The sequence below is a fragment of the Diceros bicornis genome, chromosome 4 (genome assembly GCF_020826845.1).
Source record: "Diceros bicornis minor isolate mBicDic1 chromosome 4, mDicBic1.mat.cur, whole genome shotgun sequence".
NCBI classification, from domain to species: domain Eukaryota; kingdom Metazoa; phylum Chordata; class Mammalia; order Perissodactyla; family Rhinocerotidae; genus Diceros; species Diceros bicornis.
In genome coordinates this window covers 39,782,550-39,854,638 of record NC_080743.1, presented here as the reverse complement: position 1 = coordinate 39,854,638, position 72,089 = coordinate 39,782,550, and the positions used below count along the sequence as shown (strand labels likewise).

Sequence of the window (72,089 nt, the reverse complement as noted above, 5' to 3'; positions counted from 1 at the left end):
GCTTAACAAAAACAAATGAAGAAAAATTCTCCAAGCCATCCTTTCACATAGGTTGGGCAGTGAGAAACTGAAATTTCTGAATTGAAAGAACTGAAAAGCTCTCTATTTATTTAATTTATTTATTTTGTGAGGAAGATCAGCCCTGAGCTAACATCCAATGCCAATCCTCCTCTTTCTGCTGAGGAAGGCTGGCCCTGGGCTAACATCTGTGCCCATCTTCCTCCACTTTACGTGGGACGCCGCCACAGCGTGGCTTGACGAGCAGTGCATATGCGCGCACCCGGGATCCGAACCTGCCAACCCTGGGCCACCAAAGCGGAGTGCGCGCACTTAACCACTACGCCACCCGGCAGGTCCCTGGAAAAGCTCTTTAAAAGGAATTTTCTCGTCTGGGAATGGCACCCTCAGTGCTTCCTACCAGTATACCTAATGGTAAGAGTTCCAGGAACCATCTGGTGTTCTTGCAGTTGGAATCTATGGTAATAAGAGAGACAGAAGAATTTCAATTCCTTCAAGTGTTTGCAGAACCACCACACCAGCCCTGGACTGGCAATTCTGTAACTCTGCTACAGGAGATAATAAACTAATTTATTTAAGGAACTGAGGGCTTTACCAATTTACTGCTTTATTACTTGTTGAATGCAATTCCCAGGTTATAAATTTGTTCTCTTTGTGTATCTGAGATTCTGTTTTGTGTTTACTTGTTTTTTCCTTTTTTCAATATTCAAATCATCTCTCCACACTAACATCAATAAAATTAATTACTATGCTTCAGTTCTATTCAGATCTGCACATTTTTCTTAGAATACACTTAATGTAAATGTATTGGAGAATGTAAATTGCATTTCCAAATAAATTCAACAACACTAGTTAATTGATGTTTCCTGTAATGTAGTTTTAGGAACACAGAGATGCTTCACAAATACTTGTAGGTTGAATATAGCATTTTTTAAAAAAATCCATGTATTAAGGATTCATATATAAAATCTAAGTTACAGTTGCTATTTATGAAGAAAAGTATGATAGATTTGAATCTAGATATACGGGCGAAACAATAATGATCATCCACTGACAGAGTTATGCTCCCTGAGGCATAGAGAGTCTCAGTGGTGCTTTACCCATAGCTCTTCAAAAGATTTTTGATCCTTAGATAAAGAATTGAATACTTTAAAGTTTTAACTTAAGATCTATAAAGATTTTTCTTTTTCTGAGTCTGATATGTGATAGTTTTACTTAAGTAAGAAAATTCCTACAATATCTAGACCAACAACTCACCCTAGGCATTTTTGGGACACTAACATTACAGTGTAACAATATAAGAGATGTCCGAGAAAATCTAGTTAAGGATATAGTGTAATGAAAGAAAAGAAAGGACCTAAAGTTGGGTATTTTATGAATTCACATTGAGGGAGATTTAATCCTTTTCCCGTCCTTAAAACTTCTACTTTGCCCCCTCATAATCTTGCTAACTCAAGATGTAAATTGAATATTATTGTTTGTAATAAAACATGTTCTTGATATCTCTTAATTGCAATGAATTTGAAGTTTTTATTTTCTATATTATTGTATGTTGGTTTTGCCTTTTCTCTGGAACCCATCTCATTTTAACCTACATCATTGTTATCAGTGGTTTTTCTTTTCTTCTCTATTGGATTTTAAGTTTTTAGAATCTGTCTATATTTTATTCTCCCTATAAATCCCACCATTCAGTTTCTTTCAGTCGTGGCTGCTCAGTTAATATGTTTGAGCACATTCGTAATGACTAAAAGAAATCTGTACTACAATTGCATCCAGAGAGGAAACCGCATGTGGGGCTGAGGGAGGTGATGAAGTTCACACCCCAAGCACTCAGATAGTGTTTGCCGCTCTAGCGCTTTCTCGAAACATCCGGTAGCTGCGATTGCTCTTTGCAGTGGCACCTACGTTGCATGAGGGATGTGAGCGATGGTCAATCACTCTTTTTTGTTTGATCATTCTTCTTCAGGCCTGTGAAGATATTTCTTTAAAATGAATATTCCTGGGAATACCCGTCCCCAATTCAATAATTTTGAATTATTATGGAGTGAAGCTCTGGGATCTGAGTTTTTAAAAACAATTTAGGAAATATTGCTATAGATAGCCCACACTTTCTTTTGGGAAACTGTTCTCATTCTTAGCTCCCTCATACGGCTCAGTGTTAGCTCTGAACATATCCCAAATCGCCTTGATGCCATTCACAGAAAAAAGGAAAAGGAAGAATAACGGAGCAAGGATGTATCACGGTAAAACTCCAATTGTAATGGTAGCAGAATTATTTGAAAAGAACTCAAACAGAAATTATAGTTTCTTACTATCAACCAAGCCACCAATGAATTCTACCTGTGAGGAAGGTAGCACACCTTATTACTAACATTTTCATAACTCACAACTTTTTTGATCCGGAAAGCATGATAGACTTCATTCTGTATACATGGCTGAAACAGTAATGACCATCTAGTGGCACTCATATGATTTCAACTCAAAATGCCCAATAAATTCAACACTAGCATAATTTTCTTTACTGAGAATAAAAAAATATTGTTTTAGAATGAAGTTTATTCATTTTATGAAATCCAAATCCTCTAGAGGAATATTGCAAAGAACAGAATTCCAATTTTTCGCTTCATATTTAAAAATAGTTAATAATTTTGTATACTATAATTTTCTTCCTTTTTTTTTTCTTTTTGGTAAGGAAGATTGTCCCTGAGCTAACATCTGTGCCAATCTTCCTCCACTTTGTGTGTAGAATGCTGCCACAGCATGGCTTGACGTGCGGTGTGTGTGTCGGCCCCTGGGATCCAAACCTGCAAACCCCTGGCTGCCAAAGTGGAATGCACGAACTTAACCACTAAGCCACTGGGCCAGCTCCCTGTATGTTATAATTTTAACATTTAAAAATAGAAAATCTTAAAGAAAACATTAAGTATCTGCTCAGGGGAAATCTCTATTCCATTTTTAAAGTTCTGATTGCATAGGGTTGCATTTTGCTTTAAAATATTATTTCTCTTTTCTGACATTTAATTATCTTCATTTTTTTTTTACTTGATAAGAAATTTTTTTATTTTATTGAGGTTACATTGGTTTATAACATTATGTATATTTTAGATGTACAACATTATACTTTGGCTTCTGTATACCCTGCATCGTGTTCACCACCAAAAGTCTAGTTCCAACCATCACCATACATGTATGCCCCCCATTCCTTTTCACCGTCCCCCCACTGCCTGCCCCTCTGATAACTACCAATCTGTTCTGTGCATCTATGTGTTTGTTTGTTTTTTTATCTTCCACATATGAGTAAAATCATACGGTATTTTTCTTTCTCTGTTGGACTTATTTCGCTTAGCATGATACCATCAAGGTCCATTCATGTTGTCACAAATGACAAGATTTCATCTTTTTTTTATGACTAAGTACTGTTCCATTGTATATATATACCACATCTTCTTTATCCATTCATCTATTGATGGGCACTTAGGTTGCTTCCAAGTCTTGGCTATTGTGAAGAATGCTACAATGAACAAAGGGGTGCATATATCTTTTTGAATTAGTGTTTTTGTGTTCTTAGGATAAATACTCAGAAGTGGAATAGCTGGATCATATGGTATTCTATTTTTAATTTTTTGATAATTCTCTATATTCTTTTCCATAGTGGCTGCACCAGTTTGCATTCTCACCAGCAGTGTATGAGGGTTCCCTTTTCTCCACATCTTCTCCAACACTTGTTATTTCTTGTCTTTTTAATCATCACCATTCTGACTGGTGGGAGGTGATATCTCATTGTAGTTTTGATTTGCATTTCTCTAATAATTAGTCATATTGAACATCTTTTCATGTGCCTGTTGGCCATCTGTATATCTTCTTTGGAAAAATGTCTGTTCATATCCTCTGCCCATTTTTTGATAGGGTTGTTAGTCTTTTTGTTGTTGAGTTGTATGAATTCTTTACATATTTTGGATATTAACCCTTTGTTGGATACATGATTTGCAAATATTTTCTCCCAGTTAGTGGGTTGTCTTTTCATTTTGTTGATAGTTTCCTTTGCTGTGCAGAAGAAGCTTTTTAGTTGGATAGTTCCATTTGTTTATTTTTTCTTTGTTTCCTATAAACTTAGACTTCAATTAGTATCTTTTGTTGGTTGTATTAAAATAGTAAATTTATTTTTTCCATCTGTATCTTATACAATGTGATTTATCAGAAATTTAGACCATTTTCCTTGTGAAAATATAGTGTATTTTTAAAATTTATTCCTATTTAACAGTCATTACTCATTTGTGGTATAATTTTAGAAATACATTTCATGATAATTTTTACATCACACATATTCATTTCAAAAATTATTTTGGTAAGGTTTTATCATGGGATAAATTGATTACTAAGCTGTTAATCCACTGACTAGGTCATTTAAGTAGCTATTATTCTTTCAGGTAATATATTTTTGTTCAATAAATGAGGATCTTTTTAAATCCCTAAATTATTTTCTATATGGGTTTTCCCACTGGTACTTCAGTGTTCTCATAATATTCCTGAAGGGGGGAAATGGTAAAAAGTATGTGTGGCAAAATTAATTTTATTTCCCATGAAAATTTGAATTTATGCTTAATCATTATCACAGCTAAAATTTATTGGCTGCATAATATACCAGGTTCTAGGCTAAGTGCTTTACATATATTATTTTCTTTAACACTTTCAAAAACCTCATAAATAAAGTACTATTATTAACCTCATGTCACTAATGAAGATAATGGGGTTGACTCAAGTAATTTGCTGCAGGACACAAAGCTAGGAATTAGCAGAATTAGGATTTAATCCTAGCCAGTCTCAGACTCCGTGGACTTCACTATATCTGTAGTGATAATAGGTATTTGTGTCAAGTCCATTCTTTTTAATCGAAGGAGGAGATTTCTTGTTTCTAGTTTTATATTTTGGAGGTATGCTGTCATATTTTGGATGTTATGTCACCTTTTCTAGTGTAAAAAAAGACTCAGACATACAAGCATTTTGAAGAGTAGTTTATGTAAAAAAAATTGCTAGAGTTTCAGGCTTTTGAAGTACTGACTCAGATTAAAAAAATGGAAAAGATATTTGTAGACAAAAACAAAAACTCTAAAGGATTATGAAATGTTGTTGGGTTAACAGTTAGCTGTTCTGAAAAGAAAAACAGCACATTTCTCATAGAATTATTATATCTGCAAATCTTGCGTATCTTCAGATCTTGCCATTCCAAAAGTCAAAGATGAAATGATCTTTGGTAAGAAACCTGTAATTTACAGGAAAAAAATAAAAGTTTTATTTAATTTGAGGATGAGAATCAGACAAGGTCATGCAGGGATCTTTTTTTTTGACTGTTTCTTTTTAACTCACAGTGCAAATGCTTCTTTTTTCCCCCTTATTTGTGGGATGTTATCTGCATGTCAATTTATAATGGAGACAGGACAAGAAGTGTCAGTTTTGCTGCCTTGCTAGTGATCTTGAATATATAACATCATCAAGCATAATGTTAAAAGAGAACCAAATAGAATGCCATTTATTTTACTGTATAATATGATCACGGGCAAACTCAATTGAAAAATACTCTTACTAACTGGCTTCTGGGGTCAATGTCCAAGAGATAATTTATAAAGCTCATGAATCCAAGATAATTCATGAAGTGCATGTATCCAAGGCAATGTCAAGGAATGGAAAAATGGCCCCACAAAAAATAGGCAAGTACATTTATTAGTCTATAGGGATATGGACAGGAGATTTCAGTATGGCAAAGCGAGGATTTAGAAGTTCTGATTGCTATGAGGATGGCATAATTCTTTGGATTAGTCACTTGGAAATTGTGATCCCTGATCCTTTGGGCTGTAGTAGTAAGACAGAGAGCCTCTCACTTAAGAAGGATGGCAATGGACAGATGAGACCAACTCTGATTTGTGTCTTGAGGGGAAACCCCTATTTATTGTACTTTTTCTTGAGGTTGGCTTCCCTCAATGTCTGACACCAGGCTGACATTACCTCAAGACTGTGAACCCATCAAACTTTACAGTCTCTTAAGTCAGGTTCAGAGCTCCATGCTGCAGACAGCAGACTAAAGCTTTCTGCCCAACGCTACCTAAAATCATGGGAGTTGAGAGAAGAGCAGTTCTTATTAGTGTATATGCCTTTCCAAATTCCCAATCATGAGAAAAATCAATCACGAAATTGGGAAAATGCAAAAAACAGTTTTCAGGCTGAAAACGAGAGCAGGAAATGCTGGTACGTTGAGTTAAAGGTTAAGGTTGTCGTTTTGGGAACAGGGACAGGAGCATGTCCAAGAGAAGCTATCAGGATCTAATCAGTAACTATGTCTTGTAGCTGTTGCTGTGCAATATATGTGTGTTCGTGATTGTGTTTGCTGGTAATGATGAGTCATTCTTGTAAATATTAAATTAATAGTAATAGGTATGGGCCGGCCCCGTGGCTTAGCGGTTAAGTGCTCGGGCTCTGCTGCTGGTGGCCTGGGTTCGGATCCTGAGTGAGCACTGACGCACCGCTTCTCCAGCCATGCTGAGGCCGCATCCCACATACAGCAACTAGAAGGATCTGCAGCTATGACATACAACTATCTACTGGGGCTTTGGGGGAAAAAATAAATAAATAAATTAAATTAAAAAAAATAATAATATTAATAGGTAAGATTTATAGGCATGTATTCTTTATATAAACCCTATGAATGTTCTTCCAAGAAATAGAAAAGTTTTGAAAGCAAAATAACTTATTAAATTCACAATTTTGACGTGTATTTCTGTGTAGAACTATAAACTGTGCTAGGAGATCTTAATTGCTATTTGAGTACCCAATAAAGTTCACTGGTATTTTCCACTGTTTGAGTTATTCACTGTAGGCTACAGTTCTTTGTAAAAACTGTTAAAATTAATAATTCTTCTTTGTAAAACAATTTTCAGATCTATATTAGTAAAAAGTATGAAGAATGTTGGAAATATTTTTAAGAAAGTCAAAGGAAATCCATTAGCTTATTGCCAGATATATTGTAAATCACTGCATTGTAAAGCGTCATTGACTAGTGCACTTCACAGGTGTCTTGAACATAATGATAACATACAAAGGACAAAACTCTGAAAATAATCCTTTGAGCCAATGCCTACCGCGTCTTAGAAAACATGCACAATTTTGAAGTATTTCAAGGGACAGTATTTAGAAACAAATGGTAAGATAACTTCTGTAGTAGACAAATTATCTATCAACATCACCTCAAAGATGAGTGAGTTCTTGGGAATTCTCAGGAATTCTGATTTCATGTTTCTAAATTCCAAAAATTAATATCTTTTGGAACTTTGGAAATACTAGCTAAGATCAAGTAGGTACTGCCCAGGTTATGTGCATGAAAATCTCTGACTTCTGAATGAAGAGAATGCTCATTCAACAGATTTAGGTCCCTGATGTTATTTTCCCAATTTATTGAAATGGATTTTTATTAGTTATTTAAAAAATTTCTTCTTCTGTCTTAATATTTGCATTTAAGGCTATATATTTTCCTATAAATTTTGTATTTTATGAATCAAACACATTTTAATATATATTATTTCCGTTGTTATTCAGTTTGAAATATTTCCTAACATTCATTGTGATTTCTTCTTTAATCTATGTATTTCTCAATTACAAATAAAGTAGGGGATTTTACAGTTATCTCTTTGTTACTGTTTCTAACTTATTTCCACTGTGATTAGAAAGCATACTTTGTCTAATTTTAATCCTCTGAAATTTTCTGAGTCTTGATTAATGGCCCAAGACACGTTTATTTTTTGAAAATGTTCCAAGTATACTTGTAAAGAACGTGCATTGTGACTTCTGGGAAGCAGCGTTCTATATTTCTCAATTAGATCTTTTTTGTTAATGATGCTTCTCTAAACTTCTATATCCTTAGTGATTTTTGTTTAATTATTTTGTGTAATTATTCATGAGATGTGTTAAATCTCCCACTATGAACTTGTCTTGTTTGCCCATTTATTTGGGTCTATTTTTGTTTAATCTACTTTGAGAATATGTTATTTGTTGCATATAAGTTTATAAATGTTAAATCTTCCTGATAATTTGATCCTTGTATTACTATGAAACATTCTGCTTTACTTCTCCAAATACTTTTTGCTTTAAAATCTACTTTTCTAATATAACTACAATAGCTTTATTTTGATCAGTTATTTAGTGGTAACATCTTTTTTTTCCATTTTTTTACTTTTGATCTTTCTGTATTCTTCTTTTTTAAGTGTTTCCAAGTGTAAAATAGTTGATCTTTTAAAAGTCAAGGCAGACATATTTGCATCTCATCTATTTATATTTAATTTAATTACAGATATTTTGGTTTCAATCTACCCTCTGAGCATTTGCTTTCTGTGTCTTCCTTCTATTCTATTCTTTTTTTTCTCTCATTTCCTTCATTATTCTGAATTGATTGAGCATATTTAATTACTTCTTCTCACCTTTCTATTTAGATTGTTAATAATATACTCTTTTAATATCCTTTTTGCACTTCTTCTAAAAATAACAACCTACGTCCTTGACTTATCAAATGTAATGGAAACTAATACTTTTCTCTCTTCCTTGATAACACAAGGAACAGTTTAACAGTTTAGAACAGTTTCACTCCATTTATGTACCTTCCAATTTATCTGTTTTAGGGCTTGTATTTGAATTCTCTATATGCGTTTAATCTTCACAAGACATGTTTACTACTGCTTATAAGTAATTTAGATTGAGTTCCATATTTAGTCTTTTTTCATTGTTGCCCTTTGTTCTTTTCTGCACATCCTTCCTTTTATCATTGTTATCATTGTTCAAGTTATTTATCAAGTTATCATTGTTCCTGAAGGACATACAGTTTTTATCTTAAAATAATCTTATTTTACCTCAAATTTTCAGAATCTTTTGACTGAATTCTAGGTTGCAGGTTCTCAAAATTCTTTTTCAGCATTTTAAGGTATATTCCATTGTTTTTTGCCTTCCTTTGTTTTTAATTAGAAGCTTGATATCGATGTAAATCTGCTCTTTTTGAGTACTCTATCATTTTTCTCTGGCAAGTTTTACAATTTTCACCTTGACTTTGACTTTTGCGGTTTTACAACAATATGCTTGCTTGGTTTCTTTTGTATTTGTCCTGCTCTAGGTTTATAGGCTTAATATCTTCCTAGGGTTTTGAAAAGTTATCAGCCATTATTGACTCATATAGTGCTTCTGGCCCCCTCTTTTTCCCTTCCTTCTAGGATTCTAATTATACGTATGTTAGGCTTTCTCAGGTTATTCCTCTATGCCTCTTTACCTCTCTTCTGTATTTTCCTTTGTTTTGACTCTCTGGGCTTCATTCTCAGGGTTTTCTTTTGGTTTTCTAATATGTATTCCAATGCAATAATTATCTCTTCTGTTGTGTCTAATCATCTGTTAAAACTATCCATTGACTTCCATGACACCACAGTATCCTGATTATTTTCTTACTTTACTAGATGGTTCTTTCCACTCTCCTTTGATGATTTATCCTCCTTTATCAAACCTGTAAGTGTTGGAGTGCCTTGATTCTTGATCTTAACCTCTCTACTCTCTTACTCTTTTTAAATTAATTATGAGAGTCATAAATTCAGTATTATCTACTTTTTAACTCCCTTACTTATATCTTCCTCTCCATTTTCTTTTCTGAGCTGAATGTCTGTATATCAAAGTATCTAAATTCTTCAGGAATCTTGTCCCATAAATTTTCTTTTTTCACTTCTGTTTATTCATGATTTCCATTTTTGCTGGCTCTTTCCCTTCTTGAGTTAAAATGCTTATATCTCAAGAAAGCTCTTTCTCAACCTCATGTCCCATTTTAACTAGCAATCTTTCTCTCTTTCTTCTCTTTCACGTTGAGCTTATTGACGAAGTTGTCCTTACTCATTGTCTCATTTTTATATTTCTTCTTTTCTCCTCAATCTACTGCTGTCTGGCTTCTGTCCCAATCACTTTACACAAACTGTCTAGTAACATAGACAATCCTCATTGTTATTAAATCTAATGGGAAAGTTTCAATTCTTATATTACTTGATCTAGCTTCATCAGTTTACACTTTGTCAATTCTTTTAATTTAAACAGTTTGTGCATTTAGCTTTCTTGACAACACCATCCAGTTTTTCCCCTTCCTCCTGGGCCACTATTTCTTAGCCTCCCTCATGAATTTCTCTTTCCCTGTCTCTCTCCTTTAATTAAGTGTTCCCAAGGTGTTCAATTTATTCTATTCAGTATAAATTAATTATTTTGTGTTTGTGTGATTCATTAATGCACTTTGTATACTCTTAAAATGGCTGTATCAAACTGTATTGAATCTACTTATTTGTCTGTTTCCTCTACTAGAGGATAAAATTAATCAGGAAAGATATTACGACCTACTGAATGTTGAATATATCCCATATTGGAAACACGGTAGAGTTTAATGTATACTTGTTTAATGAATAAATGGAAGCACTAGTCCAATTAAAAGTTTGACACACTGACATTGTCTATGCCAGGCATAGGTAAAACTTCTGCATCTAAACTTAAATTTCACCTTCTTCTTCCTTTTTCCATGCTTTTAATATCCTTTAGGGAACCATGGCTCTCACCACTATCTGATAATCATATCCACTGTGCAAATCAGTTCAACAAGTATTGCTTGATTGAGCACAGTATGCATGATCTCCAGAGAAATGAATCCCTGACCTTCATGCACTTACAATCTATTTGGAGATAAAAGATGCAGAAATGCCAAAAATTTGGCTGCAGCGTGTAAAATTTACACAACTGATTCAAAGTAAGACTGGAAGAGAGACAGTGGTACTATCAGTGCTGCCCAGTAGTATTGTAATGTAAATCATATACTTAAATTTTTCTAACAACCACATTTAAAAGTAAAAAGAAATAAATAAAATTAATTTTATTAACATATTTTATTAGACACAATATATCTAAAGTGTTATCACTTCAACAACATAAAAATTATTGAGACATTTTACACACATTTTTCTAACTCTAAAATTCAGTGTTCATTTTATAATTATAACATATCTCAACTAAGACTGCATTTTTATTGGAAATACATAATATACACATAGGTTTCATAAAATTTACAGTTAAAAAAGTAGATTCACATACCCAAGTTTTTCCAAATGTGTAAAGTACCAAAAAAATAGCGTGTTCTTTTAATATCTGCATCCTTTATACAAAACTGGTTCATTTTTTCAGAAGAATTTATTTGGCTTTGAAGTAAAAGCATATGCATTTAAAAACTACAAATGTCCAAGTCGCACAACTTCTCTAATTCGTTAGCTTCATGTTATTTTCCTCAAATTCAAAAGAGTGTTGCCTAAGCTAAAGGGCAATTCTAACTTTATCAATATTGAAAAAAGTCTTTTAGAAATTTTCTTCTTGCTACTACAGGCAAAGTGTATGACTCTGTGGATTACAAGAAAAATGTTTTTCATATTGATTCATGCTAGAAAAAATGCATAAAATTATTATTATTGATTACTTTATGTATGTTTTCAATTTCAATGGTGTCTCTTATATTACATAACTCAGCCTGTCTAGCTAGATCACAATAAGCTTTCTTTTTCATTGGCGCTTCAAATTTTCTTCTTTATATGCAGTATGATATAAGTGAGAAAACATAAATCACTGTCATTTTTTGTCTTGATTATTAAATAATTGGCAAGCATTTGTCTTGTTTCATGAAAAATCTTGAATTTGAATTAACAGCATGCTAAATCTTTGTACAATTCTTCACAACTCAACCAATGAATATTGACAACAGACACAATATCAGTGAATACATTGTCTGTTGTGTTTCAGTGGTTCCAAAAACTGGTGATCTTCCATAACATTTGCATATATACACTGAAAAATGTTAACAACTATAGCCCTGACACTTTTTATACCTTTTACTTCAGAAAATTAAGCACAAATATTTTGAATATGTATCATAGACTACAATAAAGCAACAAGGTAATCATTAGTCTCTTCTTTCAAAATTCCAATAAATCTGAAACACAATCTTTAATCTAGCAGTAATTTTTCTTTGACAGATGAAAATGTAAATTTGAGTAAAAACATGCTCCAATTATTAACTGGTCAGTGTCTCTTATATTGCACAATTCATCCGAACCAAAAATATGCAAATTTTAAAATTTTGAATCCATTATCATTGATATTATTAGAAAGATCGTGTGTTATGTAATTGGTGACAACTGAAAATCTTTCCCTTTTTGTAAAATATATTTTTTCTTTCACTCATAATTTTTTAACAAAATTTCCATAACTGAAATAATAATTTATTTTTGCCATTTCTCTATATAATAATAATACCTTATTATTTTGAATGAGCTTTGAAAGTCAAACATTTAAATAAAAATTAAATAACTGGGCCCGTACATAGTAAAGTTGTTACTGGAGATATCTGGCATACTACTACAAAAAGGTCTTATAATTTGGATTATTTATCTTAGCCTATGATTTACCTTATCTTAGGTATCTTATTACCATAAGATTACTTAACTTAGCCCTTGGTCTGCCCTTTAGTTTAGGAAACTCAATAATCATTATCTTTCTGAAACAGATTCATATTAAGTGTTGCCAAGAGACTGATGTATTAAGCCAGAAATTTTATGTGTTTATGGTTAGTCTCAAATAAATTTGTTATATTGGTGAAAAATACTGATTTCAGCCAGTGTGGAAGTCTAACTGATAATCAGAAAATTTTTTTGGTGAGGATATTATCAGAGCAAGATAAATTAAATAAGGCAACCTTATAAAGGATTTCACTTTGGACTGATGTAATAGATCAAATTGGAAACACTCAAAATGCCTGCATCTCCATATTTGTCTCTGTGACACAAAGAGCCGTACCGTTAGCTCTGAAACCTCTAGTCTTTGTCCTCTCCATCAGGGTTAGCTCTCTTCCCCATCAGGGCTTGGCTGAGAACTTTTGACTTTTACTTCACTTACTTTCCATCTTCTATGGAGTCCAAGGTTGATCAACTCATCCCCACCCCCCAGTTTTTCCCCTTCTCCTCACTATTTTTTCATTAGTTGTATAAATTTAACAAGAATAGTCAATTCTCATAAACCTGAAAGTTAGCTGCCTTGAGATAAATTTGCTTGGATATTAATGTATTATTTTTACAATTTAACTTTTCGAGGATGTTCTTATATTCACCTTTCAAATTTTTTGAAAGAAGTTTCCTTGTAATTCTCCAAGTACTGACAGAAAGTCTAAAAAAAGAGGCTATCCACAGGAAATTTAACCTTTCTCTGCAAGTGCTGAGTCTACAGAATAAATGTGTGAGATCTGAGAAATATTTGAAGTTGAAGTTGACCCTGCTCATTGTCTTTGCTTTCACACATATCTCCTTTGACTAGGAAATGTTTTCACACCGAGAGGCCTTTTGAATAGTCATTCCCATGATTTTGGTTTCAGATACATGAATGTGGACAAATGGTCAGAAACTGTCACCCGAGACTTCCATAAAGATTTGAAACAAAAAAAAAAAATAGAATTTGTTCTAAAGTGTCTTGGCTTTCTCTTTTCTTTTTCTCTTTGAATACCTAATGAGCATTATTTATGATAGAAGCGTAAGTCTGATGAAAATCAGTGTTCAGGAGGAATTCAAGAGTGCCAGATTTTCACCCCTTGAACTTATAACCTTTTAATAAGAACAAGTTCTTAAAGCTAGGGTTGTTTTTATGCTACTTTTCTGTTTCATTATATTTAGTACATTTAATAAGTGATTATCATACTTCGCAAGTAGTATCATTTTTTAAAATCCAAAAAATATACATTGTGATCTTTTATTAAAAAAAATTATTAGATTCATCACCTATTGGGCTACAAAGAAATATTAGCAATATTTCCGTATTCTTTTATTTTTTATGAAAGAATATTATGCTTGCAAAGTTGAACACCTTGGCTTCTTGGCCTATCAATTTTGAGACTGTTTCCTACACCATCAGTGTTTTGTTTCCAAGTTATTTTACTGCAGCAGGCAGGACATCTAACTGAATACACTGCTTCACGGAAACAGCCTGGACTTTAATTCTGTAACAGTCCTGTTACATTACCGTCTTTCCGGAGGCCTGTCACTAAGTCGTGGCAGTAGGAAAGAGGAGCAGGAGAGGAACATTGATGAAGGCAGTTGCATTCTGGTGATTTCCCAGGAGAAGACAAACACCAATCTACTGAAGGACTTTGGCTGCCAGCAGGTAAAATCAGGACATTGCCTTTATTTCCAGCATATTAGGAATGTTTCAATTCTGCCTTCCTCAGCTTGATGGAGAACACGCTGACAGACCCTGACCTTTCATCAGTGGAATCAGGGTATCTGAAAGTTATTTTAGGATTACCTAGCAACAAATTCATAAGCCTTACAATTTCTAAGAATTAAGTATGTGGCCTCCTCATTAAGAGAATGTGGTAATCTATTTGTTTCTGTTGTAATTTCAGAGAAAAATAATATATAGGTTATAATATTTGTTAGTTGGGTGTTTTTTCCTCTTTGTCTATTAAACGGAGATAATTACTCTTACTTTAGAAGAAATGTTTTCGTATCTTTCTGATGTTCATTGGCCCATTTTACAGTAGGGAAGACGTGTATAAATGTCATCTATAATCTCAAGATGCAAACTGGCTTTCTCTGATCTGTGCATATTAGCCACTGAGGCTTATCTCCCTCCAGCCGGCTTCTAGTCCTACAGTTCACCCATGAGTGTCCTTCCCTCCATTCACACTGAATTTGTTCCCTGCTTCCATCGTGTGCGTCTCACACCATCATGACTTCCCCCATTCTGCTCCTCTGCCTGGAACATTCTCATCCATCTTTGCCTGCTCTGCTGGACCACACTTCAATTCCTCCAGGAACCCTTCTTTAAATGCTATATTCTGATAAGGTTTAGCTGTCTCTCCTTTGCTTTCACAGCACCTATTATATTAGGTTATCCTAGCACCTTTTACTTTAAGTGGAAGATGAGTTGTTTTATTCCACACGCAATAAGATGACTTAATTGTCTTTTTGTCTCCAATGCATACTTGCTGAAATGAAGTAGGCTTTTGTTAATTATTTGAATAAATGTATTAATGGTGATTTGCTAATGTTTCTTAAAGAAGAGAATAATTTTCGTAACTTTTTTCCCTTAAAATGGGCCTCATTTCAGGATTTTAACCGTGAGTTTTTTCTACACAATAAGTTCATTAGAGAAAAGACCTACATATTTTTATTCCCATATAAATAACATGCCCTCTAAGTTTTAGAGAAATCTACCTCCACCATTATTTAAATCTTCTATTATATAAAAATATTTAACCAGGGGTAAAGTTATATAGTATTTATTTATTCGTGGGTTCTACCACTTTTTCACTGTCTCTCACTGCTCTTATGTCCTTTGTTTCATCTTTTCCAGAATATACCCTGAAATCTCTTGCATCTTTTATCCAATTACCTCCATTGGCAAAAGCCCGACCTTTGTTAAATCCAGCTCTGCTAACTCAATCCCGTCCAATTGATCAATAGATCCATCACTCATCTTATAATTTTATTCTCTCTCTCTCTCTATCTCCTGTTGTCTTTACTCCTCTCTTTTACTCCTCCTTGCTGAATGATTTCCTCTGAACAAGAAAACACACTCTCTCTTCTATCTCTAAAAGTATTTTTCCACTCTAGATCCTCTTCTGCTGTTAATTTCTTTTCTTCCTTTAGAGCAAGAGCTCCTCATAAGTTGTGTATTCTCATGAATTTACTTCTTTTTCTTCGTACTCTCTTAAACCTTCTTTGGGCAATCTTTTCCCCACACAAGTCAACCTAAGTTGCCCTAGTCAAGGTGACCAGTGACCTCCATATAGGCAATTACAGAGGTTAATTCTCAGTGCTCATCTCAGTGTTCGTTGTAATTAACCATCAGCAGAATTCAACATAGTTGATTGCTACCTCCTCTTTAAAATAATCTTTTCATTTGACTTTCATAAACCACATCTCTGATTTCCAAGAGGGAGTTGTTTGCCCAGGTGCAGTCAGAAAAGTTATGCATTGTCCATAGAGAAGTTAAAAATAATAATACAACTTACTAAAATGCTCTATTTTTATTGTCACAATTCATCAACAATATGCTTTTCTGAAAAAAAGGTATTTTGTTATGCCGATGTTTAAGAATTGCTGTAGTTACTGTAGAATTTTAATAATTTATATTTAATCTTCAAGTTAGCACCTTTTCAGCCTTCGACACACAGACTCAGCTATAAGCCTTCCTTCTCAGAGTAAACTTGTGACAATCAGAATTGTTTGAGCTCTTTTCATGCAAAAATGTGAATCTAGACACAGATCTAACACCCTTCACAAAAATTAACTCAAAATGGATCATAGACTTAAATGTAAAATACAAAACTATGAAATTTCTAGAAGACAACATGTAAGAAAATCTACATGACCATGGGTATAGTAATACCTTTTTAGATATAACATCAAAGTCACAAACCATGTAAGAAATAATAGATAAGCCAGGCTTCATTAAAAACTTCTACTATGCAAAAGACAATATCAAGAGAAGTAGAAGACAAGCCAGAAACTGGGAGAAAATATTTGCAAAAGATGCTTCTGATAAAAGACTGTTATCCAAAATATACGAAGAACTCAAAACTTAACAATAAGAAAACAAACAACCCAACCCAATTAAAAAATGAGGCAAAGACCTTAACAGACACCTCATCAAAGAAGATGTACAGACGGCAAATAAGCATATGAAAAGATGGTCCACATCATATGTCATCGCGGAAATGCAAATTAAAACAACAATGAAATACCACTACACACTTATTGGAATGGCCCAAACCCAGAACGCTGACAACATCCAATGCTAGTATGGATGTAGAACAAAGGGAACTCTCATTCATTGCTGGCGGGAATGCAAAACTGTACAGCCACTTTGGAAGACAGTGTGGCGGTTTCTTGCAAAACTAAGCATACTCTTACCATACAATTCAGCAATCACACTCCTTGGTATCCACCCAAAGGATTTGCAAACTTGTGTCCACGCAGAAACCTGCACATGGATGTTTATAGCAGCTTTATTCATAATTACCAAATTTTGGAAGGAACCAACATGCTCCTCAGTAGATGAATGGATAAATAAACTGTGGTACAGCCAGACAATGGGATATTATTCAGTGCTAGAAAGAAATGAGCTATCAAGCCACAAAAAGACATGGAGGAAACTTAAATGAATATTATTAAGTGAAAGAACCCATTCTGAGAAGGCTACATATGTATGATTCAAACTATATAACATTCTACAAAAGGTAAAACTATGGAGAGAGTGAAAGGTCAGCGGTTTCCAGGAGTGGGGGCGTGGGGAGAGATGAATAGGCAGAGTATAGTGGATTTTTAGGTGAGTGAAAATACTCTGTATGGTATTATATTGATGGATATATGTCATTATATATTTGTCCAAACCCATAGAATGTACAAAATCAAGAGTGCCCTCTTAGGTAAACTATGAACTATGGGCAATGTGTCAATGTTAGGTTCATCAGTTGTAACAAATGTACCATTCTGGTGAGTGATATTGATAATAGAGGAGGCTATGCATGTGTGGGGCAGGGAATATATGGGAAATCTCTGTACTTTTCTATCAATTTTGTTGTAAACCTAAAACTTTTCTAAAAATAAAGTCTTAAAATTATCCACTCTGGGGGTCAAATATGCCAGGTATGCTATTACATAGCAATCTCCTGGTTTTGCACTTACCTCACTGGTTACACCCCAACCTTATGTTTTTAAATACCTCTATGCACTGTCTTGTGAATTGATATCTCAAGCCCCAACTTCTCCCCTGAACGTCAATTTCATAATTCCAAATGCCTTCTACTATATCAGTTGGATGTCTTATAGATGACGCAAATTTAACACGTACAAAACTAACATGTCCAAAATTGAACTCCCAATCTTCCTCTATCAAACTTGATTTTCCCTCAGTTTGATCCATTTAGTAAATGGCTACTCCATTCTTCCAGTTACTCAGGCCAATATTTGGAAGCGTATTTGGCTCTTTTTTCTCTCTTATACCCTGTATATGGACTGTTAGAAAATCCTATTATCTCTACCTTCAAATATATCCAAAATTTTACTATTAAATTACAGTTAAGATCATGGTCCAAGTTACCATCATCTCCTGCTTGAGTATTTCATTAGACTCATAACTGGTCTCCTCTCTTATACTCTTACCCTTTTAGCCTAGTCTCAACAACGCTGCCTGAGTAATATTGTAAAACATTAGATATACATGACGTTTCCTTCTCAAAACATTCTAATGGTTTCCTATTTTCCTCAGAGTAAAAGCCATTGTCCTTAATTTACAATGGCCTACGGGGTCCTGGGATGTTTAGTTTTTATTGCTTTCCTCTCACTTCTTAACTATTCTCTCTGTCACTTACTCTGTTTCATGTCTATGTATATCTTTGCTTATCCTGAACATATCTGGCATACCCTCGCCCTAGAAATTTTACCCCTTGTATTTAATATTTTATAAAAATTTTTTCTCCAGATAGCTAAATAGTTTCCTCTTTCTCCCATGTTTTTAACAAGATTTACATGACCGATCTATTTAAAACTGTAATATTTCCTCCCATCCCTGTTGTCAGCACAGTGCCCTATTTTATGATTCTACTATATTTTATATAGCACTGATTTACTATATATTTTGTGTATTTGTTTACCTTGTTCTATCTCCGTGACAGTTCCGCTAACCCCCAGTGAATGGAAACTTCAGGAATATTTTTATCTGTTTTTTGTTTTTATTCCTTATCTGCAAGGATTTATCTGACACATTGTAAGTGCTCAATAAATATCACTGAATAAATTGAAAAAAAAGTGAATTTAGAAAGAAATATCAAAATTCTAAATAGATCTCAGTATGTCACAAAAAAATAACATGGGTTCTAGTTAAAGTAATACCAGGTGCTACAACAGATATACTTGAACTGTCAGTACCTAACTGTGCCTAAGTGTGATAAATGTGTACTAAGTCAGCACGTCTTCTCCAAATGATGATTCAAGAATTCTGACTCCTTCCACAGTGTGAATCAACCATTTTCACACGCAGTTTCCAAGATCATCCTGGAATTGTGCTCATTCTGGAAACATTCTAGACACGTTTTTAACGGCGAAGACTTGAATTGGTTTACAACACTTTCATTCACATTTCATGGGCTAGCACTCAATCTGATGGCCATATAAGCTATATGCCCAGTTGGAAGAGGAAGTGGGTTTGATAAAGAAGTAACATTCTTTGACAGCAAATAATGAAAAAGACAAAATAAAAATAAGATCTGCTTAAATTTGAATATCCAGTAATGCACATTATATTTCAGTGTATTATAAAGACATAATCATATAACTGCCTTAGAAGATGTTTTTTCCAAATTATCAGTTTCAAATATATAATTTTGCTATTTTGCTTATTCCATGCAAAATTCAAGAAGAAACATGTTTAGTATGAATCATGCCCAACTAAATATTTGAATTGTTGTATTTGATGTTGATTTATGTTTACCTGGCAGGTGGATTCTTGAAACTAATGTTGTATTATGTTCTCACAGATGTTCTTGTCAATCTGAGCATCTGATTTTGTAAATTATACTTTCAACAAAAATTTCACAGGCTGAGATTCACACTCGAGAGCACAACTGGCCCTCAGAGAACGTTTAAGGAAAACGTATATTAAGGCTAAAGAATGAAGCAGAATGAAAAGGTTCATTGACTCAACCTGGGGGAGAATGATTTTCTTTGAGTTTTCTAAGTATTATGGGGATTATTAAATTCAGACAATCTATGTCTGCATTTCCCGAATTATGTTCCATAGAGCAGTTTTTTCCATAGAAAAAGTTTTACTCCACTAACAAATATTTTTAGAAAACATTTTTTGCAATAGTTCCTCTCTTGGAGCATCAAAATAAAGGTTAATACAGTGAAATCACTGACATATCCTTCAGTTCTGTTTAGTTGTGTGTGAAAGTATGTTGCTCACTCTGTTTTAACCATGAAACTATTTTCCCACATCAATATCTACTGTATTCATTGCCTAAGGCTGCTGTAACAAAGTACCGTAACTGAATGTCTTAGAACAACAGAAATTTGTTTAGTTTATTTAATTTTGTTCTGGAGGCTAGAAATCTGAAATCAAGGTGTTGGCAGGGACATGCTTCCTGTGAAACCTGCAAAGGAAGGCTCTTTCCTTGCCTCTTCTGGCTTTTAGTAGCCCCAGATGTTCCTTGGTTGTGGCAGCGTAATTCCAATCTCCGCCTCCATCTTCACACGCATTCAAATTTCTCCTTTTAGTCATATCAGATTATGGCCCAGGTTAGTGCCCTCATTTTAGCTTGATTACATCTATACAGACCCTGTTTCCAAACAAGGTCACATTCTGAGGTACTGGGGCCAGGATTTCAGCATATATTTGAGGGGAGGAGGGTGCATAATCCAACCCACAGCACCTATTTACATGTTTTCTGAGGAACACAATTTAGAACATTTTATGCTACATAATTGTATCTCTTAACATTGCAATGGGAGTGTATGTATTGTATGTTTTTTAAAAAATTGTTCTAAAGTTACAAAAATATCAGAGCTAAATACAGACAAGTTAATAATTGCTCCAAAGCCACAATTTATCTGATGTGTCCCCATTTATGTCTACACAACTGATAACACCAAAAATAACTCAAAATTCACAACCTGCTGACAGTTGATTAGTAACATCTACATAAAATATTATAATCAAAACATATCCCTTTGTGCTATTACTTGCAATATAAGGTTCACACTCAATTGTAACACTTGAGATTACGTAACACTTTCAAGGGTTATGGTTGAGAGTGTACATAACACCTACTTCATTTTAATCTTCATCTTGAATCAAAGCCTTTCATACACTAGGATGTTGACACTTGTATTGTGTCACTGGTACATTGTGTCACTTTGTGCCTGGCTAGCCATTAATACTTTGGTCTATAATATCGTTTCTCCTATATCTTTCTCCCTACAGCAACATATGCATATCGAAACCCCACTCACTATTCAAGCCCCACTCAAATGCTACTCCTTTCTGCAGCCTTTTCTCACCTTTCACCCAGAAAGTCAGAACTGGAAATTTCCTCTTTGGTGGGCTAATCAGACTATAGCTCATAGTCCACTTCTGATAGAACACATTTTGTATTCTAGTTGTTAATATACACATGTGTAGTTTTTAAGTTCAATGGTTAACTTCTTTATCATTGCATCTCCCTGGCCCTGCCTGGTCACTTGGTGGTGAGGTGGCTCTGCAATCCTATGGACAAATTGAGGTTATTAAAACCCAACAGTCTAGCCTTGAGTTCTAGGGCAAATATAACAAATGTTACCGTGACTCATGAACACTCGGGCACTTTTTAAAACAATGCTAATTATGAGGATCATGCACTTGAGATTCTAGTTGAGAAGGTCTGTGGTAGGGCCCAAGTTTCTGTGTATTTAACAAGTAGTCACACTATTCTGGTCCAGGTGATCTTGGGATATAATTTGGAGAACGAAGGGCAAATGTAGAAAAACAAATCCTCTGTGGTCCACCTAATCATCTCTCTCTCCAGACCCCCTCCACACCTCCTGGCAACTACCGACCTTTCAATTGTCTATTTGTCTGTTTTTTCACCAATACCACCTTTACTTGATTACTATAACTTTATAGTAAGTCTTGAAGACAGAGAGTGTTAGTCCTCCAATTCTGTGCTTCTTCAATATTGTGTTGGCTATTCTGGGTCTTTTGCTTCTCCAAATAAACTTTACAATCAGTTTGCCCATATCCATAAAATGACTTGCTGGGATATTGATTGAGATTGCATTGAATCTATAGATCGAGTTAGGAAGCAATGACATCTTGATGATATTGAGTCTTCCTATCCATGAACATGGAATATCTCTTCATTTATTTAGTTCTTCTTTGATTTCATTCATCAGAGTTTTTTCATTTCAGCTGCAGAATTTTCCTGCCATTGTATTTCCTACACATAAGTCAGGAACTGGACCTGAAGAATTTTTAGTTCTTTTTCTGAAATCTCAGATACCAATTCAGTACTCCTCTCATTATCTTCATGTATTATTTCTTCCAATCAACTTCCTGTTTGGGGAGTGTCATTATCTTTTTCTTATATTCTTCCTGCTGCTCCCTACAATTTCTGCCATTACAGTTTGGGTTTGGCTTCATGAACATGGTAGGAAAAAAATCCTGTATTGAGTTGTATCCAAGGTAAAAACTTACAGTACCAAAATTTGACAGAAACATTAACACATTTTGTTCCAAGATTCCAGAAACCACTTCTATCATGTTAGGAAGAGTGACTGTACAATTTCTCTCGTTTCAAAGTCTTTTTTATCAATATTTGCAACAACTGCAAATGGTGAAACAAAAGCAAAACAAGGAGATTCTCCAGGAATTATGAACTATATATGATCCAAAACTGCATTTTCACTGACCTCAGATTCCATCCATCTTTGTTCAAGTTCATTAAAAGCCATATTTCTTGTCATTTGAAATTGAAAATTCTCTACACAACTAAGAACTAGGTCAATAGGTTTTCCTTTTTCTAACTCACCATTGTTCATTCTATCCATGAAAAATTGTAAGTTTTTCAATGTGATGATATTGCTGTTGTAAATCTCAAAAAGAAAATCAGGATTAATGTTTCTCAATGTACGTTCTGCTGCTTTTCACTATATGGTTTTAAGATACTTACTTAATAATCTTCTTCCTTGTCCCTTGTACTCCAGTTCTGGCATCTGATTCCTAACCTTTTCACCTTCTCTGTCTTAAACAATTTTAATAACCTGATGAGTATCATTAGTTCCACTAGAACTAGAATTATGTCTTTTTTTCCCCCACTGTTGCCCTTTTTTCTTTCTTCACCATAAACAGTATTTTAATTTGGGTTCTCCAGAAGCAGAACCTGAGAGAAGGATTGATGTGAAAGAGAATAATTTGAAAGTATTCCCAGGGAAAATTGGTAGGAGAATGGGGAAGGGGGATTGGGAAAAGAGAGAATCCAAGCAAGGGAACCCCCTTAAGCTATGTTTATGAATGTTACCTTTGGCTCAACAATATAGGAGAAATTTGGAGACAGTGTATGTTATAGCTCAAACTTTTCCTTAGTGTACAAGAAACCTGAAGTATTTATACCTTTTTATCTTTCAGTCATTGGTTAAATGCCATGTCTGGGGAGACATTAACTCCCAGGCATCTCCAGCTCTTCTGCATGCAGGAAAAATGGGTATGTAAGCCCAAAGTCAGCCTACCAACAAGGAGCAGCAAGTAATGGCTGTTGGGAGTGAAAGGACACTGGGATTCAGGCAAAGACTTCTTTAAGCTGCCTTCGTTAGCGACTGTACCTCTCTTAGGATTTCGTGTTATAACGTTCTACATATCTGTTTGAACCCCCATATTATAACATGGTCTATCTCTCTAGCAAAAGCTGCTCACATAGACCACCACCTGTAGTACGCTGCTATACCTTCTGGATATAATACTCAGTCTTTAGATTTAAACTATCTAGTGTAGCATGCATGAAAAATCCACTGATGACAGATCTAATTTATTCTGCATACTAACTTGCAACAATTAGCTTTTCAAAATCCAATCATACAGCCAGATATTACACTCTGTGCCCAGAAGAGTATGTAACATCAATATAATAATAATAATAATAATAACTTATTAATTTAATGATAACATAGTACTCAAGGTTTATGGACAGCAATAAATACCTAGCTTTCCTAAGGGGAAAAATACTCTAAAATCTAATATTCTTCTGAATTCTACTTTAGACTTGTGTTTACTCAAAATCAATTTTAACCCTTAATTTTGGGAGAAATTTAAATTACATTTATTTAAGTATATTTAAATCTAAACATATATATAAATCTACATATATTCTTCTATTAATACATATATACATATTCTTATATTTTATTCTTATATTAATACATGTATACTTATATTTGTATATATACATATATTAATTTAAATAGTTTTATGTATATATACAGATATATGTATAGATTTCACCCTGCATATATTCTTCAACTTAATCAATTAATCAGCACTGACTTGAAAAAGTGGTAATATTGTGGATCTCTCTTGGTACTAACTACAACATGACACATATAAATATGTTGATGTGAAAATATGTATTTTTATTTTAAAGTAAATGTGTGATGTCAAAAAAACTTTCTTGCATTTAACACCATACTGATTGATTGGAGACACAAAAATAAACTAAACTTCTTTTTTTTTTTTAAATAGGTAATTTCTTCTGCTTTTTTCTTTGAATGTGTGTGATCATTCTGTGAATAAGTGACATATAGAGCTTTTAAAAAAATCTACTACAAGAGGTAATTTGTTTTCCTTGAGAAACTAGATTTCCCATATAAACAGTACTAAATAAAATTTTATATAAATGGTGTGATATTGTGATTTATTACAAGAATTTGGTCTTCATTTTTTCCTGGCACACAGCTCATAAAACCCTTGGAATTTCCTAAGTGGTGAGAGCAATAAAGGTGTCTTTTGTTACGTTAATGAGGTGACTTTTGGAAAGCACCTAAGAATGAGGACTGGTTGCCAGAGGAGCCAACCATGTGATTAGAGGGTTGGAATTTCTAGTGCCATGCCCCTGACCTCCAGGGAGGGGACAGGGTGTGGAGTTTGGATCAGTTGTCAACTGGCCAGGCTCTGAGACCTTTGGGCATGGAGATTTGGGGAGAGCGGCACGCTGGAGAGAGTAAGGAAGCACCATGTCCTTTCTCCATACCTTGCCCTATGCTTGTGTTCCATCTGGCTGTTCCTGAGTTATATCCTCTTATAATAAACCAGTAATCTAGTAAGTAAAATGTTTCTCTGCGTTCTGTGAGCTGCTCTAACAAATTAATCAAACCCAAGGAGAGAGTCATGTGAACCTCTGACTTATAGCTGGTTGGTCAAGGAGCACAAGTAACATCCTGGATTTGCTACTGGTGTCTGACATAGATGGGGAGGGGGCAGTCTTATAGACCTGAACCCTTAACCTGTGGAACGTGATGCTATCACTCAGTAAATAGCGTCAGAATTGAGCTGAATTCTAGGACACTCAGCTAGTGTCAGACCACTGCTTGTTTTATGTGGGGACCCCACACTCTGAAATCGGGTCCAGGAACCCAAACTAACAGTAAAATAATCTTATACAATGGTAAGACAATTTAAAGGTAAGACTTAAGCTTGAGAACAAGCAGAAATGGAATGCAAATTAATTAAGGAATTACATTAGATACAGCTCCCTTTCTACCCATCCAGAAAGAGAAAAGAATAAAATTTGCTGTTAATTTCAGATCTAATCATTGTTTTGTATTCCAGTACACAAATAGGATATCCTAGATTATTTCCTCAAACAAAATATTTTAAAACTCTTCAAAAATGAATGAGGCTTTTATTTCTTATAAAGTGAGTAGCTTTACTACCATATACAGAATTTTTAGGTGCCAGTTGATACGTGAGTCACCCTACATTTATTCTGCGATTTAATCAATAAATACCAGAAAATGTGGTAACATTGTGGATTTGTTTTAGAAATAATTGCGAAAATTCGACCCAAGGTGTTCTACCAACCACTCCTGCCCCCCAAGGCAAACCAAGCATCCATTCATAGTCTAATCATTTGTAATATAAAGGTGGGGTTAGGTAGTTCCTTATTTAGATGGCCATACATCTCATTTTGCTCTGGACAGTTCTGGCTTTACTTATTAATATCACCCTTCTTTCAGTCTCAACTGTGGCCCTTTTTGGATGATAAATCATATGGAAATTGTGGATTTCCCAAAAGTTGGTATGTGCATTTCAGGAAGTAATTTCAATTTTTAGTGTAGAGGATATAGCAGCTAAAAGAAATTGTAAAGAAATGAATAGATAAATAGGCTGAAGAAAAGACACTTCTAGAGAAAAAATATGCTGTAGATATAGAAAACAATTGAAGGGCCAAAACCAACAAACAGCTAAGAAGAAATAGAATTCAGGAAAAAAATTAGAGGTAATACCATTTCTGAGATGGGAGGAAAGAAGTAAGAATAGGTATTTAATGGATAATCATGAGATTACACGTCATTAAGTTGAGGATTCTCCTACATGGTGATTTCACTCTTGTATATGCTGTAGGAGATCATATCAGTTGTTGAAAGTAATTGATCTAAAGGTACAGTAGGATACTTAAAAGCAAGTAAGTTTCCATACAGCAAATTTGGGTAACAGGAAATGGAGTTGACCCAAGACAAATGGAAACACAGATACTGAGGATCTGTTGGAAATTGAAAACCACATCTTTTTGTAGTTGCAGCAATATGCACAGTTTTGTGGGTTCTTGCACGCACACTTGCCAACTGTGTAGGTATGGAGAAGCTGAATGTTTAGATTGATCCAGGATTATAGATAAAAGGAGAGCGGATGGAAGAACTTGAGAAAGCTCACAAGAGACTAATTAGAAAGTCAACTAACAATTCATGGTTAGATAAGAAGAATGTGAAACCAGGAGGGTGCTTAGAACCAGAAGAAAATAGGAGCATAATAAGAGGTGGTTAGGATGAGATCAGAGAGTGGTTAAAGTTGAAACAAGGGAAGTAGGAGAGCAAGCAAGAGAGAAAACAGTCATCACAGAAGAGGAATTAGGTTGTGATATCAAACAATCTCTATTCAAATCAATGCCCAATTGTGGCCATGGCACTTGTTCTAATAATTGGGGGTTGAAATGTGTAGCCTTTAATAATCCTTACAATTCTGATATTATTTTAGAACTGTATTCTTTGCAGGGGATAAAGAGGTGTTGAGCTAAAAAGTTATATGAGAATTGGTGGCTGTAGACCTGGGAAAACTTGTACTGTTCTCAGGCTGATATTTTCTTGGAGAACTCTTTTCCTGGGGCTATGAAAGAGAACACCTGTGTTTGCACTGTTGCCTAGGACATTAAGGTTGGCCCAGGGTCACTTCAACCCAAGACTCTCTCTGTTGTGTCTTCTCCTGTGGTAGGAGTGATGATACACAAAGTGTCAATTTTTTTCCTGAGAAGGGGCTACATATCTAAACTAAGGGCATAAAACCACCTGTGGGCAAGGCCAGGACAACCTGACCTTCTTCCTCAGATTTAGTCATTGTCCATCTGCTCTCTCTCTCTCATTCCCTTTATATCCATACATTAATATCCATCCAAGCTCCTACTCCATTCTAAGGATTCCCCAATTTCTCCTAGTTCCTCTAATTGCATTTTTCTTTGACTTCTTTAAGTGTTATTTCCACCACTCACTTTGCTCCTTAACTCTGTATTTTCTATAGAGCTAATGAACTTTTTCATTTATGTGTCTCTTTTTCTCAGTGTGTGTTATTATTCCTGGAGACAAACGACTCCTGTTTATTTATGTAGCACCTATCAGAGAAGGAGATTATTAATAAATGCTTTTAAAATTGAATTAACTTACCAAGAGGAGTCATCAGTAAGTTGGAGGATGGGAGATGTACAGGGAAGTAAGGCTGTATCTTTAGAGACTACCTTGGTCACCACCCTTTCATCATCTCCTGTATTAGTCCAGTAGTCTGGTAGATTATTTATCTGCATTGATATTCTGCAAAGACAATAAGGAGGAATTCATTATGTTTTCAAGGCAGCACGCAGTACTAAAAGTGGTTACAGGTCACCAATTTTTCCATTATTCTTGGGAGCTCCTAATTGCACACACTATTAGTATTGTTTCTTTTCAGGCAATAGAAAAATGAGTCTTCATAAATGCTAAGCATATCAGTCCATAAATGTGCAAATTGTATACGCTGCTTAATGTAGTGTTGCTGATGTAGCCCAACTGGGTTTATGACATACATATTCCTCAGTCACTAACGAGGCCAGGAGGAATCATGAGTATGTGTATCTGAGTCCTGCTACTGCCCTTACTGCATGAATAGGGTCACAGCCTTGATGAGGTTTCTTTCTTTAAAATGAAAGCCTGGTTTTTTAACATATAATGGGTAAAGGGGGCATCCTTATATATTTTTACAAAAATTTTTACCTAATTTAAAATTTCTGTAGATTTTTATTAGAAAACTAAAAGTAATTTGGAAAAAGAATTAAAAATTGTTAATATGCATTCATGAGCAGCTAGTTTATAATTAGTGATATTCTATTCAACTGATTCTCTTATAGATGTTCACCAAACAGCTTAATTGTAAAAATCCACCAGGACTGCTGTTGACATTAAACAGCCAAGATAACACTGTTTCAAGAAAGATGTTTTTATTCACATCATAATTATCACTAATCTCACTAAATATATAGTCATATGCATTTCTAATAACATTGTTATTTTCCTAAGAAATTAAAGGCTAGAGAATATAAATATACATAGTAAATATTTTTAAACATAATTCCTAAAATCTAAACCTGTGCCTAAAATAGTTTTATCCACGCATCTGATACTCAACAAATATGTGCTGCCTTGCTGACTGACCACAAGCACTTGGGATAAATCTTAAGTATGTCTTGAAGCAGCTGGTCATAAAATGTAGATAAATTATTGGAATGTCTGAAGGTTAAACTCATTTTCCAATAAAATGGAAAGGGTTCACATAAAAAGTAAGATAAGTCATGATTTAAAGTCATTTCTTTGCTTTCCAAGAACTATGGAATTTTAATGCAAAAATTGGAGAGGTATTTCAGGTGGAAAAATGAGAATGCTCCTGTGGCTTTTAAAAATGAATTTCTTCTTTAGAACACACTTCCTTATGTTTGGAAGAAAAGAGATTTGTCTATTTTTAGTTGTAAAATACTCCTCTGCCGTTCCTTTTAAAAGGCATTGAGTGTCCCCAGTTTTCAACCTCATCCACATGAATTGCTAGAAAGTATTATTGTGATGGAAATAATTCTTTTTTTCTCAGTAACAAACTCATTGAATGCATGCCTTATTTATTAACAAGGGGTCACAGCTTCTTTATGGATATAAATTTACTTCATGAGTAGAGAAAATAGATGTTTTCATCCTCAGATAATAATATAGTACAACGTTCACTGTAGCTAGTGAAATTATTTGAACGATAGAGCTACATGCAATTTTGTTGAAAGGATTTTAATTTACAGCAAGCTTAGGCCTAAATCATAATTTGATAATAAACACGAGGTGGCATTGCAAATATTTATGGATGTTTCAGCATTTTTATCTATTTTAAACAAATCTAAGTATGTAATGAATTTCTACTCTGCATTGATTGTTATGGATAAAATTTAGGAGTTAGATTTTCGATATTAAAGGGAATTTTTTAACAAAACTAAATATCTAAGAGTAGGCTATTCTTTGGAATGTACCAATTGTCATTTCAAACAAGTTTTTGAGTTGATCAACTTGTTTTCAACGAAATTGCTTCAATTCAACAATATCCAGAGCACTATGACTAAAGCCTTATAAATATTAATAATGCTGCCATCTCATCCAAGGCTAAGTTAGCTGTCAGAAACAGTGAATTCTACTACCAGTAAGTATCTTATATTGAGAGACGAGAACAAATGAGAAGCCTGTAATTCACCTATAAGAAAGTAAAAGAAAGACCACCTGGTGAGGGTATGTGAAACAGTAAAAGTACAAGTGGAAACCAGGAGGCTTGTGTGCTGGAGCATGTTTTGCCACTACTACTAAGGTGCCCTTGGAAGAATCACTTTTCCTCTTTGGGTCTTAGTTTTCTCATCTTTTATATATATGGGTTATTAGATAATCTCTTATCTTTCTTTTGAATTTTATATTGTGTAATTAAAGAGACCAAAATGTGGAATACACTGACTATAACATTATGTATTATATACAGAGATTTAATTTCATAGCTCTAAACTAGAGTCAATAATACATGATTAAAATATTGGCCCTAATGATAGACTTCAAGCCAAAGAAAGAGTTTAGAAATTATACTACCTTGATTTCACTTTTAACTGCTTTAAACGCATATGACAATTTACAGCTTCTCAGGTAATCTCTCTTCTTCACCTTCTAAACTTTCAGTTGTAGACATGACACATGTTTTAAAAGGGGAGTTGAATTCATTTTTTATTCAAATATTTTCAAACAGATTTTACTGGAAAACTTCAATATTTAATAGTCTGCCACTCTTATCTACGGGTCACCTACCAGCACAGATCCCAGGAGCAGTCCAGCTGCTGAGTGTAGCTGTGGGGGTTCAATAAGGCACATGAGCCAGAAAGGGCAACTGAGATATTTCAGGTTGGTAAGCAAGAAGGAACTAACGGGAAAAGAAGTTTTAGCTTTTATTTTCCTAGAAGGTCATTAGCAATTTATTTTTGAGTCTCATTCCAGTTAATAGAATAGATAAAAATATTTGCATTTATAATATAATTGTCTTGATTCTTTTCCATAACATCTATTACTATTTTAAGGAAAAACTTAGTTTAGATAATACTACGGTATATTATTTCATAGAGAATTGACCATATGAAGATTTTATATGTAATTGAAGATATACTGACATATATTTAGGGTCAATGACCTCTTAAGAAGTATACTTCAGGTCCTCATATTTAATGTTTTTCCCATCTAAAGATATTTATCTTCTCTAGGTCAGTCACAGGAATGGGACTGAATCGTATAAACCTATCTTAATAATAACTAATATTTAAGGGCCTAATAAGTATCAGACCCTGAAATAAGTCCATAACTAGAATAGCCAGAATCATATGCACATATAGAAATGAGGGTTATTCTTTCACACTAGTGAACTATTGAGTACATTTTTGGTTTCTGAGATAAATATCTCTTTGTTTGCCAAATGCCATCCAACTAGAATTTTTACCCCTAAGACGTACTTTCAATACACACAAAATAACAAGGTTTTATACCAGTTAATTGGTCCAAGGATATTTTCTGAATGATAGTCATTTCTCTGGGAATTTAGAATTGTAACTGAGGAATTTCATTTTCAATATGTGCTTGCCTTTTAAAAAGAGAAGATGTAAAAAGCTGGACTGTCATCAGGTGGATTTAGAAAGAGAAAAGCCAGTGCACAGAGTCAGAACAGAATGAAGCAGATGCTGAGAGAGGAGCAGAAATGAAAGATGGCAAGAGGTGTTTCTCCTTCAGTTTCAAGTCCTGTCCCTGCATTCCCATAATAAGCTTGGTTATCTTTTGCTTAAGCTAGTTTCTATTGGTTTCTCTGACTTGTAAACAATCTTCATTAATAAATGAAGCTTCTGACTACAATCAGTTATGGTGATTTGGGACTTTCTTCCATTTGGAATAGAGTTACTTAGAGGATCCAAGCACTGGAGGAAACTGTATTCTAATCTACTTTACCCCATTAACATAGGCCAATCAACTAAGGCAGGTCTACCTGGTGAATCCGATGGAGAACAAATGAAATAATCATTCCACTTATGGTCCCCACAGCAGAACACTCTCTGGCCCAGGTACCCTCACTCAATGGACACTGCAGTGAAGCCTCCTTTTGGACCAAAGTTTGAATAGATAGGGTCTACAATTTTAATTTCTTTTTTACAAGGGTAGCAAAAGGAGTTGATTTATTCTCAAAGCATCATTCAAATAAGTAAGATATACACTACAACTTCTCGAACCAGTGACTAAAAGACCATCTTATTGTGATTTCTCCCCAATTCTTTTTTCCTGAAAATTTTCAACAATCCATGTCACAAAACTTATTATAACAGAAGCAATAGCTTACTTTTCATGCACTTATTTATTCTAAATATAACTCACTAAGTAGGGACCTAATTCTTTTCTCTATGTTGCTTTAATTTGTTCAATGAGACAATAATTACATATATTAAATACTACTAGATGTCACTGTCAGACATCTAGAGTGAGGTGACACTGGTATTTTACTTTTGCTTGCTTGTTTTCAATATACTTCTAGTTCATAAACAGGAGTCATTTTCTGTCTTTCCTTATCTCTAAAAGCAGAGTTTTAAGAAATTCTTAATTAGATAACCACTAACAGAAATAAATTTACAGCTTCTGAATTTGTATAGGGAAACAAAATAGTTAAAAGAAATCTATTAGTGCAACCTAAACTTGCAAGAAAAAAATAAGCAAAGGAAAAGAAAACTCACAATGAGGTATATTACAAATAATTTTATATATGTATATATGCATGCATGTGTGTGTATAAAATCATTAATTACAATGTGAATAGAACAAATTCAGTTAATAATAAAAGTTAACACTTACTAAACACTTTCTACAAACTAGTCACTATTCTAAAGGCTTTATATGTACTAAATATTTTACTTCTTCAAGCAAACCCATCATATAAGTACTATAATTATTCTTATTTCACAAAAGAGGGAACTGTGACCTAGATAATTTAAGTATATTTTCCCAAAGTCACAAAGCTGAATCCAGACAACACTTTATTGATCACCATTCTATTCTGTCTCCTTATTAACCGTTTAGACAATTACAGACTAGACAAAAGAACATCCATTGACAGCCACTTAGGTTGTTTCCATATCTCGGCTGAGATAAGGCTGCAATAAACATGGTAGTGTGGTATATTTATACAACGGAATACTGTACAGCCATGAGCTGCCATTTGCAACAACGTGGATGGACTTTGAGGACATTATACTAAGTGAGATAAGTCAAACAGAGGAAGACAGATACTGTATGATATCACTTATATGTGGAAACTAAAAAAAACTGAAATGATAAAAGCAGAGAGTAAAATAGGGATTACCAGAGGCTTGGGGGTGAGGGAATAGGAGAGATGTTGTTTAACGGTACGTACTTGCAACTAGTAGATAAGTAAGTAATGAAGACCTAATACACAGTACAGTGATTATAGACAACAAAACTGTATTATAAACATTAAACTTGCTAAGAGACTAGATTTTAATTGTTTCCAACAGTAGAAGAAATGATAATTATGTGATGCAATAGAGGCATCTATGAATGCTACTATGGCAATCATATTGCAATATATCAAATCAATGTATCAACGTATCATAGTAATGCCACTATGGTAATCACATTGCAATGTATCAAATCAATATGTTGTACACCTTAAACTTACACAATGTTGTATGTAAAATAAAACTCAATTAAAAAAAAACAAACTGCAAAGTGCTATTTAAAAGATATACACAAAACAAAATTACCTAGAATATATAAAAATAGGAGATGGAAGAAAATACACCTAGTAAATACTAACAGAAATCTGCTACAGCAGATTTAACAGACTCTAGTAGCTTTCAGTACCAAATTGATTAAAACCCAAATTTAATTCCCTGCATGGCTTGCCTCTTCTCTTTGTTATTAGCTCCATCAATTTGATTCGGACTCCTAGCCACCCTGTGTATAGCACAGCGGAACACTGCCTGGTCTTTTTGCACCATCCTCTCGCTTTCTGGTGCTGTATCAGACAATCCTCCCTAGCTATTCACAGGGTTTGCTCCACAGCTATTCAGCTGGTTTTCATGGCAAATTTTTTTCAGAAGTGGGTGGCCAGGTCCTTCTTCCTGGTCTGTCTTAGTTTGGAAGCTCTGCTGAAACCTGTTCACCATGGGTGACTCTGTTGGTACTTGAAATACTAGTGGCATGGCTTTCAGCATCACAGCAACATGCAGCCCCCGGAGTATAACAACTGACAGACAGGATGGTCTGGTTCCCTGACCAGGAAATGAACCCAGGACATGGCGGCACCAAATCTTACCTACTAGACAACCCCGGCTGGCTGCCTCTTCTCTAATACCGTTCTATTCCACACTTCCCATTGTTCACTCTAATTTAGTCATGTAGGCTTCTTTCCATTACTGGAACTTTCCTTTCAGGCTACCTTCCCCAGACCTTTGCAGTTACTTCCTGGAACACTATTTGCCCAGTAACTGACATGATTTGATCTATCAAGCCCTCTCAGGATTCTATTCCAAAGTCATCTCCTTAGAGAGGCTTGCCATCACACACTATCTCTTTACTCAGCTTCATTTTTCCTTATATCAGATGTCACTATCCAATACAAGAAAATAATTAGTTTTAATTTTCATTGTCTGTTTACCCCAGTAAATTATAAGTTAATGTAAATTAACCCTCCCTTTTTAAAAAGAATATTTTCATAAATATAGAAATAAAGGGAAATGTTTATAACAGCAAAAAGAACAATACACTAAGATGCTATTACGATTACTACTGGAAATATTTTTAAATAATGCTAATAATTAAAAGGATAAATTGGCAACCCACAATCACAGTGGGAGATTTTTACACATCTGTCTCAGAGACTGATAGATAAAGTAGTTAAAAATGAGTAAAGTAATAGAACAGTTGTACAAAAAATTAAGTAAAATGACTTATTAGATAAAGCCTTAAAATATTAGTGAGGCAATATAAGAGTTGAACAGGAAAATTTAAAAATTTGATTTTATATGTCTGTGTGTGAATAAATTGATTGATAGAAAAACAGTTTGATCCTATACCTGAAAAATAGAGGATGCACATTCTCTTCATGCTGGCAGAATAGGTCCCAAAGAATTTTCAAACAAAAAATCTAAACTGGGTCAATTTTATGCAAATTTCACTCTCTGATTACAGTTTAATAAAATTACTAACTAACAATAAAACAATATCTAAATCTCTGTCTCAATACACTTAAAAATTAAGAGCACACATTTTATATGCCCTCTAAGTCACAAATATATACCTCACTTTTGTGTGTGTGTGTGTGAGGAAGATCAGCCCTGTGCTAACATCTGCCAATCCTCCTCTTTTTGCTGAGGAAGACTGGCCCTGGGCTAACATCCATGCCCATCTTCCTCCACTTTATATGGGACACCGCCACATCATGGCCTGACAAGTGGTGTGTCCGAGTGCACTGGGATTCGAACCTGCGAACCCCAGGTCATAGCGGCGGAGCGTGCGCACTTAACCGCTGCGTCACCGGGCCAGCCCCCTTATACCTCACTATTTTTCTTCTAGGTGTCTCGCACTGCTGTTTAATCATTTTTCTACTTGTATTTCTGCCACATGTGTGATATAGCTTCCGGTACAGCAGAATTGTTACTTTTAACCAATATTGGTTGCTGTTCCATTTAAACGTTTTTCATACCAATTATGATATTTATGTGTTGGACACAGTCACAATTACAGATTAAAAGCCCAATATATGAATAAATGACACAATAATAAAAGATGTGATTTATTTTGGAGGAAAAAAAGATAGCAGGGAGGATCAAATTGCAGCATATCACCTTGAAGTAATACTTACAGTTTCTTGTGAAATCTCTTAAGTATGTTTATTTTCACACCCCTCAGGAAACTGTGCAGAATAAAGAGAACTGCATAAGGAATAAAAATGACACCTACATTTAATAGGAGCTTCTCTGTTAGTGCTGCCCTCTTAATACAAGAAGATAGATGAGGCACCGAGGTCTAACTTTGTTATTTTCTAATCGATATTTTCAGTTAGTAAAATGGAATTGAGGAATAAAAAGTAACTCTTAGGTTGAAGCTATTTCTCATCTTAGATCCTCTCTTGCCCTGTTAATTTGACATCAAAATAATCCACTAACTCTTTTTTTTTTTTTTTTTTTTTTTTGTGAGGAGATCAGCCCTAAGCTAACATCCGCCAATCCTCCTCTTTTTTTTTGCTGAGGAAGACGGCCCTGGGCTAACATCTGTGCCTATCTTCCTCCACTTTATATGGGACGCCGCCACAGCATGGCTTACTAAGCAGTGCGTCTGTGCGCGCCCGGGATCCGAACCAGCGAACCCTGGGCCACCGCAGCGGAGCGCGCGCACTTAACCGCTTGCGCCACCGGGCCGGCCCCAATCCACTAACTCTTTTTTTCTTCTCTCTTTTAAGGGCTTAGAAAATATCATGTACTATGATCTTTTATATAATAATTAAAAAATCATCTAAGCAGCATAATATTGAAATGAATATTATTTTGAAATCAATACCTGATGTAGATGAATACTGTAAAACAAGTTGTTTTCTTTATGGGTGGAGAGGCTAGCAACCATTATTTCAGCTTTCAGTAGAGAAAAAAGTGATAAAGGGGGATTTTTGATTGTTTAACCAATTACTAACCTTTCTGTAAAAGGGGTTTCCCCTCTGTTTTTAAGTCAATGCAAGTTTAGGAGTCCCATGGAAACACACACACGCACAATTTGCAGGCTTTTTCAGAGTCTATGATGCAATGAAGCTCATTCATCCATCCCAGATTAGAGCCCTTGCTATATGAGAGTCTCATGGCAATAAGATATGCTTCTGTTGTCTTAAAATTGTCTCAAAAATAATAAACAGTTGTTACTAGTTTTACCACTAATTCTTAGTAGTTAAAGTTTCCTAAAGAGAACTTTCAAATGATTAGAGCTATTTTGTGAACTTGGGTGGGGAATTTTCAAGTTGTGTAGAGTGAACTGCATTTCACAGTAAGAGGGTATATTGAAGGGTTCTATAGAAATGATGATAATAAGGAAAAAAATCAAGTGAATCATTAAGCTTGAATTCAACAATTGAATCCAGTCCCCCTATTGTATCCTTTATCTGCAGTGTAAAGTCTCATGTGTAATATAACCTTAGCAAGGTGTATTAGTAAGATTCAAGATATTGAACACTGATGTCTCAGTTTGGGGAAACAATCATCGGTTTCTTGATAGCTTTTTTTTTGGGACATATGGGAAGAAATGGAGAATTGAACCAATTTACTTGTGTGTGTGTGTGTGTGTGTGTGTGTGTGTGTAGTATTTTCCGGTGTATAGAAATGTATTTTTATTCACTTGCCTATTTTTAGGAACGCAGCATATTGCCTATAAAATGATTCTTTGGAACTCAAAGTAATTTTAAAATATATTTACATATAATGAGTCACTATTTTAGGATATATATTTTCTGTCTTGAAATTAGTGCTGGTGGAAAATTGTATCCATGGTTGCAATTTTAAAGTTACTTTGTATTTGGTATATCCTCTATTATCTGAGTTCAATGTTTTAATTGCTACAACAAAATTGATTATTACTATAATTACTCCATGACTCCAAATTGAAACTTGATGATTTGCATATTTTGTCTTTGGATATTATTGAAACTGACAATAAGGACTTATTTTTTATAGAATTAACTATCATGCAATACTTCAGCTGCTCTTTGTTTTTGATGGTTGAAATATCAATTTCTTCTGGACATCCTGATTGCCCTGAGAATGAGTGTTTTAATTTTTAGTTTTGGGTTTCTTTTTTTTAAATCTCATTAAAATTACTTCTGATTGATAAAAATCATGATTTTGGGAAAAAAATAAAGAGTAAAACTGGAAATCATGAGTGAGCTTTCAGTTGCTAAAGTAATTAAATGAAATAAAATGTTTATTATTCTACATAATATCCAGATGACACAGGGGGATTGAGTGAAATCTGACCTAACAGTAATAAAATGTGACTGAACAAAGCAGGTCATTATTCTGAAAGTGAAAATGTTTATTCCCTTGGTAAAAAAGATGGCATTTATAATTTTTCAGTCTCAAAAGACAACATCAGATTCAGCATACTAATTAAGAAAAATTAAATCAGCTCTGACTTTAATGGCAGTGAATATGCCTCGGTTGTTTCCTTACCATTATATACTGTAATAATACTATTATAAAAGTAGTAAATACTGTGCAACAAACATTGGAAAGTAAAAATTCCTAGACTTCTATTAGCATGACCCAGAGATAATCACTGTCAAAAATTTTTTAGTGTATTCTTTCTGAAATTTTCCATGCAGATCTAAAATATGCATAATTGTATTTTATAACTGATTGAAATCCTACTGCTTAATCTGGATATTATGTAAAAATGTAAAAACACTTTACATATAATTCTAAAACCAGATGCTTTTAATTAACAAAACATCTTGGAAGATGTTCTACATCTTTACTTATATCCCACTTTACATTTATTTTTACACCGACTAGCATGGCTTTATTATTATGTAATACATAGTTTTTGCTATTAGAAAAAAATCAGAGACCATTCATGTATATTTATCTTTACACATTTGTTTTTGATTAGAAAAGGTATAAATTCCTAACAGTGAGATTTCTAAGCAAGAGGATGTCACTAAGCAAGAGGATCTGTATGTTCAGATGTTCCTTGCTCTCACCATCCTCCCCTGCAAACTGCTGCATCCATTAATACTCCCAGCAATTGTATGAGTGTGTTTCTTTTCCCACATTCATCGGGTAGTAAGAAGATTCTTAATAATCCAATCTGACAGATACAAATTTTAATAGCATTTACGTTTTTTAAATTGCTTAATTATTAACGACATTGACAATTTTTATTGTTCAATATATTTTTAAATTCATTCATGCCTAAGTCTTGATAAACCTATTTGAAACATTCAAACCTTATAGCAGAAATATGAGAGTAGATAATTTAAGCTTTTTGAATATGTTTCTGATTCAAAATAACTTAGAAAATGCAAAAATCATAACAGAGAAAAAAATCACTGTTCATAATTCCAGAAACCAAATGTAGCTACCATTAAAATATGGTATATTTCCTAAGCCATTTCTCCCTACACACACCACGACGCCCTCTCGCTCTCTTTTTATCAACATACACTCACACCCACACACATAAATGATACAATACATTTCATAATGCAGAGACACGCTTACATTATGCATTTTTTTTAACTCCTGGCATTACAATTCTTCAAAAACTTATTTTTAATAAATTTATATTACACCCTCTGCTGCATGATAGTTTATTTCTTTATTGTTGGATAGTTAGCTGGTTCCCAATTATTTACACAATGTAAATAACAATGTCGTAAACATATTTGATCATATCTGAAGAAACCCATCTGCTTCTAGTGTTTTTGTTGTCCTTGTTAACATGTTAGATTTATTGTGCAATATTTTAGATTGTCCTGTGGGTATCACAGTAAGCTTACAGCCCTTTTTAGATAGGAGTGTGCCTCTCCTGCATAGTGGGATCTCTGATAAGGAAACTGGATATAGAATGGAGGGCAAGCTGATCTTAGACTGGAGGAAGACATTTTTGGGGAATCACTTTTTTGAACCTCTACTTCAAAAAATACAATAGTGCTTGAGGGAAAGGAGGACCTTACTTCCTGGAGGTAAGAGAAAAGCAAGAAAGTGAGACATCTCCGTAAGCTATAGACAAGTAGCTTTTACAAAATAAGAGAATAAAGATTTCTCTATTACTCTCCATTTATTTCCTTTTTGTTGTTCTCTAGAAAGTAAAATGCACCTAGATAGTTTTAGCGCACTCATGGGAAAATGAATGAAGGGTCATACAACAGGTTTTAGCCAAAGAAATAAGAGGCCAACGGTGCTCAGCCAAGACCAGAGTGGGACTGATTGTGGGTCTTAGTAAGACATCACAACATTGGGGATCAAAACCAGACTACATTTCCAGCTGCTCTGCCCTATGCAGGGTTTTCTTCCTTCCTCATATAGACCTGCTCCCAAGGATAGAACTACCATATGATCCAGCTATTCCACTGTTGGGTATTTATCCAAAGAACTTGAAAACACCAATTTGCAAAGGTACATGCACCCCTGTGTTCATTGCAGCGTTATTCACAATAGCCAAGACTTGGAAGCAACCTAAGTGCCCATCAAGGGACGAATGGATAAAGAAGATATGGTATATATACACAATGGAATACTACTCAGCCATAAGAAACGATGAAATCCAGGCATTTGTGACAACATGGATGGACATTGAGGGTATAATGCAAAGTGAAATAAGTCAGATGGAGAAGGTCAAATACCGTATGATTTCCTTCATTAAGTAGTAGATAATAACAACAATAAACAGACACATGGGGACAGAGATTGGATTGGTGGTTACCAGAGGGGAAGGGGGGAGGGAGGAGGGTGAAAGGGATGATTCGGTACATGTGTGTGGTGATGGGTTGTAATTAGTATTTTGGTGGTGAGCATGATGTAGTCCATGCAGAAATAGAAGTACAATGATGTACACCTGAAATTTTTACAATGTTGTAAACCAATGTTACTGCAATAAACAAAAAATTGAAAAAAAAAATGGGTTCTAAAAATGTCAATAATACTATGAATAACAGTTAATATTTATTGACTGCTTAACATTTTCTGGAAATGTAAGAATTTTACATATACGTATTCACTTAATTTTAATGACAAACCTATGAGGTCATCATGACCACTATTCTCATTTTACAGATACGTTAAGTGAGGCAAAGAAAGTTTCAATTAGTTACTTGTGGACACCATGCTGATCGCTGAGAGTGGGGTTTGAAACCAAGTGGTCTGACCAGAGACCACGCTCCTGACCACTCTGATAGACTAGCGCTCAGTATATGGAAAGCACAATCTTTTTTTTCAGAAAACAAACCATTAGCATTCATTTCCAAATGACTTTCTATAGAAATATTGTACCATTTTTGCTTTCTACCTGTGACGCATTAGACGGTCCCTATCTTTTTACCTCTTCAACATTGTATAGTATGCAGAGGTGTGCGATTTAATTTTCGTCAAATTTAGAGTTGAGAATTTTATAGTGGTTACATTTATATAGTTTTGACTGCTTAAGATTATGAACAATATTCCCATGTTTATTAATTATTTATAGTTCTTTGATGGGTTGCCTATTCTTTTCCTTTTCATTTTATATCCACTCATTTATGCAGAGGTTAACTTTTAAAAATTGATTTAAATGCAGCTTATCAAAACTTCTTACTGTTGTATTTAACTCATTTATACTTTACATGTCACTATTCAATTTTTTTCAATATGAAATGTATAGCTTTTAATTTTTTGGTAATGTTTTGCTTTCTAATTAGAAATAGAATATATACTTCTTAATGAAATTTGAAAAAAACAGAAAAATATAATTTAGTAAATAGAAAAAGGTATAAACATAACACAGCACCATCTACTCTAAAAATGTGGTATATTTTATTCTATGGATATCTCATATATAAATATATATGTATATTTATAAAATTTGTATTTTATACTATATAAAGTTTTATTTCTTACTTTTTTATTTACAATTATATTATCACTATATACTATATCCTATTTCTTAAGTAGTTTTGAAAATGTGATTTACAAAACTCTCTCTCTCTATATATATAGATAATGCTTTATTTAATATTTTTGCTATTTTGGACGTTAAGCTTATTTGTCATTTATGCAATCATAAATAATGCAATGCTGAATATTCTTGTCTACAATTATTTGAGGGCATTTATGCTAAGATTATTTCCATTGGATGAGTTATTAGAGTTATTAGATATGACTATGAATATTTCTAAAACTTTGTATACATATTGTCATATAGCTCTTCAGTTGTGTTTCTCAACACTTTTTCCAAGAATATATATGTATGGGGGATGATTGTGTGAGTGTTTAACAAAAAAAAATTTATTATTATAATTGATTTATTGATTTTTATAAGGCTGAAATTTTTTTAAAATATATATTCACTATTGGTATTATTTCTTTTCAAAATATCTGTTCATGTAGTCATATATTTAATTGAGATATTATTTATGTTATTGATCTGTAAGAAATATTTATGTATTAAGTCTATATTTATACTTAACATGTATCAGATAATATACCATATATTATATCATACTGTAATATATACTCACATTATTTCCAAAATCCTTGCTCATGAGGATCGACATTGTTTGGGTAGCTTCTTCTGTGCCCGACACTAGTGATCATTTAGTCAACTATACTAAATTAATTTCTGGTATAAAAGATATCAATGTGGACAAGTTGAATGGGTGATCCTCGGGGAATTATTTATTTCAGAGAAGAACCTGAAATTTTTACTCACTTTGCACTGAATAGTACCATGAAAATAAGATAATATAAAGTTGAAATAATTCTGTAAAAAACAAGAATTAATAACTATAATTCAGCTCCCTAAAGAGAAAATGTGATTTGGACCATTTTCTTGTTAATCTCTAGAGTTTCATAAATGAAATTAAAAGTAATTGTGTAAACTAAAAGTAAATTGAGAAAATAAGTATTTCTGATAATAACTCTTTATTTAATGCTTTCTAAACTCTTAAGACTGTTAATTCAAATTAGAATTCACTCTATTGAATTATTCATAGAATAGAAAAAAGTATCTGTTCACTCCAGTGAATATGGAAAATAAGATAATATTATGTTGATCTCATGATTGCAATGAATAAAAACGTGTCTCTATCCAGAGGAAAACATACATTTTTTCCTGAGGCTAATAGAAAGTTAATTATTTAACTAATATGAATAATATTAAAATTTCCTATATTAGCTATAACTAGTACTATTAAACACTGATATTTGGGATCATTGTCCATTATAGAATTCTATAAATTATTATCTGAGGTTGAAGAGGTAGTAAGATAGGGAGGTAAATTAAGGGAAATGTAAATGGAAAGTCAAAAGTACTACCCAGGCTCTCACATACGCAGCGTGCCTTTCAGTGTTTGGAGCAGTGAAAGGCATATTCAGAAAACAATGCCATGCACCCTTTGTAAAATCATGCATTTTACATTTTTTGACAGCTTTCCATTATTTCTCTGTCAATTAATCAGCTTGCTAGTCACCTAAGGAAGTCAGCGTCAGCTATAATTTTCAGTATTTATAGGTTCTCATCTACGATTAGCACTTTTATAAACACAATACAAGGTGAGTAGAACATATAGATTCTACTTGGTGTAAACATGTTCTCTTACTCAGCTATGGCACCCTAGAAAGATCACTGAACTTGTATTTGGGTTTGTGCTCTGACTTCTCCAATTACCAGAAGGATAAACAACTTTTCAGTTTCTGTATCTGTAAACTCAAATAATAGCCTGCTCATAGATTTATTGCGCAGATAAAATACAATCCTGTATGTAATCAATGTAATATGAAAATTTTACATTGTTGTTATTAAAAATAATAAATACAAGTAGAAAGATACATACAGAAATGAAGATAATTAAACCATAGAGCAAGAAATATTTATTTTTCAATGAGTAGATATAATTATGATATCCATGCTTTGAGCTACTTGTTGGGTGCAATAGAAGTAGGATGTTCAAAGACAGAGTTTACCATAGCTTTTGGAAAATTAACAAAGCCAGGATCAGTAAATTCTACATTAAGATTGGAAACAAAAAAGAAAGAAAGGCAGGAAAATGGTGACAAATTAAACAGCTGAAAAATGACTGAAGCAATGACTGAAGATGCTGGCATTTCCAGGATGGACAGGAGGGAAATTATCTTCACTCTCCTACTATTGTACATGGGAGGTTATTGGGAATACTTCAAAAAAGAAATGATATGGCAAACCACCAATGATAATAAAAGAAAATTAAAAATGAAAGAAAATGGGACCAAAAGAGTCATAAATTATGAGATTTAAAATCTGTTAAATGTATAACTGCCATTAAAACTTATCTCGTTATTTTAAGTAAGGCAAACACAACAATAAAATTGAATCATTAAATAAGTAAAGCTTCTCAAAAAGTTTACAGTGTAGTATGAAAAACCAAGAGAAAAAACAATATAAAGTCAACTGTGGAAAAAAAGAGTCAAGTACCTTGTTTGCATTATCAATAGACTTTTTAATTAGAGTTTTAATTAAAAAATAGATATTATCAGAGTAAACTCATCATCTGACATAAAGGTGTATACTTCTATTTTATTTAAAGAAGGTGCAAAATTGTTCGATTTTTGAAAATTTTGTCAAAAGGATAGATATATTTTGCCACATAGAGTCTATTGAAAACAAGAGTTTAAAAAAAAAAAAGGAAAAGAAACATAGCTTCTAGTACTTGTCTCCTGAGATCACTGACAAAATGCCGGCTGTCACCCTGGGTCATTTTGAAAGGCTGCATTCACAAGATCAAGGGAAGGTCTGTGGAAACAATGCCCCTCTTTTGGTTTTCTCAGTTAAAAAAAAAAAGATAGTGTGTCAGATTGCAGTCTTTGTAATGCCTTATTGTGATCTCTAGAGATTTAAATAAAATAAAATAAATATTTACGAAATTAGTTACTTGTTTTAAAGCCAAATTATACTTACTTTGTGGAATTTGTTGATACTTTATTCATTTAAGCCACAGATCATGTGCAAAATCACATTCATTACTGGAAATTTGCTTCAAAGTGTGCTCTATTTTAATCCTCCTTGAAAGACGTATAGTAGGAGCTACCCTTACTGGCCCTCAAGTTCGTAAACACAAGTACCAAACACAATATTCAAATGCTTAGAATTACCTTGAACTACATAAAAATACCTTTTATTATGAAAGAACAATACAATTCTTTTTCTGATAAGGACATATACATATCTTTATTATATATATATACATATACACACATATAGCAATGTATAAAGTTAAAGGTGATTGATGGTTATAATATCTTTTCTTATTGTGAAATTATTAGAACAAAAACAGTAGAATGCAACATGTAATTTAACTTAGCAAGTCTAAAATTGCTCCTGAAAATAGGTACAAACACAGAAACAGAAAAAAATATGTCAATCAAAACCTAAGAATTTTACAGTGAATCATGTATGGAGGCCAATAATAAGCTTTCTTTTTTATTTATTTTTAGTTTCCACAGTAACTATTTGAAGTAAACTGGGTTATTATCTGTTTCTGATTTAGAGAGCCATACTTCTAAAGCAATGGGACAAAGAGATGCTTCTTAATTACAGGTAATGTGGCAAAATACTTCTCATAAACCTATTTGCATGTAAATCCAAAGGAATACCGTCCAAATGAATCTACCATGTGTTCACATAACTTCTATCTCCATTTTGCGTGTGTGCGTGTACTAGCGGGGAGGGCAGTGGCTTTCTTTGCCAGTAGTTTTGTTCCTGCTACAAAAGATTTGATATTGATATTTCATAAGTAGAGATGCTTCTTTTTTTTGGGGAAAGGCTCATGTTTTTGAAAAGCGTTTGCAATATGAGTTAGAGTTGCATATATAGATGCTATAATAGATTAGTATGTTTTACCTCACTTTGCTTTTTCCATTTGGCAAGATACAAAGCAGATCAGAGAAGATCTCCTCTATTCATTTGTTTTCACCCAATTATTATCAAATACTCAGAAAAGATTACTTATTTTTTAAACAAAGGAGGAGTGGGGCAATGAATCTAGGAGGGTGGCTGGTGTATTTTCCGAGTTGTCACACTGTCTGGAAACTTATATTAGTTTCTATAAGATATACACATTAGGAGAAAATATAATCTATCTTAAAATATTATATTTTAAAAAGAGACAAAACATAATAATTGGGAAAATAACATTCACGGTGCCAGTTTGGGTCATTTTACTCACTCCTCTCAGCTTATATTAGTAGCTGGGGGCTGCTAATATCACCAACAATCTTTAAAAGTGTTCTTCTCAACAAAGCTATCACGATCTGGGGAATCTTTCAGTTTATTTCATTTTTAAGTCAAATTAATATAGTTCTTGATGATCAATAAAATGGTATCCAGTAAAAATAAAGAAAAAGATTTCCTTTCCATGATCAAATTCCTTCATCAAATTGTCCAAGCTTCCGAGCATAAAAATCAAAGCTCCAGATAATTTGGCGTATATTCATTTACTTTTCAATTTATTCAAGTATTCAAAAGCATTTGCTGAGTGGCTTCTCTGGGCTAAGCACTAGGCTAGGAACAGGAAACTGAGAGGTGAACATTCCAGACTGGCTCAGATCTCATCTAGTGAAACGGATTGTCACGCAAATAAAGTTAGAGTACAATGTTTTGTGGTTATAATAAAGGTTTGTGCAAGTTGCTATGAAGTATATATGGGAAGCAGCACTATTTCTGTGAGAGGGCTAGGAGGTGATAGTCAAAGGATTTATAGATGCAGCCTCAAATCCTTCCTAATAAGCAGTTGTCACCTGTCAGTTAGTCTCAAAGTTGAAGCATATTTACTATCCCTGCTCTGATGGTAAAAATTATATAGAGGCTAGAAGCAGAAACTGAGAATTAAGATGACAGTACTACAGTGTGAAAACTGGAAAACTGCCAGTAAATTTAATAATGAGGACGTGATCATCAATGTAAAAAACTGCAGAGATGTTAGATTTATACTGTAAGAGGGATATTGTAGATAGCTAAAACAAATACATAAACCTTACAAGTACACATTCTGTAGAATAGAGGCAAAATGGAGAATACAAAGGTTAAGAAGTGCAGGTTGTCAGAGTTCAATTCTAGGCCCACTGCCTTTCTTACTTCTACTTGGAATCTGTTAGTAATTTATTTATTTATTTTTGGTGAGGAAGATTCGCCCTCAGCTAACATCCATTGCCAATCTTCCTCCTTTTTTTCTTTTTTTTGCTTGAGAGAGATTAGCCCTGAGCTAACATCTGTGCCAATCCCCCTCTATTTTGTATGTGGGAGGCCTCCACAGCATGGTTGATGAACGGAATAAGTCCGTGTCTGGGATCTGAACCCGTGAAACCAGGCAGCCAAAGTTTAACCACTTGGCCATGGGGCTGACTCCAGTAATTTATTTTGAGATGAAAATATTTGTAAGTATTATTTACAGAAATGTATTGCTGCTGTACCACTGAAATTGAATTTAAGCTGTAAAAACCTAAACCATATTATTTTGAAGGAAAATATTTTATGAGAGATCATGCAATGGAACTAAAATCAGTCTTGAAGATAATCAGAGGTTAAAGATTTTGCATAACATATATCTATTCCATACTTAAACCATTATTGTTGTTGTGTTGAGAAAACATCTATTTGAACTGTGTTCAAGCACAAGGAACATTAACTAGAAGGAGATTACCTGACGCTTGAGGATTTATTTAGGAAGTTTTATAGATTTAGGTATTTATTTTAATTTAGATATTTTAATGGATATATTGTGCGTGTGAGTACAGTGGAGAATGAAGATCAAGGATAGTGTCCTAATATGAATGAAATTAGGAAAGATGAAGGGGAAATAAAGGACTTTTAACAAACTAAAATGGATAGATTAGATGATGATAGGAATACGAAATATGTTGTCAACTCCAATTATTTGTAATACGGGTATTTATAGAAAATGTTTTTTCTCTGCGTAGTTAGGCAACTCTCAGTGCCCTTTCCAAAGGTCAACAACTCCCAGGAAGATGGATTAAATATAGGCAGAACAATCTGGCATCCTTTATGTTTAAATTCCTGCTAACACTAAGATTCTCTCTGCCCTTTTCCTCCATTTCCACGTAGTTTTAGAACTTCTTTTTTAGAAAAGTGTTTGGCATAACTTATATGCAAAGAATATTTGCTTTTCCTATTATTTGGCAATAAGTTAAGTTATTTTATAAGAAATATTAGTTAGGAACAAAGCCCTTTTGGAAATGAAGAAAGCATTGAAGTATAAAGGGCATTTCTCACTTTGTAACTGGGCTCCGTTATATTTCTGTTGGAAAAGCACTAGTACAATAGCTAGATTAACCTTTTATAACATTTAGACTGGTATAAGCTACTACAAAGTTATCAACTGAACAAACAAAATAAGGCACTTTATCAGTCATGTTTGATTTCCATAGGTGCTCACCTACTAGATGGGCCCTACCATGGACTACTGGTCATGCTATTATCCTTTCTGATTTTTTAAAGTCCTTTGCTTATGGAATACATAACATTACATCACTTGCAAAAGTGGCCTACTTATTGAATGAAAGCTAAAGTGATATCTATTTTCTCTTCGTGCAAAGGCTTGCATTAAATAAAGTCATCATGAAAATTTAGTTAGTAGACAAACAAAATCCAGTACAATCTCATTCCATTTGTATATGCAGATTTAAAGTGGACAGAACATTTGTTGTGGGGGTACACATTGATATCTGAAAGAATGGGACAGGAAAGATATCTTTTACAGAGTACATGATGAATGATGATGCTGTGCTTTAAATGAGAAATGGCAAAGATCGTACTTAATTTACTCCAAGTAATCTTTTCAAAGAATTTTAAAATATCAAATACTAATTTATCCATTAAGAATATTATATTTCCTAATAGCAACTGGTTTGTTGAAAACAAATAAAAGCATAACTGTTATTTATTAATCATTTAAGATAATAGTGAAATTGATAATGAAGATATTAACTTAGATAATTATTCTGAATTCTAATTTCATGGTTATATATTTTAAAAACTGTCAGAAGCAAATTCTGCTGACATCTCTATGTCTTTCTCTTATATTTTTATAGTAAAATCATATTTTCAAACTCTAATTTTTAATCATACTTTCAAAGTAATTAAAAATTAACAATGACTGTATTTTTATGCCTCTGATTTCTCCCTATGAGGAAATAGTACAATATAAATTATTACGGTGTCATAATTTTACATGGACACACTTTAATTGTGAAAGTAATACACACTTAAGAGCAAAAAGGAATAAAATAAATGCATTCAAAATCCACTACCCAGAGATTGGGATTATTAATATCTCATGTTATATAACCTAATCAAACAGTTTTACACACCTAAAGTGAAAATTGAATCATTCAGCAGATTTCTGTAATATCCCTGCTCTTCCTGCATTTTTATAGTTTTTGATGTGTTCTATGTGCCATGATGTAGTTAATCAATGTTTTTAATGTTGGAAGTTTCAGTAAACTCTAAATCTGGATTTTTATAAACAACTTTGTGAGATGCACTCTTGTAGCTATATCTTTCCTTTCACTCTTTCAAAAGCCTTTGGGAGGGCCGGCCCCGTGGCTAGGCGGTGGGGTGCGTGCGCTCCGCTGCTGGCAGCCAGGGTTCAGATCCCAGGCACGCACTGACGCGCCACTTCTCCGGCCATGCTGAGGCGGCGTCCCACATACAGCAACTAGAAGGATGTGCAGCTACGACATACAACTATCTACTGGGGCTTTGGGGGGAAAAAATGAATAAATAAAAATCTTTAAAAAAAAAGAAAGCCTTTGGGAGAATGCCCAAATGGCCTTCAGAAAATTTCAAAAAAGCAGTTCATACAAGTGAATCATTTAAGCAGTTCATGTAAATGACTACTTCATCACATGCGTTAATTATTCTATTGAACATGATTTTGTTTTAGTTTGCTTTTGTTACGTTAAAAAGTGGATAATTTAAATATGCTTATTGGATTTCTAAAAAAATTTCTTGATTTGTCTGTGTTTCTATTGGCATATTCATCATTTTCTAATGACTTCGTAAGTGTCCTTTATGTATTTCAACATATGCTGACTTCTGCAAAATGTCTTATACTGAGCTATGTGAGATGCTCAATATTGAATTAATAAAATTTGCATTTTTTAAAGAATCAGTCATATAATTGACTGACTTAAATGTTACACGAAAACCATTGCTATGGATGGATTAAAATTAACCTGAAATAATCCAGCAATTATCCATACTATATAGGATATTATTTAGTCAAATAGCTGAACAAATTACAAAGTATAGATGCTGAGAATAGGAGATGCTTATGCCCTTGTGAAATAACTTTAAAATTAAAACTGACCATGTTTAAGAAGAAAAATAATAATATGCTAACAAAATATATTTATAAGAATAATTAATGAACAGTATATGATGGAAAGAAGTACAAACTGGTAGAATATAAAGTTTAGTGGCCTAGTATTTTGGGCAGGAAAAAATCTTTTTGTCATAGTGGACCATAACCTTGAAGTGTTTCAAGGAGTGACTGGTGATGAAAAAGCATGATATTCAATAGCATTAATGACTAATGTAATAGGAAATTGATTTCCTAACACCTTTCTCTTTGCATAGTGTCTTTCCCCTTAGATTGAAAGAGAATCAATATGTGAATATCTGAGTATATGAGAGGCAGCCAAGTGCAGAGAAAATGCTATTCAATTAGCAGTTAGAAGACCTGATTTCTTAACCTACTTGTGTGACAAATGAGTGGTACGACTTTGGGCAAGTCTTTTGGTCTTTCCAAGGTTTACCTTCCTCATCTACAAAAGAAAATGGTATCTAAGATACAAGACTAAATTTATGTAGTTCAATTTTGAAAGAAACTGAAATCAAAAAGTAGGTATTAAATGCATTGAATGTCCTTTGATGATGTTTCCCAAACTGTCTTCTACAGAAGCCTGTTTTCCTTTTTGTAATAACTGATGCTTTGAGAATGTTTAATATTTGCAGACATCGTTCTTATAGAATGCTCAGAAAACTCTAGAAGGTAGGTAGGTATGGCTGTTATTTCATTTTATATGTGAAGAAACTGGTCTAAAGGGAAGTTAAACAGTTTGCCCTGGTTTACGGTGCTAGGCAGTCTGACTCCATCACTTGTAACTTTAAGCCTTACCCACACTTTCTTAAATATGTATTTTTGCTCAAATAATCTTGGGAAACACAGGCTTCAACAGAGCAAAATCAGTTGAACATAAGACACTTCGAAATATTTATTTTGAATATCCAAGAGGGACATCATGTGCAGAGCTGCTCACATTTCTTTTGACTACAGAAGTCCCATGAAAAGTAATACTGAACATATCAAAGGCACTAAAGTTCTGCAAAACACTTTTGGAAAAATGCTGATTCTTGAGTCTTAGCAGTATTCCCTTGGATTTTTACTCGGGAAGCTCTGTATAGAAACCAATTCCTTAAGTATTTTGAAGAAGTAGTAGTTAAAAATGAAAAAAGTATCTATGGAATTTACTTCCCCATAAGATTAATTCCTGTTTTCCATTTTTCCCTTTTTTAGCCCATTTTAATACAAGAAATCTTACCAGTGTGTTAAAGATGTGTTTACCAAGGGAAAGCTGGTTTCAGAATGGGGATTGCTCTGGAAAGATATGGATATTTTTATACTAAGAGCATTCTTTCCCAGCAGTTTTGCTTAAGACATCTCTGCTGTGGAGAACATTGTTCATACCATCTCTCATTAGCTCTGAAATTCAGACACATGGATTGTTTGAAAAATATTTTCTATAATATATGATAAAAGAATATAAATAAACATAATTTATAGTATTATTCTGTGAACCTTTAAATATTTCATTTGTATTTATAAAATAAGCCAGCTATAATAAAACAAAACCCACAAATCTTCCAAATTAGATATTTCATCATATTTAATCATCTGAGATTTTCTAAATATCTCTTTGAATGAAAAAGATGTACCAAAAAAGTCATAAAATCAAAAACAGAATTTATACTTAAGGGCAGTGTCAATGATGGATATGGAATGGATTAATTAGTACTTTATATATTTCATATTGATTTTTCTCTTTCTCCTGGGACTGATAAAATATATTCAAGCTCATAATATACCCCAGAATTAGAATACAGGGAACAGCATAATACAGTTGATTCTCATTATTCACAGATTCCATACGTGCAAATTAGCCTACTCGCTAAAACGAATTGGAAACCTCACAAAAGCTATACTCACAGGAGCTTTTGCTATCATTCGCAACAGAGAAAAATTTGTGTCACTCAGTTTGCTTGTTCCCACTTCAGGTTGAATGAGATTGTGCTCTGCCTTCTTGTTTCAGCTTCCATAATGTAATAAAGTGCCCTTTCCATGGTGTATTTATTGTCACATTTTTTGCATTTTTGTGCCTTTTGTTGGTGATTTTGCTGTTTACAATGCCCCCAAGTGTAGTGCTGTAGTGCTGTCTAGTGTTCCTAAGTGCGGGAAGGCTGTGATGTGTCTTGTGGAGAACATACGTGTATTAGATAAACTTCAGTCAGGCATGAGTTACAGTGTTGTTGGCTGTGAGTTCAATATTACTGAATCAACAATGCTGTACTCCAGAAAAGGAAGACCGATAAAAAGAAGTGCAGGGAAAACACTGTTGTGAGGTTGAAAGCCAAAGAAATTTACAGTCATGTTACCCAGGATCAGGAAAATGTTCAACTCTTCCTGGCTAGTTCTGGCAGGATCCCATGTTTCCACAGGATATATGACATGGGAAACGTCAAACTTGCAAAAAGGCAGATTCTGCAGATCAGGAGGCTATGGAAGAACTTTTTAAAAACGTACTAAGTGTTAGACAGGAAAAGAGGTATGTTGAAGAGCAGATTTTCAATGCTGATGAGACTAGTTTGTTTAATAAGAACGTTACCAAAGGATTCTACATACTGCAAATGGCATTTCAGTTGTCAAAAATGTTGTGACCAGAGGCTCTCAAGAACCTGACCCTGTATTTTACTAGGAGCAACAGTTCAGTATTTGCTAATTCAGTGTTTGCTGCAACTTTATAGAACATAAATACTGTGAACAATGGGAATTGACTGTATTTTTAAGATTTTGTTTCCAGATACCCCCCTGGCTTACATCTAAAACTTATATAAGAAGTCGTCCTGCAAATAAAAGCTGAAGTACTTCTCCTTGAAGCGACAACATCACTGCTCTGGGGTCCTACTGAAACAAAAAGTGGCATCCAGTGTGGCGGGCAGATTGTCCGCATTCCAAAATGACCTCTTTATAGCCAGGACTGAGGAGCCACTTTGAGATCTCAAAGGAGACTAGAGAGAGAACCATTGGCATAAAAATCAGGATTCTTAAAGTAAAAGTGGGTGGGAATAAGATCCCCCCCATTCCCCTAAAGTAGATTCTTGGACGGGAAACTGCCAGAGCAAGAGAATATGACAGGATGGGTCTTGAGCATGAGAGAGATACTAGGAGAATGCAAAAAGAGTTAAGTTTATTCTATGCAAGTATCCAGTAAAGTTTTAATTATTCTCATCCATATGATACAATCACTCATTTTAGCGGGTACTACAACTTAGCAAGGCTTGTAAAATCTAGGAATATAGCAATAGAAAACATATGAGATTTTATGTTGTGGGTAGACTTTTATATTATAATCTAGTAGTATACATGTCAATTTTAAGAAACAGCAGCTGTTTGCAAAAGTAGATCTCTTATTTAGGAGAAAGAGGTATACAGATTTTAGGGACAGATATAGCTATAGATACAGCTATACAGAATTACAGATACTAGTATATACATATACTTAATATATAATTATATCATATATTATCTAACTATATATTTATCCATATAAATCATAGTAGATAGATTTTGTAGTTAGCTACAAATAGAGATGATTGAGCCCAAAGGTGCAGATGAGACTCTCCAAAGCAAAATGTATAAGGAATGGTGTCAGCAGCAGTAACTTGGAGAATGTCCACTTGCAGGGAGTTTGTAGAAGAAAATAAATTAACAAAATAGAAGATTGGTCAAAATGCCGTGAAGAATGTAAGGTAGAATATAATGATGTGACCACTGGGTCTGGATGTCATTATTGATGTGATTTTCACATCAACATAGGTAGCAGGCTGAAACAAGCTGTGTTATATTTAAGGCAGTCGGGGTGCACCACAAACATAAAGTTGAAGGAACATTATTTGGAACACTTGTGATAGGAAGGTGGGTGGAGGTATGATAGAAACAAGTGATCTAAGCAAAACTAACCTTTCACAGCCTACATACTTAAACTTTTTAAAAGAATTCCACAATGCTTAATAATTGGTAAGCACTCAACAGATTTCATTTATAGGAAATATTTTATTTAGAGTCTGTCAAAAAAACAACAACAACAACTATGTGACCTAGATAATATCAACACTCCTATTTACACAGGAAAAATCTGAGACAGTAATATTAAGTAAACTGAGTCAGGATACACAGTAAAGTCAGGGTGTGAATGCAGCCCAGTTCACATTCTCAGCATGAGCTTTACCCACTCTGCTATAATGCCTATTCATCTAAGTTGGGGAGCTGGTGTGTAAACCTCCCTCTCTAAAGAATTATTTATTTATTTATTTATTTATTTATTTATTTATTTATTTATTTATTTAAATAGACTTTATTTCTTAGAGTAGTCTTAGGTTCACAGCAAAATTGAGGGGAAAGTATGAAACTTCCCATATACTTTCTGTCCCCACACATGGACAGCCTCCCCAATTATCAACATCCCCCACCAAAGAGGTACATTTGAACCAACATTGGCACATCATTATCATCCAGAGTCCGCAGTTCACGTTAGGTTTCACCGGGTGTTAGATATTCTATGGATTTGGATAAATGTATAGTGGCATGTATCCACAATTATAGTATCATATAGAGTAGTTCCACTGCCCTAAAAATTCTCTGTGCTCTGCCTATTCTTCCTTCCCTCCCCTCTAACCCCTAGCAACCACTATCTATTTACTGTCTCCATAGTTTTGCCTTTTCCAGAATGTCACATAGGTGGAATCATACAGTATGTAGACTTTTTAGATTGGCTTATTTCACTTAGTAATATCCACTTAAGATTCCTCGATGTCTTTTCACAGCTTAAAACATTTCATTCTTTGGATGTACCACACTTTATTAATCCAGTCACCTACTGAAGGACATTTTGGTTGCTTCCAAGTCCTGGAAATTATGAAAAAAGGTGCTATAAATATCTGTGTGCTGTCTTTTGTGTAGATATAAGTTTGCAACTCCTGGAGGTAAAAATCAAGGTGTGTGATTGCTGGATTGAATGGTAAAATATGTTACATTTTGTGAGAAACCACCATCTAGTCTCCCAAAGTGGCTGTGCCATTTTGTATTCCAACTAGCAATGTAAGAGTGTTCCCGTTGCTGCAAATCTTCACCAGCATTTGGTGGTGTCAGTTTTTTGGATATTGGCCGTTCTTTAATAGATGTGTAGTAGTATCTCATGGTTTTAGCATGTATTCCCTGATGACATATAATGTGGGGCATCTTTTCATATGTTTCATCTGTATATCTTCTTTGGCCAGGTGTCTGTTAAGGTCTTTGGTCCATTTTTTAATCAGGTTTTTTTGTGTTCTTATTTTTGAGTTTTAAGATTTCTTTGTATATTTTGGATAACAACTATTTGTCAGGTATGTCTTTTGCAAATATTTTACTCCCAATCTGTGGCTTGTCTGTTCATTCTCTAGGTATTGTCCTTTGCAGAGCAGATGTTTTTAATTTTGATGAAGTCCAGCTTATCAAATCTTTCTTCCACAGATTATGCCTTTTATGTTTTATCTAAAGTCATCAACAAACTCAAGGTCATCTAAATTTTCTCTTAAGTTATCTGATAGGAGTTTTATAGTTTTGTAGTTTACATTTAGATCTGTGATCCATTTTGAATTAATTTTTTGTGAAAGGTGTAAGGTCTGTGTCTAGATTCTTTTTTTTTGTTTTTTTGTCTTTTGCATATAGATGTTCAGTTGTTCCAGCATCATTTGTTTAAAAGATTCGCTTTGCTCCATTGTGTTGTCTTTGCTCCTTTCTTACAGATCAGTTGGCTACATTTAGGTAGGTCTATTTCTGAGCTCTCTATTCTGTTCCATTAATTTATTTGTCTGTTATTTTTCCAATACCACATTCTGTTGATTGCTATAGGTTTATAGCATGTCTTGAAGTTATGTAGTGTCAGTCTTCTAACTTTGTTCTTTTCCTTTAGTATTGTGTTGGTTATTCTGGGTGTTTTGCCTCTTCTCATAACCTTAAGAGTTAGTTTGTTCATCTCCATAAAATAACTTGCTGGGATTTTGATTGAGATTGCACGGAATCAATAGATCAAGCTGGGAAAAACTGACATTGATAAAATTGAGTCTTCCTATCCAGGAACTATTATTGAATATCTCTCTATTTATCTCTTTGATTTATTTCAGCTGAGTTTTGTAGTTCTTCTCATATAGCTCTGATGCATATGTATATTTTTAGATTTATTCCTAAGTATTTTATTTTGGGGGTGCTAATGTAAATGGTATTGTGTTTTTAATTTCAAATTCCACTAGTTCATTGCTGGTAGATAGGAAAGCAATTGGCTTTTGTTTATTATTAACCTTGTATCTTGTGACCCTGATATAATAACTTATTTCTTCTGGAAGTTTTTTTATTTTTTGATTCTGTTGGATTTTTTTACATAGTCTATCATATCATCTGTGAACAGAGACAGTTTTATTCTTTCCTACCTAATCTATTATACACTTTACTGTCTTTTCTTGTCTTATTGCATTAGCTAGGACTTCTAGTACAATGTTGAAAAAGAGTGGTGAGAGGGGACATTCTTGCCTTGCACTGATCTTGGTGAGAAAACTTCTAGTTTCTCACCATTAATTATGATGTTAGCTATAAGTTTTTTGTAGACATTCTTTAACAGGTTGAGGAAGTTCCCCTCAATTTCTAAATAGTGAGAGTTTTTATCATGAATGGGTGTTGAATTTTGTCAAAAGCTTTTCTGTATCATGTGATTTTTCTTTTCCTTCTTTTTTTTTTATCTGCTGATGTGATAGATTACATTAATTGTATTTTGAATGTTTACCCAGCCATACCTGGAATAAGTCCCACTTTGTCATGCTGTATAATTCTTTTTATACATTGTTGGATTTGATTTGATAATACATTGTTGAGGATTTTTTTCATCTATGGTTATGAGATATTGATCTATAGTTTTCTTTTCTTGTAATGTTTTTATCTGGTTTTGGTATTAGAGTAATGCTGGCCTCATAGAATAAATTACAAAACAGTCCCTCTGCTTCTGTCTTCTGTAGGAGATTATAGAGAATTGGTACACTTTCTTCCTTAAATGTTTGGTAGACTTCACCAGTGAACCCATCTGGGCCTGGTGCTTTCTGTTTTGGTAGGTTATTAAATATTGATTCCGTTTATTTAACAGATATAGGCCTATTCAAATTTTCTCTTTCTTCTTATGTGAGTTTTGGCAAATTTTCACACTCCTCTTTATCCCTGATATTTTTTTTTGTCAGAAGTCACCTCTGTCTGAAAACAATATAGCTACTCCTACTTTCTTTTGATTAGTGTCGGCATTACATAGCTTTCTCCGTCTATTTACTTTTAATCTATATGTGTCATTATATTTAAAGTGGGTTTCTTGACGATAACATATAGATGGTCCTTGTTTCTTGATCGACTCTGAGAATCTCTGTCTTTTAATTAGTGCATTTAGACCATTGATATTCAAAGTGATTATTGATATAGTTGGATTAATATCTACCATATTTGTTACTGTTTTCCCTGTTGTTTGTTCCTATTTTTTCTTCCACTATTTTTCTGCCTTTTGAGGTTTTGTTTTTTTTTTTTTTTTTTTTTTTTTTTGTGAGGAGATCAGCCCTGAGCTAACATCCACCAATCCTCCTCTTTTTTTTTTTTTTTTTTGCTGAGGAAGACGGCCCTGGGCTAACATCTGTGCCCATCTTCCTCCACTTTATATGGGACGCCGCCACAGCATGGCTTACCAAGCGGTGCGTCGGTGCGCGCCTGGGATCCGAACCAGCGAACCCCGGGCCGCCGCAGCGGAGCGCGCGCACTTAACCGCTTGCGCCACCGGGCCGGCCCCATGCCTTTTGTGGTTTTAATTGAGCATTTTATATAATTCCATTTTCTCTCCTTTCTTAGCATATCACTTATTCTTCCTTTTTTCTCATTTTACTAATGAATAATTTATTTTTATGTTTTATAACTGGAATATTATTTGTTTGTGAATGTAAAATTTTATGACTTGCATATGTGAAAGATATACATAGTCACAAAAGCAATTCCCTTTTATTATGTTTTTCATTGTAAAACTCATTTTGACATGGTTACTTTTTCAAAAAATGTGTTTTTAAAGAACTTATTTTCTATTACATCAGAAATGCAAGCATTTATTTTAACGGTATCCTCCTTTAATTAAAAAATATTGAATGCCCACTACTATCAGTCTGACATCTTACCATCCTCATCCTAATGTTAATCCATCTGTTTTAAATCCATATGAACATCAAAGTATACATCCCATTTGATAATTGTAAACTAAACATTTCTAGGATAGGAAACTTTGTACTAGTTCACATTTTATGAAACCACACTGTACAAAATAAAGTTGTTAGAAGTCAGAAAAATTAGGAGTATTTTGTACATCTGTATGAGTACCTTACACATTTTTACTACAATAGTAAACATTGCTCAAATATGATTGAGATCTTTTCAACTTGTTAATGCCTTCTTTACTCATTCAGGTTTCCCATCTCTGATATCTAACATCCCTTGAATATATAGGCAATGGAGTGGATTTTCATCATATCAATTTAGCTAAACTGGAATAACTTTTCCCAGAATTCCCTTCCTTTTGTTTCCAATTATGGTGAGCTACAAGAGTTTTTTTTTTTTTTTTTTTGTATAAGAAATAGAAGGCAGAAAAGAAACAGGTAGGAATTCATTTTTACACAGAGGTCTTTGATGCAGGGCCCATGGTTACCACTGCTCTCACACGTTGTTGCCTATCAGCTTTCTCACTTTGTTGGTGCAGGGCAGCAGCCAGGACTGCAGTTCTTCCCAGGTCTGGCCAGTCCTCCTTCTTCAGCCTCACTGACATCTTGGTCAGGTGCCTATTCAACTCAGAATCAAATGGCACAAACCCTTCACACAGATGACCGTCATCATTAGTGTTTGGAGTTTGGAGGTTGTGGGATACTGACATCACTGTCCATTGTGGTAGATTTTAACTCACACTTGCAGATTCCCACTTTTCCTCACTTATCCTACCTCATGTCCATTTTTCCTTCCAGACCACCTTATCTTGTGGTTTTATGTCATCTCCTAGTGGTTAAGCTTCTCTGCTCAAACCTGACTGAAACAGGTAGATCCAAATGTGGGCCATATTTTCTGCTTCTGGCCATATCTCTGTCTCAACATTTATCAAATTGTCTTGCACTTGCTTGTTTGTCACTCCCACTGCATTGAGAGTAATGTGAGGCAGAGATTTTATTTTATTTATCTATCATTTTATTTTAATAAAGTTCTATGCATTATGCATTAAAAATACTTAATATATGCATGCTAAATTGAATGAGGCCCTTTACAAATTTGTGTTTACTTAAACATTTCGAAGAATTTATATTTTAAAGTAAAGTACTTCAAGGAAGTCTAATGTTATGGTTTTAACCTCAAGGGCTTATGTATGTAATAGTACTAAGGTGAGCAGGTGTTTAATTACAAGGAAGCCCTTAGGTCAATTGCTGATGTATTTAATAAAAACTATTTTCACCCAAACCATCTGTGAATCTTAGCTTTCATCATTCAAGGACTGTAGCTTTGTTCTTGATTACATTTGGGGATTGCTGGTGTAATAGGCTATATCATCCTATAAACCTTAATCTATTATAATCCTTGCCTTTACGTTTATGACCAAAGAGTGTTTTCTCTTGAATCCATATGTTGGCTCAGCCACTGCTACTCTGTTATTTTGAGCAAGACACATCACTCCAAGTATATAAGTGAAAATATCTATGTTATACACAGGGTTAACACTGTCATTGGTGACAGTACGCCAGCAATATATTAAAATTCTAAGACTATAAGTCTCAACATTTGTAGGTATAACTCATGAAATACTATTTACAACGAGAACTTGACTCAATGTCTCTCAATCCACTGTTCCTTAAAAAAAGAAGTTCTCTGCAAGGTAGATTGTGGAATTTCTTTTAAATTTAGTATTTCTTTTGTATATGTGGCACGATAAGTTGTAAGTTAATGAAAAAAATTCCCAAGGAGGAAAAATATCCAGTTTTTAAATAGTTAGTCATATATAGTGATATTATATTGCTATTTATTTTGGTATTCATTGAAATCTGAGTCTAAATAAATATTGATGATCATATCCTGTTTCCAAGCATATAGATTCACATTTAGTAAACTGCACAATATCTACCAAGAGAATACTGCACTGTTGTTAGGATACTGATATCATGGCTAAGACTAATAGCAAATTATTTTAGGGACTTCAGCAAGTCCTAGTCTCAGGGGCTGCCTTTCATTATTAGCATCCATAAACAATAAATGGCCAAATGTGGGAGAAAAACTATGGTGTAAAAATCACTGTGTGATTTTTAAGAACGAATATAATCCTTTTTAAAGTATTATCAGGTATATGCCTTGTAAATCCATACATGTGTATTGACTATTATTAATAAAATTAATAATAATTTAAAAATAATCTGTATTTGACACTTTATGGCACCCTTAGGGCAATGTGATTAAAAGTGACCAATTAACTAACATCATATCATACCTTCTGGAGGGTAGGTTTCCTGGGAGGAGGGATTTTAAAGCAAAAAAACAAAAAAAGCCTTTAAGCAGAAATTGTTATGGTCAGAATACTTGTGTAAATCGGCCATAATTTTTCTATATGCTTTTCTATATGGAAACAGGTGAGGTTTCCAAATTCTGTTCAACTTTATCATTGTTAAACATCACCCCGAGAATCCACAGTGCCATTTCCCTCTCATCTGTGAGCTCAACATTTATGTGCATCATGATTATAATTCTAACTAATTAGTTTATTTTAATTATAATCAATACACTAAAGAGAAGTTTGAGACAGCTGATATGATTTATTACCAGTTCTAAAAGCATTTGTCTTGCTTTTGGCAGTTGTGTTATCTCTGGAATACCTTGCCTGCTTGGCAGCAACCTGTCAGGGTCGTTATGATTGCTGTATGTGGGGACAGTAGCTGACAGTTCTTCCTCCACTCCTGATAAATGTATGCCTGCGGTGTAATCACACCCACGTGGTCTTGCTTTAGCGTCCACCTATAGCTTCATCAAACATGAAAGTATGTAGAATAAATATATTATAGCCACACACATATACAAACCAAACATAATATCATATGTTGATGACAAAAAGTCTGTGTGCTTGTCTCTTTTGTAATGCCATGCTACATGAGGCTAGACGAGTTCCTCTGTAGAGAGAAAACACTTCTCTTATGTTAAGGATACTTGAGCGGTTCTTAAAAACCCATATAGTGGAAAATGATTTCAGAGGCATGAGAGGATTTTCCCCAAGAGTAATATTAAAAAATCAGTGATTCTGAAATAGCATAGGCTTTATGATGTGGTGGGAATCTCCTATATTAAGTTATTAACAAAGACCTGCACTGGATGAAGACTGAAATTGAGCATTCAAATATATAACTCTCCTCTGATGCTGTGCTAGCATATACTTATATTTTAAAGCTCCACATTGGGAACTTGACCCTGTTTTTATTGATAAATCTTTTATTCTTCTCTCATGAATTATTCAACTACTGTGTTAGGCTAGCTTATTCCTAGTGAGTGAAAAGGAGATCCTTAAATCATATGGCATCATTTCTTTCAATAGAAAGGAAACTCTTTTTTTTGCTTTACAATTTTATATTGATAAAATTGTATATATTTTAGTGAGTTAACATTCTTTATTGTTGAAATAAACATCATAATTTAAAAAGTATTTGGTTCATTGAATCAATCTTAAAGGAATTAACTTTTTCATGCTGTTGGTCAACATCAAAAGAATATGGCTCCATTAGAAATGTGCAACTTGTCACACTGATATGCTAGAGCCAGTACTACTCTGAGAAGAAGAGAGAGAATTGAAACCACTAAAGACTATGTAATTGCATGATAAGGAAGAGACAGAAAGATATTCACAGGCGATAAGGGCTGAAAAATGGCCAGGAATAAGACACTGCTCTCTGGCCGACTGACTGCATGTGCATTAAAATGAGAGATAAAAGTTGTCAGATGGGATATATTTTCAAAAGAAAAAAAAGCTAAATTAGCTTTAGAGAGATTAAAGGCAACCTTACTAAGCAATTGACTTTGACTAAAGAAAGTATCTGATACTAAGTTAAATAAATATGAATATTTTACCATGAACTGGAGGAAGGAAAACAGCAAAAAAGATTTTGCTTTTTGTTAAGAGATGAAAGCTTTTGTATTTTAATTTTTTCAATCTGTCTATTTGGTTTCTATTTTTATTGATTTTAAACTATCAGAAATGGAAGCAAACTTGAAAACACTCCTCATTTTTCAGGAGAGGAAACTGAAGAGTCTAGGGGACAATCTCTAAAACTCATTTGCTATATGGAGTGCTTAGGTTAGAAAGAAATTTCCCACATTCAATCCATGTTAAACTTCTCTGCTACATTTTCCTTTTTTAAGTGTGACTTTTTCTTTAAATACGTATTATCTGTGCATTGTTTTGATATTCAATATATAAGCATCTGGGACTTCCATATGAATACAGTGTGTTTATTTACATTAAAGCCACTACATATTATAATTTTTAAAATGAAATAATTTGGTATGCACGAAGGATAGTTATATGGTTAATTTTCTCTAAAGTATAAGAATAATTTTCCCAGCAAGTATCTACAGTACTATGTATTCATAGTGCAAATATGCCTTAATATTAGGAATGTTTAAATTCTAACCACTTATCTATATAGCAAAATTTAATATATCAAAACCAATTTTCTTATTATCTCCCTTTAAATTGAGAGATCTATTCTATATGTTCACCAGAATAGACACAGTGTCAGGCTTTATTTTCTGTAATTCATATTACAAGATTGATTATATCATATATTGCATTAAATGATTTCTAAAAGTACATACTGTACCCTCCTCCATACAATTTTTCTATCCAAGAAACTATAGCCTCCTTAGAGACTTGGACCTGCCCTCTCTCCCCACTTCCCCTAACCACTGTAAATCGCTCTTCAGAGAAGGAAAAGAAGAAGAAAAAGGAGGAGAGGGAGGAGGAGGAAAGGATAAGGGGGATCGTTGATAGTTGTTTGGGACTACATTGTGGATGGTTTTATGTAACTGGCTTTGAAAAAAAATCTTGTATTCTTTTGCTAAAGCCATTACCCACTTTTTTCATATTAGCAGAATATCCATTTTTAAGAGGTTGAGTCTATTACACTCCAGCGTGATTTAGGATTATATTCTAATCAACCTAAATTAATTATGGTAATCTCATTCAGGTCCCCATGTTGACTTCCATGGGCCCCAGCACTTTGCCTTTGTGGGCCTGCTGGGAAATGTTTCCTCATCCATTAAAGGAAGATCCTAAGAAGAAATTATCCATTTTTTCGGCACTAGGCATATTAGTACCTCTTGCTGGATTGTGGAGCACATGCATGACACTGAGGGAACTAGCCATGAAAAAACTTGAGAGACTTTGAAGGACTCTCTGGGTAGATGGATGAAATCCATATCCTTGATAATACCATTGAGTTCCTGGAATCATCCAGCCCTGGGACAAATATCACATGACTTTTGGTTATGTGAAATAATAAATACCTCATATTTTAAGACAGAAAAAGCAGATTTTTTTTGTTTTATGCTGAAAATGTCTTAAGTGATTCAAAACCTATAGCATTTGAACTTTATTTTGCAGGCACAAAAGAGCAATCAAGTTTTGCAAATAAGGAAACAATCTAACAAAGATAACATTTCAGAAAGATAAATCTGGCAGAGTGTATGTGAAGGACTGAGACAGAGATAGAACAAGGGATCTGTCATTTGGTAAGAGAATATTATCTGAAGCCACTTTTTTCTTTTTCAACAAAAGAGTTTGTCAATTAATAAAAATTTCCAGACATGTGAGAATACTAGACCATGTGGACAATAAGTAAAAGTAAAAATAGACTAGAAGCATACTCACAGGTGAGCTAGCTGTTTAAGTTAGGATAAAAGGACTCTAAAAGGGTTGCTATGTTCATAAAACAGAAAAACACATAGACAAAATGGATGAAAGTAACAAAGAATTCAAATTCACAAAAATAAGCAAAAAATCTAGAACTGAAGAAAATAAAATATGAATTTAAGAACAGTTGGGGTGAGTTTTATACTGAATTAGATATAGCAGAATACAGTATTAGTGAAGTAAAAGATATTTGAATACAAAATGCAGTAATTTAAACATAGAGAAAAAGTGGATGTAAAAGAAATAAGAAAAATGTGGGATGAAATTTAAGAAGCTAATACATAATAGGAGGCCCATATGAAGTGAGGAAACCTAATAGAGCATACGTAATATGAAAAAGATATGGCTAAGTATTTTCTAAAACTGAAGAAACATATCTACTCACTGACTCAAGGTAAGGTCAGGGAACCCCCTGAGCATACTTGGACAACCACATCCAAGCATATCATTGTAAAACTGCCAAACATCAAAGATGAAAATAAAATCTTAAAGTAACTAAAGGAAAATAAAAAATGTACACTATCTGCAAAGATACAGAAATAAGACTTACAGGTGACTTTACAACAGAAAATGGAAGCCTAAAGACAATTGAATAACTTCTTTAATGTGCTGAAAGAAAATTACTGCTAGCTTACTGTACACAGCAAACATATCCTTCAAAAGTATAGTTGTAATAAAGACACTTTCAGACAAAAACAAACTAAGAGAATTTATTTCAAGCCTACTAAATATCACTGCTCCACATTCCCCAATCCTCTAAGGCAGATGTTGTCTGCAGAAATGAAGTCACCCAGGCATCAGAACACTAAACCAGGCTGAGATCAAATCTACAAATCATCTACCATAAACAAGGTAAAGAGAGACTTAAGGTTCAAGGTATCTACTACACTTAGGATTCAGAGGCTCTTAACATTCAGACTCAGGGTTCAAAAGCTCAGGACCCTGCCATGAATTAACTTAGTCCATGAACTAACTACCTTTTGTGAAGGAGAGATGATACACTCTGAGAATTAATTGTCCTGCCAGCCTTTGAATTTCTTGAGGATTGGGAGCATATCTTATTTACTATTGTATCCCTTGAACCTACCAAGTTCTGGGCATTTTCAGCTGTTGTAAATGTCTGTGAGATGACTCATGAGGAAGAAGACAGGATATCCTTGACTAACCACAGAGACCAAGACTGCAGAGGACACCTGCTATTCCTAAATTAACTAAGAAGATTTAAATCTCCCTTATGATGTGGAAACAGAAAATTCTTGGGCAAACAGAACGATAGTTGCAGTTTCCTGCAAACAAATCCATAAGTCATATATATAGGAAGCCTATAAGTATATATCATCTATTAAATACAATCTATGCATTTAATTTGTGTATAAAGGTATTCATGCTTGCTGTAGAAAATTCAGGTAATACAAAAAGGGATTATGAAAAAGCTAAAATCTACTAAAAGTCTATCACTCAGAAAAAAACTCCCACAAACGTTTGTTTAGACATCACCTAAATGAGTCTTTTTAGGTAGATAGGTATTTATTTTGATTTTTGTTTTGCTGTATGGTTTGTCTTTATTTCTCTCTTATGATGTGAAGGAGATATGTCTCTTTTTTATCTTATTATGAGTCAGTTTTATCACTGCAAATAGCTTTTCTATTACCCTGTGTACAGTTGCTATGATTATTTTATTGTTAATGCATTACTATGATATGAGGACATAATGCTTAAAACTTAGCAATGTAATTGCTTTGTGTGTATATACATGATGAAGAATAACTAGTATCGTTGCCAGGCTTGTGCTGGTGTTGGGTTGTGGAACACTTCTATTTTTTTCTAGAAGAAAGTTTCCTTAGGCACTCTTACTGCCTGTGTACTGAGGAATTTGGCCTCACTCAAAGAGAGGCCTATCCTTTGTCCCTGGCTCTTGGAAGACAATCTCTATACTCTTGAACTTTCCCCAGTGATAGGAGTGTCTTTGTTATTCATGTGGGCCCCTATGATCATACCTAATATTTTATGCTAACAAGATGACTCAGGATGAGGCCAGGCACACCCGATAATCTTACAGTGGATCCTGGCCATGTAAAGAAGGGAATGAGCACAGGAATTTGGGTCACACTATATCAGTCCACCTAAAGACTGAGTTCAACTACATGGGCAACAAATCCATCAATCATACCTACATAATGAAACCTTAATAAAAATGTCTTTTTAGATAGGACTCAGGCCAGCCCCACGGCCTAGTGGTTAAGTTCAGTGTGCTCTGCTTTGGTGGCCTGGGTTCAGTTCCTGGGCGCCAACCTATACCACTTGTTTGTCAGTGGCCATGCTGTGGCAGCAGCTTACGTACAAAAAGAAGAAGATTGGCAACAGATGTTAGCTTAGGGCAAACCTTCCTCAGCAGAAACAAACAAACAAACAAGCAAAAATTGCTGGTGTCAAAGCTCTGATGAGCTTCCCAGATTGGCAGTATTCTGTGCATATGCTCATACTTGGATTCCAAGAGGGTAAGTAAAGCATCTTGAGGACAATGGAAGATTCACACTCGGTCCCTTCTCAGACTCTGCCCTCTTCTTTTGCTTCCTTTGTTGCTTTTCTGTATCCTTTCTCTGTAATCGGTAAAACTATAACAGCTTTCAGTTAGTTCAGTGAGTCTTTCTAGGGAATTATCAAAACTGAGGGTAGTTTTGGGAGATTCTAAAACTTGTAGTTGGTGTCAGAAGGGAGGGTGGTCTTGGGTGGACCCTGCCCTCTAACTTTGTATTTAGACTCTAACTCCTTAAAATTGGGATCCTGGTAGACTTGGCAATCTAGGGGGCTGTGCCCTTAAACTCACAGTTTGCCTGACTTAGGGCACTGCCTCACCCGTTATTTCTACCCAGGAATTTGGATTGGTTTAAATCATTATTGAGGAATTTAGAATCTATAGCTCTACCCTTTCCTCTCTTAGAAATCAGATAGTAGTTATTTTAAGCTTTTCACGCTTTGTTTTACTATTACAACTCATATATGTGGAAACTGCTCAATAATGCTTATGTCTAAATCTGAGAGTCAACAGAAGCCACATCACCCTTGTTCTCCTATCAACCTTTTATGGATACTAAAGCTGATACTTGAATTTCCTGAATACTTTTGAATCTTTCTGAATACTTTTTTTCCCTAGTTATCAGTTTGTACCATACTTCTGCTCAGGAAAGAGATGTTTATTTAACCTCCTCAACTACAATGTATGTCAATTATTTGTGGACAAGACAATTCCTTCAGACTAGAGTCTATTTATCATCTATCTATCTATCCAGTTATTTGTGATTAAGATGCTTCCTTAAGATAAGAGTTTAGAATAAAATGGAATGATTTTAGGAGAGCAGCAAAACAATAATTTTGTGTTTAAATGTGCCCTTTAAAAATTAGACCAAATGTATGATTTATTTTTTGTAATCTAGACTTTAATTTTGAGCAAATGTAATAGCACCTATTACAGGTAATTTCCCTACAAATTTGGGTCAGGAATATCTGGGATGATGATATTTAATGTGGAAAATAGAATATATTTTAATATATAATTTTCCCTTTTGTTTCCTGTTTGTGTCCTCCTCCAAAATGTAGTAGAGTTCCTTACACATTATGGATATTATATATATAAAGATCCTGAACCACTTGGGCAGCAGCTTGGAGGCCAGTGCTGAGACATGAGACCCCTTGGGATCTGGGTGATGTGGTATCCAAAGAGAATTTTAAATGTGTGAGTTGGAGGTATGTATCCTGAACATTTACCAACCATTGCTCTTGTCGGGGATCAGAAGTGGCCACCCCAATAGTCTCTCTTTGGCTTGATTATTTTTAAGAACAAAGACTCTGAAGGAAACTTTGACCTTTCCCCTAAGTGCCTAAAAGAATTTAAGATAGAAGGGCTTGTCCCAGGAAGGAGCTATCACCATAGATAATTATAGGTGTGGTAGACAGAAAGACATCTAGCAAGAGCCTTTTTATCAAAAGATTTCTTTAGGGTCCAATTGTCTGTAGATGGCCCAACAAACACTTGTTTATCAAACATTTGCATTTCCATCTCTACATAAATTGCCTTCCTCCCCTTTGAAGTCCCAAACCACTGCTCCCAACATCCTCCTCTGTCCCTAGCTGAATATGGTAGTTAAGGTGTGGCTTTGGCCGTTTTGGCCAGTAACTCAATTTTCCTGAGTTTCTCCGGTGTATACATGTTATTGAACTTTGTTTGATTTTCTCCTGTTATTCTGTCTCATGTCAATTTAATTCTTAGACCAGCCAGAAGGACCTGTCTTCCTCCCCTACCCTCTCTCAAGGAATTGTCTTCCTCCCCTACCCTCTCTCATCTGAGACTGTTCTGATTGTTCTCTAGCAGGAGCCTTGGGCAGGAGCCTTGGAGGGGTTTTGCGGTTTGGGTTCATGAAAGTGTACGTAGATGAGAGTAAGCATTCTCTTTCTTTCTCTCTCTCTTCTTTCCTCCCTTCTTCCCTTTCTTCCTTGCTTAACTTCATTCCATTTTATTGAAACATATGGTAATTACGTGGGACTATCCACCATTAAAAGCTTATCATGTTTTTATTTTCTCTATACTTGCCTGCAACCCCGACTGAATTCTATGCTCCATTAGCCAATGTAGTCTCTTAGTTCTTAGTTCATCTTCATCTCATAATAATATATCTCCTGCTAGTAGACGTTTTTTAAAAATTTGTGGCTTGGATGAATGATTAAATACATGAAAGAAATGTCTTGTAGTACATGTCCTTCCATTATTTCATGTCCTAAAGTTGTTGTCAGGCTATTATATTACCCATCCTATTGAGTGCTACTCTCTCACCAAAATTTTACTCTTATGCTTTAAATTAAACTGGAGAAGCCAGGATCCTTTCTCAATTGAAATTTTTCCCAAAAGTATGTTGACATAATCTTCTTTTACACAACACAGAGAACCAAGAAGTTGTCCATAACAGATATCTTAGAAAATCTGGTGTGTGGGGGAGAAGGTGGGAAACTAAATGTGTTATAAATTTAAAAAATCAATCTAGGAAGAAATGTATTTTAGTAGAGATGATCAGGTGGTTGAGAAAAGGGAAATAGTAAGAGTGTAACTAATTTTGCAGCTCATGTTTATTACACACTTCTGGAATGCCTGCTGAGAAATACATAATTATAACAACAATCACTGAAGAAACTTGCAATGAGATTATCAGACGATCTTCATAGATTTATATATTGCTGATCCATAGACTCTGAGTGGCTTTCATGACTCTTTTGGAATATAAATGGTGAAAATAAAGTAAGCATAGAAGATGGAAGTGACATAGAGAGCAAAAGTGACTTGTCAGATTCTTTGTAGGTCTTTACATGAATCAAATATATGTAACAAGTTTCAATAAACTACTGCTGTGAGACAGTTTTTAAAAGATTTTACTATTATTTAGACATAGTCATGTTCATGCCTTCAAGTCTTATTTTTATTATACCACTTACATATATTGACTTTTTCTCTTCTGTTTACTGTATTGATTGTTTAAAAAAGAAAACAAAAAATATCAAAAAAATACCAAATCAGTAAGATTTTAATAACATCACAAAATTTTAGAAAAAGAAATGCAAAATATCAATGCCCAAAATATTTCTGGGAATTTTTTTTTAAATAACAAAACATTCACTAATTAGCTGTTCTTCATGTTGGAAATCTTGGATTTGATTGCATGGTTTTTGTTTGTTCTTAGTCACTTGTATTATCTAAGGTCAGGAATTGAATGGTATTTGCATCAAACGCAGTTAAATTAGTAAACAAGACAGTTTACATGTTATCATCTACCATGTAATCACTCTTTTTCCTCTACAATATTCCTATGGGAGGATGTTGCTTTAGCACATTGTTTTTTAAAATATTAATCAACGTCTCACATTAAAAATCCTCCTATGTCTCTCATTCCACTAAGTTAATTTTCCTAAAAGAGTCAGTCTTTGTGATATAATGAGAAGATTAGAATATATGATAGAATACTTGGCTCTGGGTGATTAGCTTAACCTCCCTAATACATCTTTTTCACCTCTATAAAATATTCATTCAAATGCTTACCTGACACACAAATTTACCATGAAATCAAGGGGAATAAAATGTGAAATCTCTTTTTAAACTGCTATAAGTATCTTAAAATAACATCAATATTTTTATCGTTATACCCATATAAAAAATGAAAACATAAACTATTCCTTCTTTATCATATATGTAGTATCTTAACTCCTAATGCTTACATTTAAGACATTGTAAAATCAGAGTCTATCTTTACTTAACACCCGGAGAGAAATTTCTGATATTTACTATTTTTTTAAATATCTCATTCATTCATCAATTCATTCATCCACCTAACATCTATCCATTCATGAAACAAATCATTTTTAAGACCTATTTATTATCTCAGGGCCTATGATAGATCCTGGGGCTATAACTGCAAACAATATACTGTTTCTGTTTCAAAGATATATTGGTCTTGAGGGAATGTATCAATTATATATAGCAACAGCAATGCTGCATAATAACCAACCAACCTCAAAACCCTTGATGGCATACCACAATAGACATCTGTCTTTGTTCATTACTCTATAGGTCAGCAGGGTGACTTTGCTGATCTCAGCCAAGATTAGCTCATCTCAGCTGGTATCTCCCATGTGTTTGTGGTTACCTGACAAATGACCTAGGGAATAGTTGCTCTACAATGACCTTAGGTAGGACAACTTATCTCTCTATCACATCGTCTCTCATCCTCCAGCAGACTAGCCTGGGCTGGTTAAAACAGTCTAAGAAGACACCCAAGAGAAGGCTATCCTGGCTATGTCCTCATGGTGAAGGCAAAGGAGGGAAACAGAGGAAGTGTGCAAGGCTTTTTGAAGGCAAGGTTTAGAATTGTCACACTTTCACAACAACCTCATTGTCTTAACTAAACAAGTCATAAGGCCAGTATTCAAAGCATGGAAAGTAGACTCCACTTCTTGATGAAAAGTGCTGTAAAACCAAATTTAAAGGTCTGTGTACAGGATGGGGGGTAGAATTGGAGCCATTTTTGCAATCAATCTCTCACAGTAGGAGACACAAATAAATGGGCACATAGTATAGTACAAATGCTTCATTTTCTCTCCAGCTTCTGTCTCCAACTTGCTTTGTCTTTTCTCTTTGTCCAACTTTTTCTCACTTTCAGTGGTACTTTAACCCATTAATTATTCTCTCCCTTCTTTCTTCCCTCCCTCTCTGGTGGCAGCTTATTGGAAAACTTTGTCTTTCCTCTCGCAAAACAATCTACAAGCAGCTTCTCTTCCCCCGAAGCTCTCACTTTATACTTGTCACTTTACTATCAAATTCTGGCAACTTTCCTTGAGAATCTGTTATATTTCTGATATTCTGAGTGCAGTTTTTTAGATTTGCTTTTTCTGCATTCAAACCACCTATTTCCTCTGCAACCTGTGCAATTTGACCTCAGTTCCCACGACTCTACAGACAGTATCTGCCGTGATCTCCACACCCCAGTCTAGGGCTTATGACCTTGACCTTGTTGCCTGGCACCTCCACTTTCTTGAAACCACATCTTTTGGTTTTCTACTGCCTCTTCTTATTCTATGAGCATTAATTCTCAATCTATCACTTGGCTTTCTCTTATTCTCCAAGTGAAAAGAATTAATGAAATACTGGAAGAAATCAGCACAGAAAACATAAGTGATAACTAATGTAGCTTACAATTTACTGATTTTCCAATGTACATATTGACTTTGTTTTTCCAAGTCTTTGATTACCTAGCATGCATTAAATATCCTAAGGTTAGTTTGATAACAATTAAAGTCCATCTTTTAAAATTATCTGTTAAAGACTATTAAACTAAAAATATTTGGAAAGAATCTTTTCCCAAGAGTAAAAGCAATTTTCTGATGCACAGACTCATTTTTACCTTGGAGTATATATTTTCTATACTTGGCCTAGGAGTTAATTATCCTGGCATGATATAGCTGACTATTTCATTATATTCAGCATATCTTACTTTTACTCCACCCATACTTACTATATTCGACAGGAATTAGCAAACAGAAACAATAAAAAGAAAGAATTTAAAACTTTGATGCTAATCTTATGGCATCACTGTATTACTTTCTTATGGTACACAAACCAGATTCTACTTACTTATTTAGTTTTAAATATATATATATATATATATATATATATATATATATATATATATATATTACACACACACACACACACACACATACATACTATTAAGTGCTATCGTATCTTCCCATTTTAAAAGCAGTAAAATCTCCTACTGGGACAACAGTTGGTAAATTGTGCTGGGAATTCCCAAAACAGTATGATTTGGTAACATACAGTTTCTCCAAAGTTTTTTTATAACAAATTTACTGTTTAAACTTAAGGTGTCTAAATATTCTTCCCCTGAGATTAGCACACAGATTGTGTTTTCTCAGTCTTAACCGTTTCTTACATTGATGATTTGTTGTAGTTGCTTTACGTTAG

General features: G+C 34.1%; 1 pseudogene; it reads right to left on the bottom strand.

Annotated features, from left to right (window-relative positions):
• Positions 1-22,040: 22,040 nt before the first annotated feature.
• Positions 22,041-58,513, bottom strand: LOC131401025 (ubiquitin-like modifier-activating enzyme 5; annotated as a pseudogene).
• Positions 58,514-72,089: the final 13,576 nt, after the last annotated feature.